Consider the following 58,422-nt stretch of genomic DNA (forward strand, 5'->3'; position numbering starts at 1 on the left):
CGCCTAAATCGATATCTTGAAGGAGTTTTTTAAGTCGTCTCTCTTCCGAATCACTAAATACTTCAATTAGTCTATTTTTTAATGTTTTATACATATCATTAACTGGAGGTGAAGTAATTATATCACTTACTTGCGCCAAGATTTCAGTTTCGATTGATGCAACGACAATATGGTACTTTGTACTGTCTTGTGTTATTCCACTCGTAATGAATTGCGATTCGACTTGCGAAAACCAGATGATAGGATTATCTTTCCAAAATTGTGGACATTTTACTGCAACTCGAGCCAATTCAGTAGTGCCAGTTTCACTTTCATTCGTGTTCGGCATAATTCACAGTTCGTGTCACCAATATAAATTCTCTGTCCGGGTCACCAGTGTAAATTCATGTAGTAAGTAGTAAGTATGGATCAGAAGGTGAATTAACTTATCAATAAACACGAATTCACATAATAAACAAACTTAACAAGTTTTATTATTAAATATAACAGATCTGTAAAAAATGGCAAGAAAAAGAACGATAATGTTTTTCTTATTAAAAAGCAAGCGCGTGGCTAGATAATGATTGCACGCGACAACTGGTAAACGGTTTCAGCGCAGTGAAAGTATTTAACGATAGGTGGCGGTCGCCACAGCACTATTTCAAGTAACTTGGATAATTTTTTATTGTTGTTTTCCGAATTATATGGTTGTTGTTGTTGTTAAGTTGCGTCGCACTAGAGCTGCACAATGGGCTATTGGCGACGGTCTGGGAAACATCCCGGAGGATGATCCGAAGACATGCCATCACAATTTTGATCCTCTGCGGAGGGGATGGCACCCCCGCTTCGGTAGCCCGACGACCTGCACGCGAAGTCGAGCACTTTACGGTAGCACAGTTTAACGAGGACCAATACCGCACACCCTCGGTCCCTACGCAGACTGATCCAAGTGGTCACCCACCCGCACACTGACCGTAGACAGTGATGCTTGACTTCAGTGATCTGCTGGGAACCGTGTCTTAACGATCAGTCCACTGCGGGACCCGAATTATATGGATACAGAAATATATACTATTCTATAACGAAGAATATGCTATATAACTATTACAATTCTGTATGTTCTGAATTCATATTTATTCACTGGAATGACGAAAGCAATGTTGACTTCACTTTAATTCGTAATGAATTGAAGACAGAAGAAATGCATTTTACCTTAATACACACATCTGTAACAGTATCCGAAATCGGAAGTCATCAGTTGCAAGTTTGTTGATAATAGAAATTAAAAATTATTGAGGAATTTTTCTTCAAATGTTTGGCGTGTTCTGTTCCTGAAAGATTTACTAATATTCTGGAGATTTTTTTCAAGTTCTTCGGCCTTTTCCTTAGGGAAATTTTGTTTCCTATTTGCTGCTAAAAAATGGCGTCTGATTCAGTCAATGACTTTGATGGAACTAAATGAAAACGTGATAAATTAATGTCCGATATTTACAGGCTCCCGCTAGACGGCGTACTCGAGCGTTGCGATCGCGAATAGTTAACTTAGGTGGGAGGATGTAAAATATTATGTGCTTATGCGCATCGTATTTTTTGTTAAATAATTTATTCATTATATATCAGTTTATAGATGGCAAAGAGAAGAGTTTTTTGGTTGCCATCGTGATGGTTTAGAATGTAAATAGTTTTGAGAGAGTAAGATATATGTTGTTGTTTTTTTTTAATATAAAAGGAAGATTTATTAACTAAACAATAAAATTACAGCACCGCAGTTTCAGAAACCGCTGAAAGAAAGAATAGCTTCTTCTTTCTGGGAAAAGCTGAACTAGATCTTAGCCTAAGGCTAGGTGCGATTGTCAGCGCCCTCTTGAAAGCCGCACCTTATATCGATTACTACTACTTCTACCCAACGTTTCAAGTTTACTTTTGGGCTATGTTGGTCATGGCCACTTAGCATACGTAGCCAAGAATTAGCAATACCTGACTATAGTCCAGGGAATAGGAAAATGTGTAAAGTAATAAGAAAATAGCACATTGTTTTGCTTCTGTGCAATGTTCACTGTTTATTTTATTTTTTTACTTATCGAAATAAACTTTAATCAGAGGGTCTGTGCATCAATGTGTTGTTTATCTGCCTTATGAATTTCATGTTACAATTATTGTCCTGCGTGTAGTAAAGAGTGCGTGAACCTCATACTTATGAAAAATTGTATATAAGTGTAGTTATGTTTCAGCTTATGCCTTTCAATCAGATGGTCTGTCCCCGACAGTGTGGTTTATCTACCATGTTATTAATATTGTCCTGCATGTAGTAATGAATGCGTGAACCTCATACTCATGTTTATGTTTCAATGAATGTTCATTTAAACTTACCGACAGCTGAAGACGATAATAGTGAGTTTGAATTTACCATTATTTTGTGGAGATCATAATTCATCGGAATCATGAGCTTATCAACTCCTCTTAAAAAGCAATTTCCTCTTAAATTACTGGGCATTGACAATGTTATATGTTCCAATGAAGAGGTACTGGAATTTTTAGAACTTTATGTGCCACCATCATCTATAAGTTATTTACACTTTGATTCATATCAAAAGTTCTATGTAGTTTTCTTGAATGACATAGACTCTGTTTGTACTTTGGTTGGTAAAAGACTTTCTTACAGTCAGTGCAAAATTGACATTTTACCTCTCTTAGACTATTATGTTGTCAGAAATGTATACCCTGATTTAACGAATGAAGATCTTATAGACATATTTCGACCCTTTGGAAATGTTTATGACGTAAAAGCGCATCATGTACTGCCTAACTCTTCCAAGTTCTCTCATGTTTTGAGTGGGAATCGTGAAATAAGTTTTATGTTGCCAGGTCACGAGATAGGGGTGTCTGTTCCAGGAAGTGTAGTTTACATGCCTCATACATTTCACATTATTAAATATTGCCCTGCTTGTAGTACTGAAGGTCATGCCATGCTTCATTGTCCTGACATTGAGGATAATTGTTTACCACAAGAAACTTCAGTTGAATTGGAAAGTGACATAGAATTGGAGGACTTTAATGTAAAAGGCATGTTATCTGATGATGATAAGTTTCTACTTGCAAGTGAGTTGGATACCAAACATGGGGTGTAATGTGTAATGCTTTTTTTCATTTGCATGATTGGAAAAGAATATAAGTTATCCTTGGTGCGTAGCAATTTTAAAAAGTGCTTAAAGATGCTTATTTTAGTTTTTTAATAGCCCTTAAAGGTGCCTTTTTTCATTGGATGTTTTTAAAAAGTGCTTAATTTTCCCTTTTTTAAAATGAGATTTTATCATATGGATTTTCGCTACGAATTATGCCAAAAGACTGAGTTCGCATTGTTCTATTAAACGCTTTCAAAATTAATTCAACCCCAATCTATTTCAGCATATTTTCTGTGATGTTTTTTAGTTTCTTGTGGGCCGCTGCCTGGAAGTTGCCAAGACTTTGTGATTATTTTTCTTTCATTTATTCCAAGCTTAACAGCCAAGCAATTTCATTTAGCACCTCAATTGTTTCAGCTTGCATGAACAGGTACTGATAGCAAACTTACCTCTTCACTATAATCGTACAACTCCAATTTTCGTTAAAAAATTTATGACTCATTATTTCAAAGATAAAATTTATTTTTTAATTATTATATAATTTCATAAGGATCAAAAAATTTCGATTGTAAGGTTTGCGAATTTTTCAATCATTATTAAGTAAAAGAAATTTTTTTTAAGGAGTTATCTTTGTGTTGAATCTCCTATTATAAATGTACTTTTTATTTCATTTACTTTTTAAAACGTTTTTATTTTTGAAAGTTGTTGTGGAGGATAAAGGATTGAACCTTTCGATTGCTATTCTGACTGAACTCTTGGAACCATATTTTCCAGATTGCAGCACTCTGTATATTTTAAGATAGAAAATTCTAAATCTAGTATAGATAAAAATAATTATTTTTACAGCAAGCCTTTTTTCTATCTAATTTAGCTTAAAACTTAGTTTTTGTTAATATATTTTTCATGAATTATATTTTAGTAAGTGAAAATCTGATAATTAGTGACTAAAACATTCTTATTTTTTTATTATTATTTGATGTAAAAATAGTCTTTTATCATTGCTGAACATGAAAGCTTGAGCTTTGTAAAAAAAAAAAAGCATAATTTTGTAACATTTGACCTATTTTGTAGTTACCATTAATGCACATATTACTATGTAATTTGTATTTAAATTTTGATTTATAATCAATAGTTTTGAGTTATTCATGTATAACAAATATTTTATTTAATAACATTTCATATTTTTTCAAATTAGTTATAGAGTACGATATAATTAGGTTAGTGTTAAATAATTATTGCAGAATTTATTTGGATTGTAAACCCTTCAGGTTTTATTAAAACCCATCCACAGATATATAATAAATATATATGTATATGATGAGTATTTTAAATGATTAGACCAAAGTATCCCCCATTTTATTTTAAGATTCATAGTATAGACTGTAGATTTGTATAATATACACTTAAGTAGAATTAAATAAAATTAAAAACATTCTGTAAACACAAAATCTCGATAAAAAAAGCTTTCTACAAGCAAAAATTAATAATCGAAAATTTTAATTTAGGAAAATAAATTTTATTTGTCTCAAAAAAAAACAATTTATTCAAATGAGCGAAGTTTGATATAGTCGCAATTATATTGTAATTTCTGAAACGTGTTTTTCTAATACGAAATTACTAAGTCACAGTAAGTGATCATCGTTTGACAGTCTTGATTTTGCACCAATTTCATCATAAATCCATGTGATTTTTCAGAAATTGTTTTTACAGATTTCTGCTTTTTTTTTTCTTTTTTTTTTTTTTTTTTTTTAATTTACTTATAAAAACTTTTATTATGATATTATTCCGGCAACTGAATTTAGAATTGTGTATTTAAATAGTAACATTTTACTCACACTTACGATTTGCATCAATTTTGTCAAGGATTCCCATTGTTTTTTTATAATCGCTTTTTCAACAGTTATATCTATGTGATTTTTAAAAAATACTGATATTTATAGAAAGATTTTGATATGACTTAGTAAATTCCAATTACGCATCTGAGTAATTACCTATTGATTTTTGCAACGATTTCATCATAAATCCATACAGTTATTAAGAAATTACTGTTACTGATTTTTATATGGTCTCAATGCATTTAATTTAATATTATCACACAGGTGAATTTCAAATTGCAACATTGAATATGAACTTTTTAATGCAAGCATTCCATTTTCATCATGAGGTTACGTGTTTGAACTTTTTTGACAATGATACCCATGGATTTCTAAATAATTTTTAAATAGCGCAAATGTGAATAATCAACTTTCGATTTTCAACATAAATTCAATTTTCCACCAATTTCATCATAAATCCATATGGTTTTCTTAGTGTGATCAAAGAGACATTATTTATGTATATATGTAAATAAATATATTCATTAAATGTATAGGCATAATCATAATGCGGGTAAAATCAAATTTAATATTTGTTGAATATCATTAAAGAATATGAGTGAAATCAAATTTAATATTTGTTGAATATCATTAAAGAATATGAGTGAAATGATAATGAAAACGATTGAGGAAAGAATAAGATCTTTGTAGAGGACGCCGTCAGTTTTCATGCTTGTGATTGGTGCTTAAGATTTATTTAGTTTGGTTTGAAATTAATAATAAATAATATGTATTGTTGCTTTTTAGATTTTGGGTACAAATATTGTCTATATATAAATATAAAGTTAAGTAATTTAGTGTGTTTTCAGAATAAGCATTTTGTACTTAAGTATTCAACAGAAAATAGTTTTTTAATGAATTATATTATCTGCTCGAAAAAAGCTTATATTTAAACTAGAGATGTACTAGGTTCTAAAATTTTGCTGGATCTGGATACCCAGCAAAAATTTTATTTGTTATCCAGCCGATTTATGTATTATGCAGAACGAGTATTTATGCAAAACAACATAAAAATCTTATAATTTTCTTTCAAACCACTAAATTTCAAAATATAATTCTAAGCATAGTGATTAGCATTTTTAAAAAGTGCTTAAAGGTGATTATTTTCGTTTTTTAAAAGTCCTCAAAGGTGCTTTTTTCATTGGGTGCTTTTAAAAAGTGCTTGATTTTCCAAAATGGGATTTTTTTCTTTACCTTGTCGATTTTCACCACATATAACGTGTGTACAGAAGCGCGCTTTTCACTTTGTTCTTTCAACGTTTTCACGATTTTTTATGAAATCGCCAATCATTTTGCATGTTTAATTAAATACTTGCGAGTATGCATGTGTGTCTACTGAGCTGGGTTTTGTGAGATTCTATCTCTCTCATGCGCAACTCTGCTAGCATAATCAAGAAAAGAGTTCTTTGTCATAAATTATTTATTTTATCATGATCATGTAAAGTCTTTGGAAATTATTTTACATCTTGTTAATATATATAGTGCTTATAGTAATTAAAAATATTTTCTGAGTGCTTTAAAAGTACTTAAAGGGTGCTTATTTTTTGTTGACAGATTTATCTACTTACCCTGTCTAAGGAAATCGAATGTGTAATTGTTAAAAAAAAAAAGTTTTTTTTTTAGATTTATTTAAACTAAATCTTAAAAAAAAAACAATTCTCGAAAACAATTCTAGCTGAAGAATTATTGATCTAAATCTTTGTTATGACATGGAGACATCTTATTGTGGACTAGAATTGTGTCTAATTGTAGACCTAATTGTGGACTTCATTATTAATAAATTTTTCATTTGATTTACTGCAATTTTCAATAGCATTTATTAATTTATCTTCTGTTAAACATAAGATATTTTAAAAATATTTTAACTCAATAACGGTATGAACAATGTTTCAATTGTCAAGGTTTAATTTTTAATCTTTTAATAACTATTATATAGTTATTAGATGCATTCTACTATAACATATTCTTATTTAATATATTTTATTTTCTGTGTATTATAAAGAAGTCTATTAATTTCTTTATTTACATTCATGTAGGTGTTGATTAACCATTATATCAACAACAAAAAAGTTCTTATCATGCTCTCCATGATTTATCCATTTTTGGAATCGAATGATATTTGACTAAATTGATAGAATTTATGATAACTTAAAGTAAGAGATAAGAATCAGTAATAGTCTGTTACCAGATATTACTGTCTGTTTGAATGGAAAATGTTACCTGGCCATTATAAATTTTTCTTAGTATTATCATATCTTCAAAATAAATGGTACAAGATTCTACGATCCCAGTAATCAGTCTAATTTAGTACTAAATTTACAATTTTCACTAAGTTATTTATGAATATCTTCTCTGAAGTTGATAAAACTTAGATATATCTATAACGAATTCTTTGACAGAAAGCACTAGATTTCATTATCAAAAAATCCACTTTTAAAGTGTTTCACCCTTAATTAATATTTGAAATTAAGTAAGATTATGTTGCATTTTTTTTTTCTGGGAGTGTTTACATTAAAAACTTAAATGATTAATAACAGGTATGCACAAGCTTCTTTTTTTTTGGCAACACAGATTAAAAAATGCCATGTTTGGGACCAGCATGAGCAAGGTAAAATAATTGTAAAGGTGTATTTATAGTTTGTCTATCTGAGTCAAAACCTGTCTTAAATAATGCCCTACTTGAAATAATTAAACCTTGTAACCATAGTAACTGCCACCACTCCAGACAAATGACTTGGGAAGTTCTTTACATAGACAAACTATAGATCCTAATTGAAAGTACCATATTTTTATAGCAATTTGTAAAATTTGCGCAAAATCACAAATCTTGAATCTGACACATTTCAATCTGAACGCATGGCCATAAATAAAACTTAAAATTAAATGGTTACAATCAAATTCTGGCTTGTACTGAAACAAGAAAAAAATAAAAGAGCAGGATGGCCCGAAAATAAATTTAAAATATATCTCATACAGCATTTTTTTTCTGTGCTGAAGAGTAAAAATTTTCTTTCAATTTTTATAAATATGTTTTTTTAAAGACTTCATATATTTTTCATTCAAAACTGTTCAGGGACCACGTCACACTCTTTGTATGTTGTGCATCCCTGTTTAATAATTACATGCTCCTTGAATGCAACAAAAATATTTAAAATTTTAGTGCTGTTTTCCCTCTTCTAAATTGAACTTTTCCTCAAAATAGCAGTATTTAGGAAAGTGAATGTGTCTTTTCAATCAATATAACTATATCTTTCCTATAGTTGCACTTTACGTTTTATCTTCTTTTAAAAAACAGTGAAATCTTGTGCATATTTTTAATTGAAATTTTATTATTAGACATTGTTCATGTTATTTATAGTCTATTTTTCTAGTTCATATTAGAAATTATTCATAACTTTAATAATATATATTTCATTCATAATAATAATGTTACATCATTTATAAACCCATTAACTGTCAAGCCTAGTATGTGAAATTTTATTTTAGGATATCTTTTTCTGTATTAAGGTATGTAAAGAGAAACCAGTTTGTGCTGCAGAAAATATCAATCATATAATTTTTCAATTTTTTTTCCTTATTACTGATTTATAAAGAGAGAAATTTTTTGTAATTTATGTAAATAAATTTTGAAAAAATTCATAAAAAGGTGTTTACTTTAGTGCGAACTCGTTGATTTTTTGCTGACAAATTAAGTAAATTGCATATCTGAAATGTATAGCTTGGCATCAATTTTTACTCGAAGTTAACTGACAATTAATGGGTTATTGGAAAATGTACATTTGTAACTGTATGAATTTTTTATGTATTTAGTTGGAAAGTTTGTAAGCATCAGCATTTTCTTTGATTGCTGTTTCTGATCAAAGCAGATGTCATCATTTCTTTATTTTTGAAATGTAATATATTTCTTTAACAAATCAATAAATAAAATTAAAGACAGACTGGTTTCTCTTTCCTTAAAAACATTGTCTCATTCTATTACATCATTTTGATCATTTCATCTGGCTATATCATTTTAGTTTTTGTGAAACAACATAGTGCTTTTAGCACAATGTAAATGATTAAGTTTTTTTTAGCTTTAATTAATTTTCAAAAAGTTTGCTCTATTGTGGTTTTCTTTCAATGCTTATGTCATTTTCTTAAAACTTAACCCATATACTGGAATTCTCGGTAGTCTCAAATCAACAGTGTCAGTTGTAAAATTGAAAAGGATATTTTTTTTTTATTTATTTAATAATGAAACAGAAAGTATTATGTATAAATATTCATATAAACATTCATATTCGTAAATATCATATTCCTTTTCTGAAATGTGATATTTTTCTTTTCCATGTCGATTTTCGCCACGTATTTTGCAAAAGGGGGGTTTTCACAGTGTTCTATTCAACATTTTCGCGATTAATTCAACCCCGATCTATTTCGGCTTACCGCCGTTCTGTAGTGCATGAAAGCACCATTTGTTTTACATGTTTGATGAAACACTTGCCGGTCCAGCTATACTGAGCTGGATTCAGTGGTAAGGATTTTTGACCCTCATGTGCAACCCTGCTGCATTTTGCCAGAGATTCTCAATTTCAGACTTCATTTTCCGCCCTCTGTAATAGAATCGAAAAATCTCGAATTTTTGCTGAGACGGGGACCAACTAAACATTGTCGTTTTTTTTTTCTCGATTAGTGGTAGAAAATTTCATTTCTCTTGCAGGGTTGGCAGGTTTTTGACATGTGACAGTTTTTGACAGTTTAAACCATGGTTTAAACCGTCACGTCAAAAACCTCACTGTCAAAAATGTCGAAAATGTCAAAAACCTATATTCATATGTGAAATTTAATTAATGCATAAAATTTATATATTTTTTATAAAGGATAGTGTTTCTAAATATGTTCTAGAAAAAATAAATTTAAAATTTTGAAGAAACACTTATATTTCGAATAGTAACCAAAATCTTGTACTTTTGAAAGCTCACATCTTTTGTAATATTATGTATTCATTTTCATGTGTTATTGAAAATCTGCAGTGATATTATTAAGAAATTTATTTATAACCAAATTTAGTGTATAGTATAGATTATACTAAAAATTAGACATTTTTAAAGATAAACATTAGCAGTTTTGCACATTAGACATCTTTTAAAGAAAAATATTTTTAATATTCTTTTAAATCTTCTTAATAATCTTTTTAACATAAGACAATACAAATTTAAGTGCTTTCTGTTAAATACACAGAGCAGTTAGTGTCGATTTACAGTATATTCAGCCTATTCATTTACTATGCTGAAAATTTAGTTTATCCAAATACTTGTGAATTTCATTTTACTGAATACGATATAGTTTTGTTGAATATCTAAATATTCAGCTGTTGAATAATTACTTCTTGCTTTCAAGATATGCATTATTTGTATTCTTAATACAAGTGAGGGAAAAAATTAAGAGGTAAAAATTGTTTTAAAATGATAAGTGTAATAATTATAAATAAATGTAATAAACAATATGAATTATATTTATCATTATTCACAAATATAACTACTTTTAAATTCAAATTAACAATCTGGATAATAAAGATATTCGATATAACATTAAAAAATTTTTTCATACACTTGTATCAAGTTTGTATTTATACAACATAACTTGTAAGTTCCTTATAAATATTAGTTATATGTTCCTTATATGTCAAAAATGCATAGTAATAAACTTTTAATTTTCTTAAGTATCAAAAAAAAAAAAAAATTGTTTTTTTCAAAATATAAATATTTAAAAAAATTTTATGCAAAATTTTTCTGCACATGCATTTGAATATAAATTTCTGAGATTTTAAATCTGTTATTTTACCTTAATTTTAATTAAAAAATATTTTAAAACCTGCTGATTACCTATAGTATAATTAAATTTCAATATAATGCATGGCAACTGTTGGTAGTTTTGAAGTTTATATATTTTTTTGGCAAACTTTAGTTTTTGACATTTTTGACGGGTTTTTGACGGTTTAAACCAGTATTATACCCTTGTCATGTCAAAAACCACTTTTTGACGTCAAAAACCCAACCCTGTTCTCTTGTTATTATGTCAATCAAGAAGCTTTTCTTTTCCTAGACCTCCCACTTTCTTCGATCTTATTTCACCACTTATTTGTATCGCTAGCCCCTCCCCCCTTCGAAAGGAAGAAAATTTTAATTTTCTCAGATATGGACCCTTTTCTCTAAAAATAGGAAGGGGGAATGAGTCACCTATAGGATGCTTAAGGATATTTGAGATGAAAGGATGTTCTCTGTCTGCAGTAAATCAATTGCTTACACTTGTCTTGTCCTATAAAGTGGTTGTTCTCAGAAAATTTAGCCTTGTATTTCAACCCATATGCTAGTGACAATCCAGGGCTAAAGAGAATAGAAGGGCTGGTTCACTCCTTTGAAGTATCTCTCGCCGCGCCGATCCTCCGACGTCACTCTAGTGACGTCACTTTGGCGCAAAGCTCGCACTTTTACTTCAAGAACGGAGCGTTTGGCCTTACTTGCCCTAACTAATATTGAATCATTTCTTTTTGCGAGATATTCTAAGACATTTGTTATTTTCTATAATGACTTTCCTCAGTTTTTGCAGTGAATTTACAAGAATTTAAAACTATTATCGAAATGCCAGTTTGCGCGATTGCAACTTGCAAAAATTCTGATACAAAAACGGAAGGAAAAAGTATAATTTTTCGCGTGTTCCCTAAAGTAAATGAAAAACTATGTAAAGAATGGATTCCGAAATGACACAGTTAATGTAAAACAGCAATACATTTATTCTGTCGTAAAGAACTTTTATAAAAATTCATTATCTAAATAGAAACCGCCTCGTTACTTCATAAAGAAAGGCAGGTGAAAAGAATTAAAAAATAGATAAAGTCAAAGAAAATTAAAATGTAAATATAAAGTATAAATAAAATATATAGTATATAGTTGAAATTCTCCTAATTTCATAACATATTTTTTAATGTAGTTATTCTGAATATTTATGATTTTTTTTTAAAATTATATTCTCTTCAATTTAAATATCTATAAATTATATCATCGTAAATTTAAATGTCTATAAACAATTGTAAAATTTCTAATGTCATTATGAACCTAAATTATTATTTTGTTTCAGTAATTAGCGTTTAAGGTCGATGTTTCCTAATGATTAAGTAAGAACAAATTGCTATTAACGACATATTTTAAAATCAGGGATTCTAAATTTAACTTAACTTATCGTTATAAAAGAATATGTAGATAGAAAAAGTGTCGATATATGCCTTCATTTTTCTTAATAGTTAAAGTTAAAACTGAACTTTTTAAAATAAAGTATTTATCGTGTTATTTTCACCAACTAGCAAAACATTTTTATAAGTTTAAAATGGTATTTTTTTTAACATAATAACCAAGAAAGTTTTTTTTTTAACTATGTTTATGAACGGAAATAATGTGTTAATTACGTAAAGTTTGAAGGCATATAACCAGAAAAAGTATAACTTATTTTTACAAAGAGAAAGATGCAAAGTTATCATATCTTTGCTTGCGATCTCCGAGATCTGTGAACACAGTGACGTCATGAGGAGGGAAATCGTAGCTTCAGCTCTAAGAGCGGAGTGAACTAGCCCTTCTATTCTCTTTAGTCCTGGTGACAATCACGATGATCCTTTTCCGGTGCCTTCGAATTCATGAAATCGAATGCTGACAGTACCTCTTTTGTTGTTTTTTGGCGGGATTGTTTGTTACCCACAGAAAGCAAGATCAGATTAAATTGGACCACATTTCCCAGTTGTCTTATGCTTATAATAAAATAACAGGAACAACAATATTTTCCCCACTCGTTTATGAAGAATGGCCAATTTTTATTTTAAGAAAAAGTTAAATGGAAATACCTTAATTATTAATTTATTTCAATCTGATGTGCACACGAGAGCAACAAGTTAAAATTAAGCACAACTATTAAATCTATTTTTAGTGACAGATATAATATTATTTTCAGAATATTTACATGTCCAAATTATCATCTCAATAAAAATTGATGAAATATAATTTGGTTGGCTCAAACTTAAATCATTATCATTAAGGATTTTCTTTATTAGTTATTAAACATATTTTTAAATTCAATTTGTAAAAATATCTTTCTTAAATTTACTATTTATTTTTAATTTGAAATTTTCAGTACTTTTCTTATTTCCTAATTATAATTTTTACAAAGTTCGTTATAAGATTTACAAAATATAGTTTACTTGCACTAAACCCGATTCAATGATTGAAAATTTGATTTTAAAATTAAAATAATTTTAATGGGTTTAACGTGTTTTTCAACGTCGACGAACATCTGGTTCACATTGTGAATTTACACATTTTTTGTGCACAACTTTTATAACATCTGTATTTATACAAGACTCTAAGGACTAAGGAACCTGTAATTATTTCCTTATTAAAAAATTAGCTTGCATTCATATTACATACTATATATTTTAAATTTTAAAATCTAATTTCAATATTCGATACATATAGATAAAAAAAATCATAAGTGATGCAAAGTGTGTGATCATATTTATACAAATTTAACCTCTCCTCTACAAAAAGAATTTCGAAAAATGATACTTAAACACAACTCCATTTTCTTCCTTTAGTGAAGTGAATAGAAAATTTTGAAATAAATAGGTGCCAACACAAGCGTTACGTAATTTGACGATTACTTTTTCCAGTTGCAATGAGAATGTAATTAAAAATATAGTATGAGCAAATATTTTAAAAAAATGTGCAGCACATTGAAACAAATACTGCAAACATGCATAACACAGTTTTTTTTACATCAAAAACCAAATTTCTTACGTCATCAAATCTTTGCATCAAAAAAATTTTTACATCAACTATTTTTACATAAAAAAATCAAATTGCTGAAGTATTAACTTAGCTACAACTACAAAAAATATTCTGTACTCATAAATCGTAGCAGTATGTTATAGAATCATTGTAATGGATAAGTAAATAGAGACTTTATCGCATAGAAATTCACAACCTAATTTCATGTTAAGACCAAAAGTAAACATAACATCTTTCGTTTTTTTTCTTTCATTATGAAAAAATTCGTACTTAGAAATGTTTGTTATCTACTCTTAAAATGGAAGCTCAAAATAATAAATTTATAGGCAATGTTCCGGAAAAACATTATGTACTGCGAACATTTAGTTAGACCTTGTGGTGCCCCCCTATCCTCTGGTGCCCTAAGCCGTAACCTCCGAGAAAATAGATCAGTGATTCTCAACCTTTTTTTTTTTTGTGGCGGCACACTTTTAACGATTTCGAAATTTGACGGCACACAATGAAAAAAATTAGTTTAAGAGTTGTTTACTAACCTATAATACACTGTGTTAAATAGTTTGTGATAATAATTTTGAATGTGAAATAAAATAATGTGTACTACAAAAGCACGTTTATTAAGAGATTAATTATTTCTTTCGACTAATTTTTTATTAGTTAGTAACAGTTATTTATTTTTTTTGCTAGTTATTAATTGTTAACTTGTTTTCTATATTTATTAACTGTTATTTTTTTGTAATTTCTTGTTAACTAGTTTTTTTTTTTTTTTTTTTTGCTAATTATCAAATTGTTAGCTTATTTTTTTTGTTAGTTATCATTTGTTAATTTGCTTTTATAACTATTAATTGCATAGCTTACTTTAATGATTAGCTTTTATTTCCGTTTGAAAGCTAATATTTAGCTTTCTTTTGTTAATTAATAATTTTAATAATCATTAAATTTTCTACTTATTTCATTATTTTTTAAAATTGCCAAAGACAATTTAAACGCTTCCTTCTTATTTTCACTTATTTTAAGATTGTCAGAGACAAGACAATCGCCGACAAAATGTTCACGCGGTTAAAGCCTGGAAAAAATTATAAAAAGTATATATATATATATATACAGTGGTGGCCAAAAGTGTGGACACTTTTTGAAAGTTTCATGTTTTTCAACTTTGTGTGCTTGTAGAATATATTAATTTTCCCTTAAATACAAACGTTTATATATCAAATTGAAGTTAATTTAATGTAGAATTTAATAATAAATACAGTATTACAATATCTGTATTACAAAAAAGGTTATGCAACAAATAGTCAGATCTATCTTAGATTTGCATTTTTTTAAAGTGATACTTACACAATCAATACTTAGTAGGATAACCCTTATTTTTTAAGACAGCTTCACAGCGTCTTTTCATCGAGTGAACGAGTGTTTGGAGTTCATCTTTCGTAATCACATGGTGCCAAGAATCAATTATAGCTTCACTTAGTTGTCTTTTATTGGATGGACGTTTTTTTGGTACAAGAATTTTCAAACGTCGCCACAAATTTTCAATTGGATTGAGATCAGAGCTGTTTCCTGGCCATGGTAATATATGTATGCCTTTATTTTGAAACCATGCTTTGCATACTTTTGCTGTGTGGCATGGAGCTGAATCCTGCTGAAAAATAAATGGTGCATTGTTGGGGAAGAGATCTCTGATGGAAGGTGTCAATTTTGGTTTCAGGACAGTTTCGATGTATTTTTTGACTCTCAGGATGCCAAATCAGGCCGAAAAAAATGCACAAGTGCTACTTCCGATAGAAAAATTAAATGGCTACGCCTTCAAGATAGAAAAATGTCATCAAATGCCATTAGATGTGAAATGAATGCAGCTGGTATTGCAGTAAGTTCAAGAACAATAAGAAGAAGGTTATCAGGATTTGGACTACAAGCTAGAATTCCAAGGAAAAACATATTTAAATGAAAAGCAACGCGAAAAACGAGTTAAGTTGGCAAAAGAACACATTAAATGGTCAGCAAATCAATGGAAGCAAGTAATCTGGAGTGATGAGAGTAAAATATCGCTCTTTGAAAGAAATGGAAGAAAATACGTGAGACGTAGAGTAGGTGAAGCGCTTCATCCTGATTGTATTGAAGCAACTACAAAAATTCCAACAAATGTCATGATTTGGGCATGTATGTCTGCAGATGGTGTGGGCCGAATTCAAGTGATTCTTGGCATCCTGAATGCCAAAAAATACATCGAAACTGCCCTGAAACCAAAATTGATACCTTCAATCAGGGATCTCTTCTCCAACAACGCACCATTTATTTTTCAGCAGGATTCAGCTCCATGCCACACAGCAAAAGTATGCAAAGCATGGTTTTAAAATAAAGGCATAGATATATTACCATGGCCAGGAAACAGCCCTGATCCAATTGAAAATTTGTGGCGACGTTTGAAATTTCTTGTACCAAAAAAACGTCCATCCAATAAAAGACAACTTATTGAAGCTATAATTGATTCTTGGCACCATGTGATTACGAAAGATGAACTCCAAACACTCGTTCACTTGATGAAAAGACGCTGTGAAGCTGTCTTAAAAAATAAGGTTTATCCTACTAAGTATTGATTGTGTAGGTATCACTTTAAAAAAATGCAAATCTAAGATAGATCTGACTATTTGTTGCATAACCTTTTTTGTAATACAGATATTGTAATACTGTATTTATTATTAAATTCTACATTAAATTACCTTCAATTTGATATATAAACGTTTGTATTTAAGTGAAAATTAATATATTCTACAAGCACACAAAGTTGAAAAACATGAAACTTTCAAAAAGTGTCCACACTTTTGGCCACCACTGTATATATACAACAAAATTAATAAATACAAGAAAATACGAAGAAAGTTTAAAAAAAAAAGAAAAGCAATAAGTTTCATTTGATGAATGAAACTTAATATTTCAAAATGAAGATATTCATTTCATTATCTTCATTTTGAACTTATATATATATACTTAAAACAAAGAAAAATTATAGTAATATGAAAAAGGAGGAGGGGGAGATAATAATTTTAAAAAAAAGGATGAAATTTTATTTAAGAAAAAACGGGGGGGGGGGAAATATATATAATCTTTCCATCAGGCCACACTATTATATCCTCAAAAAAGAGGATATAATCGTGTGGGCTGATGAAAAGATTATATCTTTTTTTTCCGGTTTTTTTTTAAATAAAATTTCATCCTTTTTTTTTTCAATCAGTTGTTTGTTGTTTTTTTAATTATTATCTCCCCCAGCCCTTTTTCATATGACTATAATTTTTCTTTGTTTTATCTTCTTTTTGAACTTATCTAATGAGTTCTGTTTACTTGCAGCTTATGCGCAATAAATGAAACTTATTGTTTTTCTTAACTTTCTTCGTGTTTTCTTGTATTTATTCATTTTCATTTTGTTATATATATATATATATATATATATAGACACACACTTTTCTTTCAGTTAGACTTTACTCGTAATAAAAAAAAGTATTATAGTTTATTTTGTACCACTTCTAATATTCGACGGCACATTTTAAGAATTTGTGTGGATGAAGACAAATTTTAAGGATTGCAGTGAATGTGTGTGTGCAGAACAGTCTCTAAAATTTGCAGCACCCTTTAAATATTCTTCTGTAGAAATCCCAGAAAAATGAAATAAATAATTTTTTTTTTAAATCATTTCTGAAAACAAATTACTGTTTTCTAACTTTTTTTCTTCAACTTTTATACTATCGTTTATTATCTAAATTACATGTGCAAACTATTGATGGCTCTAACTTAGAAGTGTAAAGTTATGTTTTTATAGGGTTGGCGAGCGAGCAGGGGGCGAAGCCTCCAAGTGTAATAATATTTCACATTTATGATGGCTTGATATCAGGGTTTAAGCTGCAATCAGAAGTTCTTTATAGCAAAAAAAGTTGAACTATGAATAGGAAGCATTAATGTGTTTCATTTTCATACGTTTTTGAAATCTAACTAGATTTGTATGCAGATATAAAACTATAAGTTTCGTATTTTTTCTTTTTATTTTCATTATATTTGTTTGTAGGTCCAAGGATCTGTTCAGGGCAAATTTACTACCGTTTAGCGGTACCTTCACAAATTCAACTTAAGGAAAACGGTAGTTTCACAAAATACTTTTAAAAAAGGAAGTTCTAAAATTCTCCTCCCCCGCCCCCTGCCTTTTAAAATTTTGTTGTTGTTTCCCCGTAAAAACATTAAACCTGGAGTTAATTACTCATTTCGATTTGCAATGGAACCCACCCCTGGTTTTCTATTTTGACGAAGTAGAAGAATTCGCTGCCCACACGATTTGTACAAAAATTATTCTAATAGACTTTTATTTATTTATTTTTTTATGAAATTTTTTTTTTCTCTGTTAAACTTTTTTCTGTATGACCAAGTCGAAAATATTCTCATAATGAAGATAACTTGCAGTGCCATTACCATTAAGTGTATGTTTCTATAAAATTCAAGTTGAAATTTAACAATGGACAATGATTTTTATGAATTTTTAAATTTGAATACAATTTTAGCCCAAAATTTTACGATAGCAAAATTGTTTTTTAACGTATGGGAATAATATATATAGAAATTTACCAGTCATATATGATTTATATTTGTAGTGAAAATTTTTGAAAATATTTTCGTATTTTATCATATTTTTGTGTTGATTTGTTAACATAATTTTTAATTTGCACAAATTATGTCTAAATTTTTACAAAATTGGTAGGTACCTCTTAAAAAAGAAACCTAGACAGACGCCTGAGGTCAGTTTTGACGTTTTTTATTTTGTTTGATAAGTATTTTCCCATGCCTACATAGTTAGGATAATAATTTAATATTATAATAATTTTATTTTTTTTTGTTTTATTTTTATTATTTAATATATTATACATTAGAATACATACATTATAATAATTTTCAAAAGAATTTTATATTATTTATTTTCAGCTATTCTTATCTTGATTTTTTCTTGAATTTTTTTTTTTTGGTTCTTTAAAGAATCAGGTAAAATACTTTGTCAAAAATGTCTTGTTTCATTGTAGCACTTTATTAAAAAATGCTACCATAGTAGAAACTTGATATTGACAATTTTAATATTATTTAGTTTTGATGCAAGCAATAGAGCCTAAATTTAAATATTTTAAACCTTTTTTTTTTTAGATGAAAAGAGTGAACAATCAAATGTCGGAGGACATAGTTTAGAGAAAGTTGATGGTACAGAAACAATAATTTGTGAAACTCATGAAAATTCTCAGCAAACCACAGAGGTATATAAAGAGAAAAGGAAGTATAGAAAAAAACACTGGATTGATGCAAGCTGGACTATTAGCACGAAAACTAGAAAGAGTTCAAAAACCGGTATGCTTCAACTTTCTAATCATTTTATTTCCAAAATATTTATAATAAAGAAAATAATTAAAACAATTATTTATCTCATTCATCAAACGGTGGACTGTCATCCCACAGTGGACTGATCGTTAAGACACGGTTCCCAGCAGATCACCGAAGTCAAACATCACTGGCTGCGGTCAGTGTGCGGGTGGGTGACCACTTGGATCAGCCTGCGTAGGGACCGAGGGTGTGCGGTATTGGTCCTCGTTAAACTGTTCTATCGTAAAGTGCTCGACTTCGCGTGCAGGTCGTCGGACTACCGAAGCGGGGGTGCCATCCCCTCTGCAGAGGATCAAAATTGTGATGGCATGTCTTCGGATGATCCTCAGGGATGTTTCCCAGACCATCGTCAGTAGCCCATTGTGCAGCTCTAGTGCGACGTAAATGAACAACAACAACAAGCAATAACGTTCAATAAAACGAAATTTATGAAACTGTTATTTGTTACAGAAAATAATTTTAAAATTATTTTGTTTGATAAAAACTTTAAAACGGAGGAAACCTCTTATTCTTGATTTTAGCTCAAAGCGCATTCAGCTTTATCCCAATGGACACCAGCTTGTCTCACATATGAAGTGCTCAGTGCTGATTTTATAGATGGTGCGTAGCGTTTTTAAAAAGTGCTTATTTTCGCTTTTTAAAAGCCCTGGAAGTTGCTTTTTTTCATTGGAGGTTTTTAAAAAGTGCTTAATATTCCCTTTTTGAAAATGAGATTTTTTTTCTTTTTCTTTACCATGCTGATTTTCGCCACGTATTATGCATAAGTGTGGTTTTGACATTGTTCTATTCAACGTTTTCACAATCCATTTCAGCGTAGCGTCGGTCCAAAGCGTATGCAAGCGGCCGTCGTTTTATATTTTTATGAAATATTCGCGAGTCCGCATGTGCCTCTACCGAGATGGGTTCGGTGAGATTCTAGCACTCTCACATGTAACTCTACTGCATTTTGGAAGATATTCTCAATTTCAGACTTCATTTTCCACCTTCTGAAATCGAACCAAAAAATCTTCCGCTTTTTTTTTTATAGTGACTAATATAATCAAGAAAAAATTTCTTTGTCAGAAACTAATTATTTTATCATGATCATGTAAAGTCTTTGAAAATTATTGTGTATTTTGTTAATGTATATGTTACCGTTAAAGTATGAAATCCGTTATTTTATAGTATACCTAGTTATTCCATGAAATAACTGATCGTGTCCGTTAAATCGTAAAACTCTCTTGTATTTCTTGGTTTAACTAGTTATTTCATAGAATAACGATCTGCAGCCCGTTAAAGTGTAATAATCTAAATCATATATCTCGCACGACAAATACATGTACCTACCACCCCTACTGCATTATGAACGAAGATCAATTACAAAATACTTTGACTGCAATGAATGTTTTTCCAATTGGGCACAAGTAACGGCCGCATCAAACAATTATATTCCCGATCCCAGTTCAGTGTGTGCGAACAAAAATTAATTAAAATCGAAGAAGTACTGGATGTAGAAATATCGCTCCGATCGGTTGCTACAGCTCAAAGTTTAGGTACTGGTCAGGGATTTAAAAAATGTTCGTGTAAAACCCAGTGTGTAAACAAAAAATGTTTTTGTCTTAGAAATAAAGTTCTTTGTAATTCCAAGTGTTATTTTAGTAATCCTTGTTGTAACAAATGATTTTATGGTACGTTTCCATAAATACCATTTATACGCTGCATAAATTGGATAAATTGCTTCTTTTTCATTTTAATTGTCTATCATTAGTTTATTTATAGAATACCTAGTTATTTCATTTTAAATAAATTGTTTATTTTACACTTTAACTGTCTCTCATTAGTTAATTTATAGAATGCCTAGTTATTTCATAGAATAACTATTTAAAGTGGCAAATTAATAACATATTACACACTTTAACGGACACGATCAGTTATTTCATGGAATAACTAGGTATTCTATGAAATAACTGCATTATATACTTTAACGGTAACGTATATAATGCTTTAAAAAAAATTTTAGTGCTTAAAAAGTACTTAAAAGGTCCTTATTTTTTTGTTGAAAGATTTGGCTACGCTCTCTAGAGCAGTTTCAAATGACAAATAAACGAGTAGGCATAAAAATGTACAATGATATATGAAATAAAAAATAGCTGGAAAAGAGTTATGGAAAAAATCTGAATTGTGATTTCAAAATCTAATAAAAATAAATAATTTATCGTCGCAAATACTGTACTTCCTTTAAAAAAAAATTTAGTTACTGAGTATATTATTATTTAAAAACCATATGTCCCGCAATGGACTGATAGCTAAGACACTGTTCCCAGCAGATCACCGAAATCAAGCATCACTGGCTACGGTCAGTGTGCGGGTAGGTGACCACTTGGATCAGTTTGCGTAGAGACCGAGGGCGTGTGGTTTTGATCCTCGTTAAACTGATCTACCGTAAAGTGCTCGACTTTGCGTGCAGGTTGTCGGGCTACCGAAGCGGGACTGCCATCCCCTCTGCAGAGGATCAAAATTGCGATGGCATGTCTTCGGATCATCCTTAGGGATGTTTTCCCAGACCGTCGCCAATAGCCCATAGTGCAGCTTTAGTGTGACGTAAATTAACTACAACAACAACAAAAACCATATATATGTATAATTATTTCATATTTATTCATTTTGTTTTGGCTTTTTTTCCCATAACTGATGATGCCACCACAGGATCTTGCTAATCAGGAAAGACTTTGTTATTATTTTTGTTTTTCTTTTTTCAGTTCGCATTCGCAATGGTTCGTAGATGAGTAATGTCGTGTTTGGCAATATGGTCTATGAAAAGTTAATCACTCATTTACGATTCAATGGCAAATAGAATCTTAATGTTATGTATAAATCATGCTCTTATAATCAATTAAAAAAAATGAAAAATAAACTTGAAAAATTTTGAAACATACTTTGTTGTACTAACTTTCTATTGCTATGTTTTCCCACATTGTATTTGTTTCTTTAATGCTTATGATTTTCTACTTAATTTTTATGATTTTTCCATTATGTAATTTTTATGATTTTTTAAAATTTCATTCCGCATTTATTTATGTCAGTGGTCTACTTTGTTAAAAGAAAATATAAAAAGCGAAAAGGTCACGAGAAACATAACAGACTGCATCCAAATTCTGAACGAAATAAGAAGAAGAAATCAAGAGGGAAGAGAAAATGGAAAAGAGGTATATTTTAATATTTTTTGTGAAAAAAAAAATATTTAATATCACTTACTGAGTTCAATATATGCTATTCATTAAAGAATTTTCTCCTAATTCATACATTTATAATTTTCAAATTTTTTTTATTTTTATAATTGCCTTTTTTTTAGTAATTTTAATATTAGTTTCCCATCTTCTACCAGTCTAAGTTACTCTTCTTAATCAGTTCAATTTACGCTATTCAGTAAAGTATTTTCCCTAATTCATAAAGTCATCATTTATAAATATGGTTCTATAAAATTGTCACAACCACTAAATGTTTGAAAAAAATTATAATTTAAATTTTTTTTTCGAGTTATTATTATAATTGCACTTTTTTTTTCAGATTTTAATAGTAGTTTCTGTAGTTTCCAATCTTCTACTAATCAAAGTTACTCTTCTTAATCAGTTCATTATATGCTATTCAGTAAAGTATTTTCTCTAATTCATAATAAAATTATCATTTATAAATCTGGTTCTATGAAAATGTCACAACCACTAAATGTTTAAAAAAAATTTTAATTTAAAAATCTTTTTTTCGAGTCATTATAATAATTGCCCTTTTTTTAATATTTTAATAGTAGTTTCTGTAGTTTCCCAACTTCTACCAATCAAAGTTACTCTTCTTAAACAGTTCAATTTACGCTATTCAGTAAAGTATTTTCTCTAATTCATAAAGTCATCATTTATAAATATGGTTCTATAAAAATGTCCCAACCACTAAATGTTTAAAAAAATATATAATTTTAAAAAAAAAATTCCAGGTATTATAATAATTGCCCTTTTTTTAGATTTTAATAGTAGTTTCTGTAGTTTCCCATCTTCTACCAATCAAAGTTACTCTTCTTAATCAGTTCATTATATGCTATTCAGTAAAGTATTTTCTCTAATTCATAATAAAATTATCATTTATAAATCTGGTTCTATGAAAATGTCACAACCACTAAATGTTTAAAAAAAATTATAATTTAAAAATCTTTTTTTTCGAGTCATTATAATAATTGCCCTTTTTTTAATATTTTAATAGTAGTTTCTGTAGTTTCCCATCTTCTACCAATCAAAGTTACTCTTCTTAATCAGTTCATTATATGTTATTCAGTAAAGTATTTTCTTCTAATGCATAATAAAATTATCATTTATGAATATGGTTTTATAAAAATGTCCACCACTAAATGTTTAACAAAAAAAACTATGATTGTAAAGTTTTTTTTTTAGTTATTATAATAATTGTTTGTTTTTTTTAGTAATTCTAATAGTAGTTTCTGTAGTTTTAGTTTTCCATCTTCTACCAATCTCGTTACTTACACAAAAAACATTCATTGTAGCAACCGGAAGCAGTATTGTAATGGTTAAACAATACTTAGGAAAAATTTAGGAAAGTGAAACAGCATAAAATATCAACACTTATATTCTATTAACTGCATGGGGCATTTTAGGCATCCAATATTTGGGATACTACATTTTACAGTAATTTCACATTTGAAGGAAAGTGGAGAAAAAAAATTCTATGTGCTTAATATCTGAAATTGGGATTATTATAAACAATTTATGCGTGTTTTTTGTTTAGCTAAATTTAAATCGATAATAGCTCATGATTTATTTTTTTTTATCTCAAATATTAGAGGGAGTAGAACTTTTTGAGATTTCTGATTTTTCTGAGGACATATACCAACGATTCCCTTTCCAAACAATACTTTTGAGAAGAAGCTTTAAAATATATAAAATGAATATAATTCTAATTCAATCTATAGTGACTTCTTTATTGTTGAAGAATGGAAAAATAAAAATTCATTTTATCTCATATCTGTCTTCTTTTTTTTTTTTTTTTTTTTTTGCCAGATTTGAATTTTCCTACTATTTAATTTTGATGTACTTCATTATGTTATGTTAGAGGTTTCTTACTACAGTAAAACTCGTGTATGTTGACCACTTGTGGTGCATTGTTTTAGTGGTCAACTTAGACAAGTGGACAACTTATAGAGGGGGTGGGTCATTGTTCACTTTTTCGTTTCCATGTTGCTATATATTTTAAAAAAATTTTTTACTTGACTTAAAAATTTTATTTAGCGAATAGCCAAATGAATATCTTATAGAATATGTTTAAACCTAAATGAACTTCAATTTGTTACATATACATAATTCTAATATTTAACTAAGTTTTTTTTTAAAATTATTTCATTAGTTATGCATGTGAAGTGTTTAATAAAAATAATTTCTTAAAATATCAGAACACGAAAACATGTAATTTGAAAACTTTAACAAAACAAAATTATTTGAACACTTTAAAATTTATTCTGTTATTACTACACTTACAAACCAATATGCTACAAAAATATTCCCTCATTGTTGTTTTGTGCTGTTTTAGCAAGAACTGGAGGAGCAACTTTTCAAATAACACACCTGTTTCAAATGAATGAATGAAAGAAATGGTCAAAAGCTGACCCCCTACAATTTCCCCAGATGATCAACTCACAAAAGGGTTTAGATTAGGGCTTAACGCTATTTCACCAAACAAGGGAAATTTTAACGTACATTGCAAAATGACAGAAAATTTTCTGATTTTTTTCTCTGGTCAACTTATGAGGGTTTTAGAATAGAATTTAATAATACTCCTAGACAAAATTGACTTATTTCAGTGGTCAACATACAGGTGCTCAAGTTGCAAAGGTTTTGCTCCTTTAAATTATATAGGAAAAATTCCGTTCTTGATAATTGAGGTCAACTTATGCAGGTGTCCAACTTACAAGGGTGGTCAACTTGGCAGGTTTCACTGTATGTGAGTTTGGCTTTCTTCCATTCAACTATACATTTAATCCAACCCAACTTGTATATTGCAAGAGAAGAAGATTGCAATATACAAAGTATTGCAAGACAAAAAAAGAATTTTCATTGAGGAATATATTTAAATATTCTTACTTATTACTACTTCCTTTCTTAATATTTCAGTTCTTTTTTGCCAACACCTTAAACAAACGAGGACTTTTTTTTTTTGCTAAAATTCTTTTGCTGACATTTGCTTTTTTTTTTTTTGCTATATGTAAAGAGATTTGTTTTTATGTTCATTATCTACTTTTCATTAATCTATTGTTATTAAAATTGTACAAATAATTCCAAATTATTCTTCTGTGTCACTTTTCACAGCACCTTTCAAAAGAGGAAGACAGAGAAAAGACCCTGAAGCTCAGGATCAACCTTCTTTACTACTAAAAGAAGTTACAAAAAAAAGTATAGGAAATAATGCCTTTTTTGTTTCAGAATTTGCTCTTATTTTCCAATTTTTTATTATATTATGCACAAATTTATTTTATGAACAAAATTATTGACAAATTTTAAAATCCATCCATTATCTGAATACTTTGTATTTCTTTGAAATTATTCTGTAGTGTATTCATTATTATTTTCGGAAAATAAATTCTGTTTTTAAAATAATTAAAGCAAAGAAATAAATAAATAAGATGTCTATTTATAGTGAGCCTAACCTAGATAATGTTTGAGCTAAATTTAAATTTCGAGCACTTATATGTAATTTTAATTGCTATTAACAGCATGCTTTCAATATTCTAATTCATGATTCCTATCATTTAAATTATCAAATCAAACACAAAGCATACTTTTCTGACTAGGAAATATTCCCTGTAATTTAATTTTCGACTGGAATCAGTTGAAGAGAAATCGAAATTCACAGATTAATGCTTAATTAAGCGTTTCAAGGAGGCTATGTAACGCCCACCTCAGGATAGAAATTAAGAGAACTTAGTCGCTGCTCCAAAACACCAGTAGCTGAAAAATATTACTATTCCGTATACATTTTCACTAGTTTATTTGCGTGTCTCTATTAGAATTTTTTTTAAAAGAAGTTAATAAAAGGAGTTGAAAGAAAAAACTATGATACAGAGAATGTAAAATATTCACAATTTTAATGGATCATGCTATTTTGCTACAAAAAGAAAAAAACAGCTTACCATCCCTTTACATGCTGCTAATATGCATTGCATATGCCTTTCTACTTGTTCACTTTGTAATTCTGAAGAAGTATTGGACAGGAACCACCAGGCAACACCTGTGTACAACCACAAATTGCATTGTGGGTCAATTTGTGGTTGTACACAGGTGTTGAGGTATTGGGTGGCAAGATCGCTCATTAGACAATGACATTGGTCTTCTTGTTCTTAGTTTTAATGCTTAAATCTATGTTTAAATATATATTTTTAACTCTTTGTAACATTTTGCCCAGCTTTTGAAGATAAATAATTTTAAAAAATGTATTCCTTTACACCAATTGTTGGTTTAGGAGACCAGTGATAATTTATTTTAGGGTGATTTGAGTCAAACTTTAGTGGTTTCAGACCAACGAATTTCAACCGATCCTACTAGTTCACTTTGTAATTCTGAAAAAATAATGGACAGGTACCACCTTCTTCCTTGTGAAGCATATTGTGGTTCTACACAGGAGTCAAGGTACTGGGAGGCAAAATAACTCATTAGGCACAGTTTTCTTGTGCTTATTTCTGATGTTTGCAGCTATGTCTGCCTAGATTTTTTTAAACTTTTTCATCAGCCATTGGAAATTAATAAAAAAATAAAAAAACATCAATTACATCAATTACTCAATTACATCAATTACAATCAAATACTTTTACATCAATTACTGGTCAAGGAGACCAATCATAATTTATTTTACAGTGGTCGGAGTCAAATTTTAGTGATTTCAGACCAACAGACTGTTCATTTCAAGTCCTGTACCCAATTTTAAAGGAATATTTTTTTAATAAGGTACATAAAGGAAACTTAACTATTCATACAAATAATTAAGACAATTTTTTACATGTATAAATTATTTTTACCAAATGCTTAATTTAATTCATGAATATTTGCTCATATTAATGAAACTTATGTAATATGTACACTTTTGTTTAGATTATGCACTTTTAAATTCCATTTATAAGACATGAAAATGAGTTTAACATAGCTAACCCTATTCTGAATGAATTTTTCAGACCTGATGGTACAGTCTATTATTTATAAGATATTAAAAATGAGTTTATCATAATTAACTCTACACTGAATGAATTTTTCAGCCCTGATGGTACAGTCTAGTATTTATAAGATATTAAAAATGAGTTTATCATAATTAACCCTACACTGAATGAATTTTTCAGACCTGATGGTGTAGCCGAGTATTTATAAGATATTGAAAATGAGTTTATCATAAGTAACTCTACTCTGAATGAATTTTTCAGACCTGATGGTGCAGCCGAGTATTTATAAGATATTGAAAATGAGTTTATCATAATTAACTCTACTCTGAATGAATTTTTCGGACCTGATGGTGCAGCCGAGTATTTAAAAGATATTGAAAATGAGTTTATCATAATTAACTCTACTCTGAATGAATTTTTCAGACCTGATGGTGCAGCCGAGTATTTATAAGATATTGAAAATGAGTTTATCATAATTAACTCTACTCTGAATGAATTTTTCAGACCTGATGGTGCAGTCTAGTTTTGGTAACAAGTAATCTAGAAAATATGTGCATCTTTATTTCAAAGGATTTTATTTACGGCATAACATCATATACTATTCAAATTTTTCTAACATTCCTACTTTTTCCTTACCTTATGATACTTTTTAATTTTTATAACTTGCTGTCCAAAAATTTGTGCATCTTTTTTTTACGGAAAATTAACTTATCCTCAGTGTAAGCTTAGAAATAGTTCATGCCTTTAATTGCAATTCAAATGTCAATTTGTAGAAAAATTTATCCCTCAAGCACAATTTATCGTAATACATGGTAAGAAACTGTTTCTTTTACATGAAAGTATTACTTGAATTAAAGAGACAAATTGCAACATATATTGGTTTATAGTACATGAATCATTGTAGTTGGAGTTAAAAAGTAATCCTGTTGGATGCATGAAAATTACCACGTATTTTCTTTTTCAACTGCTGAATCACATCCTTTGTCCAAACTTTAAATAATAATAGTTTTTTTTTATTATCATTTAAAATTGTTTTGAAATATTTTACTCATAATATAGTGTTGGGTTACGCAAATAAGTTATTTTAATTTAATTTTTTTCTTTACTAGCTTATTATGAAAGAAAAAAGAGTTACAAATTGAAACAGACTTTAAAGCACAAAAGTCGGAAAGAAACAAAAATCTACTTAAAAAAAGGTATATGTCATTTTAAACTTCTTTTTTTTATTGTATGAATGTAAGAAAAATATTGCAATTAAAATAAGTGGTTTAATAAAGGACATATTTTTTCTACATATGTATATATTTTTAAACTTTTGTTCTGGTGCAAAATAAGAGTTCATCAAGTTACAGTTTTACTAATTTTTGTTAATGTCTAATAGTATTTAACTTATAGTACTAAAATTTTTATAAGTTGTGTAAAAGTTGGAAACCAATTTTTTAATGCTTGTAAATGTAAAATTAAGAAATATTTTTAAATTATGGAGCTTATTATACAAATTGATTTTAAATTATAAAATAAAACAATAATGTACATCTTATGCTGGGCCCACGCTATTGATTTCAAAATATTAGCCAAATATCGAAAGTCTTCACTAAATCTTTAAAAAAAAAATTTTGATTAATTTTTTTCCCATAGAAAAATATTTTACGGTAGTTTGTTTCAGGCTTATATTATTTGGACCCAATTCCAATTGACTGTGTGGCGCATTTACCTAAAATTATTGTAATTGAATAAAAAATACTGGTTTATTTAGAAAAATTTTAAGGGTCGAGTTAAATATATATTTTTCTTTCCAGTGGAAAAACTCTTTTGCCAAAACACTATTTTAACCATAAACCATATTTGCGATTTTTTGCATTTGGCGAGGTGGTTAATGCTTAGCGCAGGCCCTGCTTATGGTCAATATGTGAATTCGAGCATTTTAAGGAATGACAATTTGTTGTATATATTTCTTGGTGTTTTAAAGCAAAATATGCAATGTGAGAATAAGTCTCTATATTCAATAAAATATATTATGTTAAATTCAAAATTAAAATGTATAGTGAATTGTTCCCAACGGACAGTTTGGAGCATGGGAGGAGATCCATGGTTGGCGATTTGTTTTAAGATAAACTAGCCAAAAACAAAGCCAACACCCCTTAGTTAATATTAAATTTTAAAATAATTTGGCTTTTGAATAAATAGTCGCCAAAAAGACTGATTCGCATAACCCTGAGAAGATTCACATAACCCTGTAACTGAAAAATTTTCGTTATAAGAGTTAGTTTCGGAATAAAGAGTTATAAATTGATTTTGATGTTAGATTTAGTTGCAACAGTGAAGTAATTAGTTTTGTATTTTTATTCAATTAAAAAGTTAGCCGCTACATTGATTGTTAAAAAGAGAATAAAATATATATATTTGCTTTTATGAAATGTAATTAAAATTAACTAATTGGTTTAAATTGATTAAAATTAGATTAAGATAAAATTGCTTTTATGAAATGTAATTAAAATTAATCAATTGGTTTAAATTGATTAAAATTAGATTAAGATGAAATTAGATTAAAATTAAAAAAGTTTTTTCATGAAATTAAAGAAGTTTTAAAAGCTAAGAAATATGTAATGCCTATTATGGCATCACCCTCAGTACTTTATTTTGAGTTCACTATTTTAATTCAACATGTTGTCCGAACAAATGAAATTTATTATAAATTTAGTGTAATAATAAGTAAATATTACGTATTTACTGTTTAATAATTGTAAAACAGTATGTAAATATTTTTATTATATCATAAGTAATGTTATATGATTGCTTTATAACATATTAAGTCTTAAATTTTAATGGTAACTTAATTGTAGTCAGTGAAAGATGATAAATAAACATTACTGTTAAATAGTATTAAATAAATAATTTACAGTTAAACGGCATTATAACTTTTTTTAATCTTATGCTAATGGCAGCTAAAGATAACAGGATCATCTTTGTTTATTTATTTTGTGTCAGTTTGTTCATTAGCTTCTTTTCATTTATCTGTTATGATTAAAATTGTAAAAATAAGTCTAAATTATTTTTCTGTATCACCTTTTTAACGCAAGTTTGAAAAGAGGAAGACCATGAAAAAAACTCAATCTTTCAATCAATTTGCTTTACTACAAACAGTACTGGACATACTTAGGGCTTTTGCTGTCCTGGGCGAAACATTGAGGCATTTTATCATAGTTGATTAAAATCATGTTTTATTTAAAAAATATATGTATTGGAATTGGTTTTGGCATATATATAGCATTGGTTTTTTTATTTCAGTCATTTTTTTTAAAAAAAAATTCTTCTCTCGTTTAACAACCAAAACACTGATAAATGTATAAATAATACTTAGTATTTAACAACAAAACTGCAACTAAATTTTTTAAACCACTAATAATAATGTTAATATTATTATGGCAAACTAATTACTGAATAAATGAAGTCAGTTTCTTTTTTCTATCAAATTCAAAACCGTAGTGAATTGTAAAGATAGAGAATCAATTTGTCAAATGAAAAGTAAATTAATTTAGATCAGAAAGTACTTTTAAATTAAATTATTCTTTGCAGAACAAGTCTTTATTCTTTACTTACACATAGATACATTAACTTTTTAACATATTTAATAACATTTAAAATTATTTATTAAATTATAAATATGTAGAAAATTAAATGGGTAGAATTGGAGCTGATATCAGTGATTTACTATCACACCCCTAAGTATATGCATAATAGATAATGCAGTACTGTATAAATAATATTTTCTGCATAAATCTATGATTTAAAAAAGTCATAATGATTCATATAAACCAATGATTTATTTAAGTAAAATGTTTTTTAATCATGCCAACCCTGCTTTTTATTTTTCTTGACATTATCGGTGACAGTTCTTATGGATTGCTTTCCACACAGTCACAAATGGGCAATAATTGAAATTTTTATTGTGATTAAGTTCTATGACATCAAAGTTGGATTCATATTTTTACTTTAAAAATTTCAATTCTGGTATAATGGATCATTGACTGAAATTAAATTCGACGGATTCAGAAATATAAATTAAAAATAATTCGTGTAAATAATATATCTCAGGAATAGAAAAAACATCTTGAAGATTTAGCAAAGATCAGGAAAAAATTATAATGCAATTTTTCTAGCTTTGTGTTCAGCAAAATTGTCTATTAAAACAGAAAAATCCAAAGAAGTTGATAGATCATTCTTAATAGAAATGAGTGCCAAATGTGAAAGGCGAGCATTAGTCATCGTTGACCTCAAATATGTTTTTTTTTAGTTTTAAAAATGAACGTTCTACAGTAATAACGGTTGCAGGAACAGTATGAAAAGTTCTTAAAGCCATCACAAAATTTGACATAGCATCAGTGAAATTGCTTTTGTTTTGTAAGGTTGTTTTACTTAAGTATTAACTGTCCTTCGTGAAACAAGAAACCTTGATTCATTGACAGTAACTAAATAGCAAGATTCGTGAAGATGACAATGTCTTATTCACATTCTTAAGGGGAAAAATCTATTAATTTACTTACGCATACACAATTACTGACTATAAGATAATTTGTGGCGTAACTACCACTACGATTATTAAATATCAATTCAATAATATATAAAACTTGCTAACTCAATTCAATCTAGGGTTACTGTTGTTTGGTTGAATAACACAGAGGCTAATGCCGGCAAATAAAGTATTTATTAAAACATAATATGAGGAAACAATAGTTCGCACACACAGTGCTACACATCTGAATCAACCAACAACTAGTCAGCTTCTTCAACAAATATATATCTATTTCCCCTATCGGGAAGTCGTTGTATTACATCACGCAACTCGCGCAACTTATTTGAGAGGGAGAGGAAAAATTAGATTTTATTTGCATATTAACAACACTCCCCCTGCGAATAAATACACATTTTTCCTCAAAATATAAAACATAGATATACCAATTTCTCATACTTAAACTTATTAACAATTAATCAATTAAATTTATTTGTGACACAGTCCAAGTGAGCTTGTCAAAAGTTACAGCTTTAGTTAGGAAATCTGCGATCATTTCGTCTGTTTGCACATACTCTACTTTAATAATTTTGCCAATTATATCCTTTACGTAATGAAGTTTCAAATTTATATGTCTCGTTCTAGAAGATGATTTTGCACTATTCAACCAATCAATTGCTGATTGATTGTCAGACGAAATGGTCACAGGTTTCTTTACAAATATAGAACAATGCAATTCTTCCAATAAATTTAATATCCACATTAGTTTTGTACAGACACTACCTAAAGAAACAAGTTCCGTTTCACAAGTAGATAGAGCAACTGTTTTTTGTTTATTGCTCTTCCATAAAATTAAAGAATCGCCTAACATTACAATTTCTCCTGAAAATGGTTTCCCATTTTCAGCATTTCCCCAGCTTGCATCGGCATGAGCATTCAAAAGTCCTAATTTGTTACTAAAAAATAATTTTTTATCCTTTGTACCATTGAGATATTTTAACACTCTTTTAGCTAAATTAAAATGTCGTTTCTCAGGTTTATGATTAAATTGAGATAAGTAGCTCATGACAAATGCTAAGTCTGGTCGTGTTCTGTTCGAGAGATATAAAAGTTCCCCTATTAATTCTTGATATTGTGTTTGGTTAACCATTTCGTTTGAACAATTAAAACTCCTATCCTCACCTCTTACGATTGGTGTTTTTACACATTTAGAATCAAACATACCATGTTTCTGCAGTAAATAGTTTATATATTCAGTTTGAGACAAAGTTACACCCTTCTCACTTTTATTTATTTCTATACCTAGAAATTTATTCTCTTTACTTTCTTTCACTTCAAATATCCGAGATAATTTTCCCACTATATCATTATACATTTGTAGATCTGAATAAATAACTATTAAGTCATCGACATATATTCCAATATAAAAATACTTAGAATTCTCTATTCTAGTGAAAATACAATTATCCGAAGCTAGCTGTTTTAAACCAAGCTTTTCTAATTCCCGTTTAAGATGTAAATGCCAATTTTGACCTGATTGGGGTAATCCGTAAAGACTACGTTTTAACTTGCATACTTTATTTTCACCATACAAATGTTTAAAACCTGGGGGAATGGTCATATATACAGTTTCTTCTAAATTACTATAAAGATATGCAGTTTTAATATCTAAAAATTTTACTTCTAAATTTAATTTGGCAGATAATGCTAACAACAAGCGCAAAGATTCAGTACTTAACACGGGTGAATAAGACTCTAAATAATCACGATTTTTTACTTGATTAAAACCTGCTGCTACTAACCTAGCTTTGTATTTATTTTCTTTCATAGTAAAAACCCATTTACTCTTAACTATTTTTACATTTTCAGGTTTATCAACTAGATCCCAAACATCGTGTTCGTGAATGGAATTTAATTCTTCATTCATTGCTATTTCCCATTTTAACCAATTTTTATCACGTTTAGCTTCATCAAAATTACCCGGAATATTAGTTACTAAGTTCGAACTTGCTTTTTCCTTTATTCTATCTGATCGACGTACACCTAGCTCTAGTAACCTGTTTTCCTCTTCAATTATTCGTTGTTCATTTAATTCCCTAATCTTTTCTTTAGTTGAACCTACTGGACGACCGCGAGTTTTAGTTTCACTTAGATCTCGGGTATCTTTCAAATCCAGTGGAAATTCAAAACCTGCATTTTGGTCTTCTACATTAGTTTGAATATTAAAAAATTCATCGATATCATTAGATTTATCCTCACTAAACAAATTACTACTACCTAATAATTTCTCATTAAATTTTACTGAACGCTCTTCGATTACTTTATTTCTTTCAGGGTCGTAAATACGATAAGCTCGTCTTTCATTCGAATATCCCAACATAATACCTTTTTTACCTGGAATAGAAAGTTTGTGTCTTAAAGCTTTAGGAACGTAATAGTATACTGTAGATCCAAAAACGCGTAGATATTTATAGTTCTGCTTCTTATTAAAAAATAATTCTTTTGGAACTTCAGTTTTACCTTTTCGAGGAGTTAGGTTAGTAACATGCGTTGCATAGGCTATTGCTTCAGCCCAAAAATTTAAAGGAAGTTTACTATCATAGATTAATGTTCTTGCTCTATCTAACAAAACTCTATTAGCTCTTTCAGCTTTACCCAAACTTTCTAGGTTGTACGGCACAGATTTTTCATGTGTAACTCCGCATTCAGTGAAATAAAACTCAAGATCTTTATTTACAAACTCAAGACCATTATCACTACGGAATTTCTTAATTTTCTTATTTATTAAGTTTTCAAATTTCATCTTAAAACTTACAATTTTATCAAATACTTCGGTTTTGTTCTTAAGAAAATAAGTAAAATACATGCCAGAAAAATCATCTACTAATATTAAAAAATATCTTGAATTACCTAAAGACTTAACTGGGAATGGCCCATACAAATCCCCATGTATTAATTCTAAAGTTGTTGAACTTTGAGGAGTTAAAATACTAGAATGAGGTTTTCTGGCCATCTTAGAAATATCACATGATTCACAAGACAATTCATAATCAATTTTTAAATTTAACATTTTACACATTTCACGCATATAATCAGCATTTAAATGACACAATCTTTTATGCCAAATTACATTCATTTCAGCGTTATTTTTAACTTTGTTACACTCAGAAAGACATACCTCGTTATTAACATTAGGTTTTAGCTTAACTTCCAATTTTTTATTCACATTTAAAGCTTTCAAAACTACGCGTCCATTAGGAGCAATAATTAATACTGAGTTTGAATGTGATTTTACATTAAACCCCAAATCCATTAAACATGTAACTGACAGTAAATTATGACGTAATTCTGGTACATACAATACATTACTAATTATAATTCTTGCATTATTACTTAGTGAAATAGCTTTAACAGTTCCGGTTCCTTTAGTATCTAATGTAAAAGTCTTACCTGCCTGGTATATTTTACTGTCGCAAGCATCTATAGATTCGAACCAGCGTTCATCCTTGCACATATGAGATGTGGCTCCGCTATCCAGGATCCAACATTCGTCCACTTGTCCTTTCTGTTCAGCTGAAACTAAGGCGTAATCATCTGGAGTAGCACTTTTGGATACCAATGTCTCTTGAAAATTTGGTTTTCGGCGACCTTTTGCTCTGCTGGTCGATGTTTTGTAGTCTCTATCTGTTCCCACTTCTTGATGTTTCAAAAAACAATCCCTTGCTATATGTTCCGGTCGTCTACAGGCGTAGCAAATTTTCCTAGGTAAACTCTTCTTCTGAGTAGCATATGCGGATTCCAAATTTCTATGTCCACGGGATTTCTGTAGTAAATCTTTTTCTTCTTCCCTTAAGACTTCAAGTATTTCTTCTATCGACTTTTCTCGTTGCGTTTTTAAAACTTGTGTTATGCGCTCATATTTTCCAGCTAGACCTCTGACCGTGTAGAACACTAATTCTCTGTCAGATATTTTCAGTCCCAAGGAAGCACACTTAGTCGATAATCCTTTAGCTCGAGCTATATAATCGTTTAAGGCTTCTGAATCCAGCATTTCTAAGCTCTTAAGTTCGGCACCCGCATCAATCTTTCTATCTTCCTCAAGCCCAGTGTAGGTAGTTTTAATTCTTGTCCACAAAGCTTTTGCATTCTTTTCTTCTGCATATTGCAAAGCCTGTTTGTCTGATAGAGACAATTTCAAGTATGATACGGCATCTTGGTTAGTACTTTCCCAAACTTGCAATTTACCAGGGTCAGTAGGAGCTTCCTCTGTCAATGCCGACATTAGTTTTTTGAGATTCAAAACCGCTTTCATTTTCATGGCCCAAAGATGATAATTAGTTCCAGTCAACTTCAGAATTCCAAAAGCTAAGTCTTTCTCCATGATGATCGTAAACCACGCTCTGCTACCACTGTTGTATGGTTGAATAACACAGAGGCTAATGCCGGCAAATAAAGTATTTATTAAAACATAATATGAGGAAACAATAGTTCGCACACACAGTGCTACACATCTGATTCAACCAACAACTAGTCAGCTTCTTCAACAAATATATATTTATTTCCCCTATCGGGAAGTCATTGTATTACATCACGCAACTCGCGCAACTTATTTGAGAGGGAGAGGAAAAATGAGATTTTATTTGCATATTAACAACAGTTACCTTTTGACAGATGAGGGATGACATAGTCGCTAACACTGTCTCCCACATTGGTGACCTGCAGACGTGATATGAACACTTCTACTTCGTTGAATTGAACAGTGAGCAACAATACACATTGAACTGCTAATAGCAACACAGGAGAGACACCACTCACCACCGTGAGCTAAATACAGCTTTCACCACAAGTGCTCAGAATCCGGTGAACTTAACACAGCTCTCCCAGTCATTCACAAACACAGCAACTAGTGGTATCCGTTTATCGAGTTCTATCCCTGATAAAATTCTGATGGAGGGTGTTGTGGCGTAACTACCACTATAATTACTAAACATCAATTCAATAATATATAAAACCTGCTAACTCTATTCAATCTAAAGGTACCTTTTGACTGATAAGGTTTGACTTTGTTGATAACACCGTCTCCCCACAAGATAACTTTTTCTACTGTGAAAAATATAAAACTAGGAGTGTAATTTATGAAGAGTTAAAAGAAATTTTCTCAACGAGGCAAGAAAGTGAAACGAGAGAAAAAACTTGTAACATAACTATATTAACAAGTATTACTATTAACAAGGCCCTAATTTTTAGCGGCTCTGGGCGGTCTCCCAGTTCACCCACTGCTAAGACCTGACCACAAAAAGAAATTATACAAAAAAGTAGGGATATCTGCTTTTTTTAGACTATTATGAAAAATTTATTATTAATTCATTTTATCGACAAAACTCGTTAAATATTTTTGTCAAAGATATTGAGAAAACATTGACATTGAAAAACGAAAGACATTGAGCAAAGCTTTAACTATTAATAGCTCAAAATTTTTAATAGTTAATTTGCGTTCATTATTTTAATTGTATATGTATAACTGCACAACTAAAATTTCTTTATCAAATGAGATGCAACTTATTTGTATGGAAATATTGTGTATTTACTCTTTAATGTTTGTAAAACTGTCACTAAATATTTTTATTATACAATAAGGTAATATCATGTGATTGACTTAAAAATATACTAAGCCTTTAGTTTTATTTTAAATACTAATTAATAAAAGAAAATAATATTAAGGAAAGATTCTAAAATATTCCTAGTAAAACAGTATTAAATAAAGAATTCACTTTTAAATATCCTTATAACCTTTATTGATTTTATACTGAAAACAACCAAAGATATCTGGACTTTTTTTTTACATTAATTACCTGCTTCCTGCACTTGTCAACTTACAAAACTGCTTCTGCAGTTCTTTTCGGATAGCTTCTATTTGAGCTTGCTTTACTTGTTTATAGCATACTTGTATGTTTTAGTCTAGCTTTGTTTGTATGCTTGTAGATTATATTTTAAATAATCTATCATATATGAAATTGTTAAATTAATTTTACATTATTTTTCTGTATCATCAATTACAGTATGCTTTTGTAAGGTTAGATAAAGAGAATACACTGAAGCATTTGACCTTACTCCTTTACTACAAACAACATGAAGAAAAATAAAATTTAAGAACAAATATTAGAATATTGGATAAATTGTAAAATTTGTTAAACAAGTATATTTATAAAAATTTTTCATAGTATTTAAGAAATATGCTACTTTCCAAATACTATGAATAATTTTTATGAATATATTTTCTTAACAAATTTATTTATAAATTTTAAAATTTATCCACTTATTTGTAAAATTTATAAACAAATTTGTTAAACAAGTATATTTATAAAAATTGTTCATAGTATTTAAGAAATAGGCTACTTTCTAAATACTATGAAAAAATTTTATTAATATATTTTCTTGACAAATTTATTTATAAATTTCAAAATTTATCCACTATTCTAATATTTGTTCTTAAATTTTATTTTTGCACATATTTAGAAAAAGAAAAAAAATTTATTTTTAAAATTCCCTCTGGTTATATTTTTCAAAAAAAATTTGTTTTTTAAATTTGTTATTTCTAACTGCTAGGAAATAATCGAGCTCTTTGAAAACTATCACTGTAATTTTGCTTATTAAAAAAATTTCAATACACTATTTAACAAAAGGTTTCATTAACCATTATTTTTCTAATCTGTCTAACATTTAAGTAAAAATTATTCTTATTTATTTCTCTTCATCTCTTTTCTTAATTCCCTTCCAAAGTTCTTTACTACATCAAGGAATTATTTTTAAAAAAATGTATATTTACTTCTTTCCGAATGTTAAGAACTATTATGAACTGAACACATTAATTATTTTCAGGGATGAGATTTTTTCGCTTTTTAGCGGATTTCCGCTTTTTTCACTTTTATCTCTTGAATTTCAGCTTTTTTATCAAAAATTCAGATTTTCTAAAAATGTCACTTTTTTTTATAAGTATTCCGCTTTTTCAGAAAATTCACCGATTTTCAAAGAGAAACAGAAAATTCAAACTACATAGCTACCAATCCTTTCTCATTTTTACTTATTTTAGCTATTTTCTCCCCTTTTACACGCAGCAGATAAGATTTTCCGAATTTTTTTACCCGCCCTCCAGATAGATCCGATTTTCGTAGTTCGAACGGCACTGCTTCTGACAAACCTTTTAGAGGTCCCAAGCCTGGAATCTGCTAATATCTCGATTCTTATTCCTACGATTTTAATATCAAACATAGCTTTTCATATTTGCGTGTTGCGATTCTTATTCACGCGATTTGAATATTGTACGTTGCGACTCTTATTTATGAGATTTAAAAATCCGATATTGTGATTCGTATTTACGCCTTTTTTAAAACTTATGTAGCTATTCGTTTTCACTCAAGTTTAAAATTCAATGTCTTGATTTGCTCATGCGGTTTATAATATCAAACATTGATTTTCGTATTTATACGTGATTTTAAAATAAGGCATTGGGATTCGCATTCTCGCACTCTAAAAATTATGCATCATAATTCTTATTTATGCAATCTAAAAATTACGCATCATGATTTGTATTTACGCTATCTAAAAATTATGAATCGTGATTTGTATTTACGCGTTTTAAAAATTCTATATCCCAGTTTGTATTTTCTCATTTTCAAAATCGTATATCTAGTTTCATATTCATGTGATTTCAAAATCCATAATTGTTATTCATATTCACGCAATTTTAAGATCAACTATCGCGATTCTTGTAAGAAGTAATTTTTTTTTTTAATTAGTTACTATAAAGGTGACTGTTTTTCTAACGATGATTATTAGTATATGTAAGTGTTACAACATCAGAGAAACTGGAAGGGAATATATTCAAAACTTACATTCTGTGCTTGCAAAGAAAAAAAAATAGGATTTGTCACTAGATGTTTGAAGATGGACTAACGACTAAATATAGCAAACATAAAAGATATAGCAAACGAAAGCAATCACTTAAAAAAGGATTTAATTTATTTATTTTTTTTGGAAAAAGAGTTAACTCATCAAAATTTTATTTATAATTGCTGTTATTTATGCTATAAAATGCAAAATTCTTATCAAATGAAAGACAATTATCTAAACAGTTGCTGATTTTCATGTAATTTTCCAAACTAAAATAGCAATTTTTGTATGTTAAGGAGTTACTATATATTTCTACTTCACTGTTATTGATATGTTTCAGAGGGCTCTTGTTAGATTAAACTATAATATGAACAAAATGATTCGGTCCATTATTAAAGTTTTTGTTTTCAATATAATTTAAAAAGTAATATTACTGATATATTTACTATAAATCACAACAGTATTTATTAAAAGAAATGAAATATTAATGTATATTCTCAGCCGTTTTAATTTGCTAAACCAGGTAGTTTTTCAAGTTATAATTGTCTCTTATGTGAACTGAGGAAAAAAATTTTTCCAGCTTTATTTTTTCAACTGGTAATTTTTATTTTCACTAAATGTTAAGTATTAATGTAATCATTTATATAATAATAGATTAGTACACAATTGTATGTCAACGCATTATTTATTACCTTAAACTGTCTGGAATTTATTATTAAAGGGTTGCGCTTGCGTAAAATTTACTATCGTGGAAATTCAGCTTTTTTGCCTTTTGGCTAATCTCATCCCTGTATTTACGAGATTTAAAAATCCAATATCGCGATTTGTAATTACGCGCTTTTAAAACCTTATGTAGCGATTCGTATTCACGCGAGCTTAAAATCCAATGTCGTGATTCGTTTTTGCGGTTGTAATATCAAACATCGATTTTCCTATTTATGCATGCTTTAAAAATTAGTGGGATTCGTATTCGCTCTAGCTAAAAATTACGCTTCGTGATCCGTATTTACGTGATTAAAAAATTACGCATCATGATTTGCATTTTCGCTTTTTTTAAATTCGATATAGGGTTTCACATTCACGTGATTTAATAGCCTCATTTCGGGATTCATTTTCTCTTAATTTAAAATCATGCATGTGATTCTTATTAATATATTCATGCAGTTTTAAAATTAATCATCGGGATTTATAATTACATATTTTACATGTTTAAAAATTGCACTTTTTTGTCAAATTTTTGTGTATACTTCTTTATATATGTAACATAAAAAGCTTCAATTAATCTTTTTATGTTAGTTTCTTCGTTATAAAACAACTCCTAATTTATTACTACTTAATTCTTCAAATCGAAGCACTTAATGATACTTTTAAGAAACCACATCCTGTTTCTAAATCTATTTTTAGCCAACTATACATAAATTTAAATAAAGATATTTTTCCTTTTAAGCCTTGTGAGAATCGCGTGATATATTTAATTAACCAATAGTAATTTCTGAGTTTTCCCTCTTTTCCCTAAATAGAGACATTTTAGGATTTTTTGCAAGATTTTCCCTACCAGAAAGACTGTTTGCTGATGGAGTAAACATCACTTTTTCGCTCCCACTCAACTAAGAATGATCAAATAAAACTTACTCTGATTTAATTAAAATCCTGTGTCTGTTTCCCTGCTCGGTCCGACTGCATCATTTTACAAGCCGAGCAGGATTTTAAGAACTGATGAAACGGGCGCAGGATAATATTAAATGCTTCTTCAAAACATAAAAAAAAAAAAAATAACTAAAAGAACACACTTCTACTATGTTAGAAGATTTGAGCCTATTAACGAACGGATCGAAGACTTCACAGAGAATGCTTAGCAGTTCATTGCCAATGCTGCGAAATTAATTGGATTTGGATGAACCTTGAAAGCATAGTCTGCAAATTTATCAATTTCGGCGTTAGTCAGTGACTCATCTTAACGAAGAAGATGGTTTATTCCCCTTTTCTACTAACTCTTCTCGTGTTTACTCTTGGAATGGTGCGACTATGGAGAAAACATTAAGAAAGAAAAAAAAAATGTTTCGTTTACCCTTTTCGAGAATTCCATGCCTCTAAAGACCATCTGTTCCATATTTGTGAGTTCCTGCTTATTTCAAAGTGACAGCGATTCTACATTTCCAGAAGTTCATCTTAATGGCTACGATTCTGTTCGCGTGTACAGTTTAGTGATAATACAGTGATTCGCGCAGTGATTCCCAGTGTTTAGTGATAATCCTCGATGGAAAATTCTTCAATGGTATTCATATAATGAAAATTTACTTCGATCCGTGCTTTTGTTTTGATAATAATTTACAAATATTTTTTGATTATCAAAATATGTGGTGTTTGAACAGCAAAAATAATAATAGATTTTGGTTATATTCGGAAATTTTTTTTTTCTCATTCTTGATATTTCATTGTGATGATTATTAAGAATCTTTCACAGGATCTCATGATAAACGACTACAGAATCTCCAGGTTCTTGAGGATGATAATGGACTTTTTCGAATTAAGACTAGACTCTCGTTAAAAGACGACTTGGAGAAGAAGTAACTGAAGAATATAATTTAACTCCACATTCAGTAACCAAATTCCCACCAGCTTATTTAATGTTTGGCACTCTCCCATTTAATCATCCTTTATCTGAAGAAATTTTTCCACCAATAGAAGAAGCAAGGAAAATTGCAGTTGAAAGAACTAAACAATATCATGAAAAAAATAAAATTTATTATGATGCAAGATTCACTCATAATGAATTTTCCCCAAATGATACTGTAATGTATGAAGATTTTAAATACCCCAATACTAGGAAACTTACCCCAACTTTTTCCGGTCCATATATAATTCTTGAAAAAATTTCTGATGTTAATTATAAAATAAATAAAAAGAATATTCATAATAAAGAAAATTCAGAAATAGTTCATATATCAAAATTGCGAAGGTACCACCCACCTGACAAACTGAAATTATGTCACGAATAAAAAACATGTAATTATTTAAATGGAATTGACTATATTTTATATTAAATTTAATGATTTTTCATTGTTAAAATAAATTAAAAACACCGAATATGACAACATTACACATGGTTCAATGAACATGTGGTCCCCTTTTTTCTGGAAGATCCGACCTTTCAAATTTTCTTCTTCAAGTTCAATGTTTACCCAATCTAAAAGGATATGGGGCGATGGTAGTTTCTCTCTGTGGTGAAAAAAAAAAAATTTAAACTTAAGCATCTATTGAAACTAGGATCTTCCAGCACATCATTGTTGAGACTAGGGACTGTTTTCCTCCATTTGGGGAATACAGCCCCTAATCCAGCAAAAATTTTCCCCTAACAACACTGAAATCCTAAATTTCAGATTAAAGACCATTGTGTCAAATTTTTTTATACATTTTATTTTCAAGATGTACAAATCCTGAAGAAAAATTTTTTTTGGAAAAAGTGTCAATTGGTATTTGTATATCTCATATCACTTGTATTTTCCTGTTTTTAATATTTGCATTTTTAGAAAATTTTTAAAAAAATTTTCTTATAGTGAAAAGTTTATTTTAATTGTGTTAGCATGAGTAATAACTTTATTTACAGTGATTTTCAAAAAGGACTGAAAAAACTTAAATCACAAAAAACTGTTGAAAATGAAGATCTAACACTTCATTTTGATGGTAGCGCTACTTCAATTTTTTTTTCTCGAGACTTTCATGAAATTTTTTTATATTGTGTGCTTATATGTATTTTTTATAGTTCATATTACTTTGGAATCTTGTTAAAAGTACAATTTGATTTTTTTTTATTGTGTCATCATAGGGAAAGTTTTGCAAAAAGATAAATTTTAAAATTTTTGATAATAGTTAAAAAAATTTCGGCGAGGGGAGATGTAACATAAAAAGCTTCAATTAATCTTTTTATGTTAGTTTCTTCGTTATAAAACAACTCCTAATTTATTACTACTTAATTCTTCAAATCGAAGCACTTAATGATACTTTTAAGAAACCACATCCTGTTTCTAAATCTATTTTTAGCCAACTATACATAAATTTAAATAAAGATATTTTTCCTTTTAAGCCTTGTGAGAATCGCGTGATATATTTAATTAACCAATAGTAATTTCTGAGTTTTCCCTCTTTTCCCTAAATAGAGACATTTTAGGATTTTTTGCAAGATTTTCCCTACCAGAAAGACTGTTTGCTGATGGAGTAAACATCACTTTTTCGCTCCCACTCAACTAAGAATGATCAAATAAAACTTACTCTGATTTAATTAAAATCCTGTGTCTGTTTCCCTGCTCGGTTCGACTGCATCATTTTACATATATATATATTCATTCTTGAATTTCTTCTTTTTTACTTTCAAACTACTCTCATCCCTGTATTTTTGTCAAAGCTTTATTATATATTATATTAAAAACTAAACTCAGTGGCGCAACAGCCCATAGAGGGCCAAGGCCTACTGTGCCCATCTCAGTTTTCTTGACCTTGGGCTCTGGGGTGCAGGAGCAGATGTTCCGGTCAGGTGGTCTGCCGAACGTGGAACCCCCAGTGTTTAGTTCCCAAGCATGCTTGATACTCATTTATCGACCCACTGAAGGGATGAAAGGCTGAGTCAACCCTGCCCGGCCCGAGGATCGAACCAGGGACCTGTGGCACGACAGCGCGAAGCGCTACCGCTCAGCCACCGGGCGCTCAGCCACCGGGATTATATTAGCTTTATGCAAATATTTGACAGAACACTCGAAATTTTTTATATTATGCAAAAATTTAATTATTAAACAAGTAAATATCATTTTATTGACAAAATTATTTATAAATTTCACAATTCATCCAATATTCTAATATTTGTTCTTAAATTTTATTTTTGCATATATTTTTAAAAAAAAATTTTTTTTAATTTTAATATTCACTCTTGTTATTTTTCAAAAAAAAAAAAATTTCTTCTAATTTTTGCTATTTTTATCTGCCAAGATGTAACTCAGGTCTTTAAAAACTGTTGCTATTATTTTGCTTATTAAAAAAGGTCAATACACTAATTAAAAAAGGTCAATACACTATTTTTATCTGCCAAGATGTAACTCAGGTCTTTAAAAACTGTTGCTATTATTTTGCTTATTAAAAAAGGTCAATACACTAATTAAAAAAGGTCAATACACTATTTTTATCTGCCAAGATGTAACTCAGGTCTTTAAAAACTGTTGCTATTATTTTGCTTATTAAAAAAGGTCAATACACTAATTAAAAAAGGTCAATACACTATTTTTATCTGCCAAGATGTAACTCAGGTCTTTAAAAACTGTTGCTATTATTTTGCTTATTAAAAAAGGTCAATACACTAATTAAAAAAGTATCATTAACCATTATTTTCTATTCTGTCTATCACTTAAATAAAGATTATTCTTATTTATTTTTCTGCATCTCCTTTAACGCCAAAATAATTCTGGTACCCTTCCAAACTTCGTTATTACATCAAGGAATTATTTTTTAAAAAATGTAAATTCTGTTTAATTTCTTTCTGAATGTTACGAACTATAATGAGCAAAACATGTTAAATATTTTTGTGAAAGCCTTATTATATAGATATATTAGCTTTATGCAAATATTTAATCAACACTCAAAATTTATTATATTATTAAAAAATTTACCTAATAAAGAAGTAAATATAATTCATTTACTGTTTAATGATTACAAAAAAATGACTAAATATTTTATTTATTGTTAGGTAATATCATGTTATATGTGTTTTGTACAATTAAAATTTTTATAAATCTTTATTTTATTTTTTTTTTTTTTCCTTTCACTGAAAGATTGTTGATAAGGAGAAAAAAAATTTCTTAATTTTAAAATTTAAGTGAAATTTGAAATATTTTCATTTCTACTTAATAATTTTTATTTTACCAAATTTAACAATATGCTTATTTATTTCCTTGTCTTAAAAGTGTAAAGTTAAAAGATGCAATGCTTTTTGTGCTGGTACATGTATGAATGAAATATGCTCTTAAAAAATTGACAAACTGATTAAATAAGTCACCAGTATTCTCTAATCTGTCTAACAATTTAATAAAAAATTATAGATTGTTTTTCTGCATCTTCTTTTATAGTATGTGGAAGAAGGAGAAGACAAAGAAAAAAACTTGAAATTTCCATCCAAACTCTTTCACCACATTGCAATATTGCAAGAAATTGCAGTAAAAAGTATGGGAGATGTGCTTTTTTTTCCAAAGTGTCACAAATAGTTGTATTATGAATAATTTATTATTACTTAATTATTCATAATTCAAAACTCATTGAATTTTTTTTCAAAGAGATTAGTTAACATTGCATAAAAATTTATTTTTTAATATTGCTAATTATATTAAATTGTTTTTTTTTTTAAATTTAATATTTAGTTGAATATGTCGACTGAGCCCATAAAATTTATTATTAAATTAAATGTAATTTAATAAGTTAAATTCATATTTAATAATTGTTAAACAGAAAGGAAATATTTTTTTTATATCATAAGTAATGTCATGTGATTACCTTAACAGCAATTATATTTTAATTTTATTTTTAAATAATCAATAAACGAGAATAATATTAAGAACGGAAAATAAATAGTGTTAAATGAAGGTTAAATTAAGAATTTACAATTACATACCATTATAAATTTTACTGATTTTATGTTACTAACAGCTTAAGGCAAGATGTATATCCAACATATATATCATTTGCAGTTCGACAAAACTTTTTGCAATGTTCTAAAAGTATACAACATATACTTAATTCAATTAACATGCATTACTATTTTATTTATTCAAAATTATAAATTTCATTGTTTGGAGGCCAATGATATTTTTTATTCTTACTTGAACTCATGACTTCTTTAATCTAACTCTACTATCATCTACTCGTAAAATGATAGTAAACCAAAAGAAAAAAACATGACTAGCCGATGTTCAGTGATACAACGCATCTCTCTCTCTTGAGTTAATTATTAGGCATTATTAAAACTTAAATATAACTCTAAATTGTTATTGTACCAGCATAAATTGATAAATGTAATTAAAAGGAGAATATAATAAAGTTTGATTGTTGATACGAGCTTTTTTGCGATTAACCTTTCTTTTATAGCTCAGTTTGGTTCAGCTTGCCAAGGCAAGAAAAGAATTTTTATTTGGGAATTCAACATATATTTTTGAACATTAATGCTTATGACTGCTCAATCTCTTGATATTTCAGTTTTTTTTACTTCCAACCCCTTTAACAAATAAGGACTTTTTTAGGAACATTTAAGAGGAATATGTATATAGATTTATTTATATGTTCATTAGTTATTTTTCATTAATCTATCATCAAAATTATAAAAATAATTCTAAATTATGTTTCTGTGTCACTTTTTACAGCCCCTTTAAAAGTAGGAAGACCAAGAAAAAACCCTAAAGCTCTGGATCAACCTCGTTCACTACAAAAAGTTACAGAAAAAAGTAAGAGAGATTATGCTTTTTTTTTCAGAATTTGCTTATTTTCCAAATGTTTTTATTCGGGAATTTATAACATTTACTTTTGAGCATTCATGCTTATGGTTGCTTACTCTCTTGATATTTCAATTTTTTTTTACTGCAAACACCTTTAACGAATAAGGCTTTTTTATGAATATTTAAGAGAAATATGTATACAGATTTTTTTTTTATGTTCATTAGCTACTTTTCATTAATCTATCATCAAAATTGTAAAAATAATTCTAAATTATTTTTCTGTGTCACTTTTTACAGCCCCTTTAAAAGTAGGAAGACCAAGAAAAAGCCCTGAAGCTCCGGATCAACCTCGTTCTCTACAAAAAGTTACAGAAAAAAGTATGAGAGATTATGCTTTTTTTTTTTCGGAATTTGCTTACTTTCCAAATGTTTTTATTCGGGAATTTATAACATTTACTTTTGAGCATTTGTGCTTATGGTTGCTCACTCTCTTGATATTTCAATTTTTTTTTTACTGTAAACCCCTTTAACGATTAAGGACTTTTTTTATGAATATTTAAGACAAATATGTATACAGATTTTTTTTTATGTTCATTAGATACTTTTCATTAATCTATCATCAAAATTGTAAAAATAATTGTAAATTATTTTTCTGTGTCACTTTTTACAGCCCCTTTGAAAGTAGGAAGAACAAGAAAAAACCCTGAAGCTCTGGATCAACCTCGTTCACTACAAATAGTTATAGAAAGAAGTATGAGAGATTATGCTTTTTTTTTATTTTCAAAACTTGCTTATTTTCCAAATGTTGCATGTTATATTATGAACAAATTTTTTGTAATTTATTTCAATAACAAATTTATTGACAAATTATAAAATTTATCTATTATTCAAATACTTTGTATGCCTAATGCTTTCTCCTATTTTATTTTATTTATATTTTTTAATTAATTAAAATGAGACTTTTAATAAAATGCTTTACAAGTGAGTTTATTATACAGCATGATGTTTAAAAAAATGCTTGGCATGATCAAGAAAGACCAGAATGACAAAGATACCACTTTTTTCACTAACTTTTAACAGTATTTTCTTAAAGCAGTATTTTTTATACTGACTGACATAACTCTTTTATTTTTAATCCACTTCATCTACAGACTTAACGTTATGTTCATTACTTTTTTGTTTTTTCTGCTTGTAAAATTGTTTTAATTATGTTTATATTTTTTTATTTTTTATAAGATTAAGAGTTTTATTGTTATGATATTAAAACAGCTTTATTACACAGTAAAAATATGCATGTGCACATGATCAAGAAAGACCTTTGTGCAATGAAAGCTAATTAGTTATGTATATTTTCGGCTTGCAGATAAGTTTTGCATTTTATAAATGTCTGTCATTTTACAAATGTCATATTTGTTATGAACCTAAAACTTAAATAAATATTTTATCTAATAATTTTTTTAATCTCTTTTCCACAGTATGTTTGAGTAGGGAAACACCAGAAAACGCTGATGAAGTATCCGTCCAAACTCCTTCACTGCCTGAAAAAACTACAGAAAAATGTAAGGGAAATTTGTTTATTTTCAAAATGTTATCAACAATTATATTATGAACAAGTTATTATTAAATGATTATTATAAATAATTATAATTATATTAAATAATTATTATTGCATAATTATTTTCGAATTGTTTTATGTGCAGTAGATTCTTCAATTCTATTTTTGTGTGCATTTCAGAATCTTAAAAATATTTTTTCTTGCTAATGAGAAGTAAAGCATTTTACAAACTATCATCATCATTTTACAATAGGGCAAGCTGATTAAAAATGTGATCAGTGTTTTCACTAATCAGTTTTATACTAAAATAAAGAAAAATTCAAAATTATTATTTTTTTACAATATGTTTGAGCATTAAAAGACCAATGAAAAATCCTGAGTTTTCTGACCAATTTCCTTCTCTTCAAGATATAACAGAAAGAAGTATAATAATTTACTTTTTCACATATTTAAAACAATTATGTAATAAAGAAATTATTATTAATGTTTGAATTAATTTTATATTTATTTCAAAACAATGTTTTTAATAAATTCTACAATGGGCACAGAAATATTAAAATTTATCCAATGTTTCATATTTGTTTGTTTTTGCTTGTATTTAAAAAATATAATGCTTGTGTCTTAAATATTGTTGTTAAAAAGTTAGGAGTAAATTTTTTTTCTTAACTTTCAACATCTTAAAAATTTATTTTATTGAGTGTTTTTTATACTGTTAAACAACTCATTTTTTCACCCACTTTATCACCAGACTTAGCATCATGTGATTACTTTTAAGTGTTTCTTGCCTATAGAATAGTTTTGATATGTTTATATATACTTTTTATGACATATTTCTTGGAGCGTTCATGCTTATGACTGTTCACTCTCTTGATATTTCAGTTTTTTTTACTTTCAACCACTTTAACGAATAATGACTTTTTTTATAAACATTTAAGAGAAATATATAAACAGATTTGTTCCCATGCTCATTAGCTACTTTTCATTGATCTATCATCAAAATTGTAAAAAAAATTCTAAATTCTTTTTCTGTGTCACTTTTTACAGCCCCTTTGAAAGTAGGAAGACCAAGAAAAAACCCTGAAGCTCTGGATCAACCTCCTTCACTACAAATAGTTATAGAAAAAAGTATGAGAGGTGATGCTTTTTTTTTTTTTTCAAAACTTGCTTATTTTCTAAATGTTGCATGTTATATTATGAACAAATTTTTTTTGCAATTTATTTTAATAAAAAATTTGTTGACAAATTATAAAATTTATCTATTATTCAAATACTTTGTATGCCAAATGCTTTCTCCTATTTTATTTTATTTATATTTTTTTTAATTAATTAAAATTAGATTTTTAATAAAATGCTCTACCAGTGAGTTTATTGTACAGTAAAAAAAATACATGACATAATCAAGAAAGACCTAAATGACAAAGATACCACTTTTTTCGCAAACTTTTAACAGTATTTTCTTAAAGCAGTATTTTTTTATACTGACTGACATAACTCTTTTATTTTTCACCCATACAGATTTAACGTCATGTTCATTACTTTTAATTTTTTTTTCTGCCTGTAAAATTTTTTTAATTATGTTTATACTTTTTAATTAATAAGATTAAGAGTTTTAATTAAATGATATTAAAACGACTTTAATATACAGTAAAAGTATGTGCACTTGATCAAGAAAGACCTTCGTGCTAAGTAAGCTAATTAGTTATATATATTGTTGACTTATTGAGAAGTTTAACATATTTCAAATTTCTTATGATCCTGAAACTTAAATATAAATTTAATCTTACTATTTTTTTTATCTCTTTTCCACAGTGTGTTTGAGTAGGGAAACACCAGGAAACGATGATGAAGTATCCGTCCAAACTCCTTCACTACCTGAAGAAATTACAGTAAAATGTAAAGGAAATTTGTTTATTTTCAAAATGTTACTACCAATTATATATTATGAGCAAGCTATTATTAAATAATTAATTATTTGCTTAATTATATTTGAATTGGTTTATGTGCGGTAGATTCTTCTATTTTATTTTTTTGTGCATTTCGGAATCTTACAAATATTTTTTCTTGCTATTGAGATGTAAAGCATTTTGCATCTTTATTTTACAATAGGGCTGGCTGCTTAAAAATGTGATCAGTGATTTTGCTAATCAGTTTTATACTGAAATTAAAAGGAATTCAAAATTATTATTTTTTTACAACATGTTTGAGCAGGAAAAGACCAATGAAAAATCCTGAGTTTTCAGACCAATTTCCTTCCCTGCATGATATAACAGAAAAATGTATAATAATTTACTTTTTCACATATTTGAAACAATTATAATTATTATTATAATAGAGAAATTATTATTAATGTTTGAATTAATTTTATATTTATTTCAAAACAATGTTTTTAATAAATTCTGCAGTGGGCACAGAAATATTAAAATATATCCAATGTTTTATATTCGTTTGTTTTTGCATGCATTTAAAAAATATAAAGCTTGTGTCTAAAATATTGTTGTTAAAAAGTTAGGAGTAAATTTTTTTTCTTAACTTTCAGCATTTAAAAAATTGATTTCATTGAGTATTTTTTATACTGTCAGAAAAAACTCTCATTTTTCACCCACTTTATCATCAGACTTAACAACATGTGATTACTTTTAAGTGTTTGTTGCTTATAGAATAGTTTTGATTTTGTTTATATTTTTTAATCATTTGAATTAAGAGTTGAATGAATTTGAGAATTGAAATGCTGTGAAACTGAGTTCGTCATACGGTAAAATAACAAAAAAAGCATTGACATCATCAAGTGTCGTGAAATACGATCACCTGTTTGCAATTGGTGACCTACAAATTTAGGGCTCTGATTTGATAACTTTTTTATGAACATTCGAGAGAAATATGTATACAGATTTGTTTATATGTTCATTAGTTACTTTTCATTAATCTATCATCAAAATTGTAAAAGTAATTCTGAATTATTTTTCTGTGTCACTTTTTGTAGCCCCTTTAAAAGTAGGAAGACCAAAAAAAAACCCTGAAGCTCTGGATCAACCTCCTTCACTACAAAAAGTTATAGAAAAAAGTATGAGAGATGATGCTTTTTTTTCCTTCAAAATTTGCTTATTTTCCAAATGTTGCATGTTATATTATGAACAAATTTTTTGCAATTTATTTTAATAACAAATTTATTAACTAATTAAAAAATTTATCTATTATTCAAATTCTTTGTATGCCTAATGCTTTCTCCTATTTTATTTTATTTATATTTTCTAATTAATTAAAATGAGATTTTTTTTCTTAACTTTCAACATTTAAAAAATTTATTTTATTGAGTATTTTTTATACTGTCAAACAAAACTCTCATTTTTCACCCATTTTATCATCAGACTTAACAACATGTGATTACTATTAAGTGTTTGTTGCCTATAGAACAGTTTTGATTATGTTTATATTTTTTAATTCTTTGAATTAAGAGTTGAATAAATTTGAGAATTGAAATGCTGTGAAACTGAGTTCAACATACGGTAGACATTCACATCATCATTTCTCGTGAAATACAATCACATTATAAAGTTTCAAAACACCTCACCTGTCACCTGTTTGCAATTGGTGACCTGCAAATTTAGGGCTGTGATTTAATAACTATCTGATATTCTTTTAAATTTTGATATTTATATTAGAACCTTGGTCTGCGAATTGAGCTCAAATGGTGTTATCTTCTCGTTCAAGTTTTCAGCCCTCGTTGATGGAAAAAATCCTATTTCTCCTTTTCCTTGCTCTCTCACGTAATCCTCAAAATTTTTATTTTGTAATTTGATAATGTGATAAAAATTAAAAAATCATTTAAAAATTTATATCAATAACTGTGATATTGCAATCAAAAAGCACATGGATTTACAATGAAATGAGTGAAAAATGAAATCAAAGTAGTAAAAAAACATATGAGTTATTTGAGATTCGTGAGTCGTTATAGTTTGCTATTAAAATATTGAGATTTTAAAAATTACATGGAAATCTGTGGCTATAATCAGTGAAAAAGCAGCTCAAAACAGGATAAGAATTCACAACAAAATGGGCACAGATCGAACGTGTGCATCAAGAAGTTATTAATCAAACCATTTTTTCAAAAATCACTTGGTGTATTGCTAAGAAAACTATTAAAAATATATATTTTTGCTTAAAAAATGCGTGCTTATAATATGTTTAAAAACAATTTGAATTCATGACGAAATGGCATATGATCTGTGTTTTTGCTAATCTGTCTAATACTTAAATTTTTTTTTTTTCTTTACAGCATGCTTGGACAAAGGAAGGCCAATAAAAAACCCTGAAGTTTTGGATAAAACTCCTTTCCTACAAGATATAACAGAAAAAAGTATGGAAAGTTTATTTTTTCCCATATTGAAGACAATTACATTATATACAAATTGTAATTAATTAATAAAATGTTTAACACAGAAGTATTACAATTTTCCTATGTTTAATAATTATTTGTTTATTGTTTTCTTTATTATGTTTGTATATTTTTTATAATTTAAAAAAAAAGTTGTTAAAAGATTATTATTAAGAATAAAAAGTAAATTTTTTTTCTTTTCTTATTTCACCTTTGTAAAATTTTTAATAAAGCAATTTTCATTACTTTTTGCTATATGTAATGATAGGTGTATAAATGAAATAAATATTCACATACTTTTTAATGGCATTTTCTTAAAACAATATTTTTCCTACTCAGACATAATAGCTCATTCAATTTTCATCAAATTTACTTATTGACTTGATTTCATGTTCATAGTTAAAGTACTTTCTTAAGAGTTTTAAGGAAAGACTGTAAAAAACTGAGTTTATCCTGTAATTTTTAACAAAAAATGCATGAAATCAATATTGTGCATATATTTTTTGTTCAACAAAAACAATTATTCATAAGCATCATAGGCTTATTGGAAATTCTATCTATTTACTAACTGTCACCAACATTTTGCAATGCACCCGGCCATTTAAAAAATTATCATTATTTTTTAATGAACTTAAATATAAAATTAATAAATTTTTTCACCCTCTTTTCACAGTTTGTCTGGATAATGAAACACCAGGAAACGATGATGAAGTATCCGTCCAAACTCCTTCACTACTTGAAAAAATTACTGGAAAATGTAAGGGAAATTTATTTTTAAAATGTTACTAGCAATTATATTATGAACAAGTTATTATTAGTTAATTGTTTGTAATATTATATTTTAATTATTTTGTGTGTAGTAGTCTCTTCAATTTTATTTTTGAGTGCATTTCAGAATTTTAAAAATATTTTTCCTTGCTGTTGAGAAGTTCTGCATTTTACGAACTATCATTTTACAAAACTAATTAAAAATGGGATCAGTGTTTTTGCTGCTCAGTCATAATAATTTTGCTAATACTTAAATAAAATAATTTTAGAATTATTTACTATTATTATTATTTTCAGCGTGTTTGGGCAGGGGAAGACCAAGAAAAAATCCTGAATTCTCGGACCAGACTCCTTTCCTGCAGCATGTAACAGAAAAAAGTATGGGAATTTTATTTTTTTTCCTTTATTGTGAACAATTATAAACAAATTGTTATTAAATTATAAATTGTTTTCATGATTATTTTAAAGCAATTTTTTAATACATTTTGCAATAGGTACTGAAATATGTATTAAATTTATCCAATATTTAATATTTGCTAGTCTTTTGTTTTCTCTATTTTTATCTATGCATATTTTTCATTGAATATTGGTTTAAATATTTTATAATAATTAACAAACTAGTTTGTTTGTTTGTTTTTTAGATATTAGGCTAAAACTGCTCCTCTGTAAAGTTATTCAACAAAATCATTTTATCATAGACATCTTATAAAGAGGTTCCACCTTTGTGTATTGAAAAAAATTTGCTGTCTCTTTGTCCTGCTCAATTTAATTCTTTTCACCCTAATTATCAGAAAACATCTGCATTTCACTCTTTTGTTTTGTGTGTGCTAAACCTTTACCCTGACTCTTCTTCTTTAACTTTTTACACCCAAATGCCCCTCTCCTTCTAATCCTTACAGAACGCTTATTACTTGACCGTTGTTTTCTCCCATTTGTTATAATTGCTTGCATCCTCTCCTGTTTTTGGTTTTAAAGTCATTTTCTGGCCTGTTAACAAACTCAAATTTAAGTCTCCTAAAAATCCTATTAGCTTTAATAATCACTGAGGCATTTACCACATTCCTTGTCAGTGTGACCTTAGCTTTAAAATTTAGACTTAAAAAATATGACAGATATGTCCATTATCAAGAATTCAAGAAATGTTCAGTTGCTTCACATTGTTGGAATCTTGAGCATAAGTTCAATTTCCACTGTTTCCACTTCAAACACATCAGCTCATCTTGATGCCCTGGAATCTTATTTTATTCATTTGAATGCTGATTCCCTTGTTAACAACATTGGTTCCTCCCACCTCCCCATGAAGAGTACAAATGCATTTTACTCTGATTTGTATCTTGGCCAATGAGACTTTTCTTGTTCTGTTTTTAATCTTTTTTTTTTCTCTCAGCTCATGTGCTCTTTCTAGCTTTCTTTCACACCTTTATTTTTTCATTGACAACTTTGTTTTTATTTCAAATCATTTTTGCTTCTTTACATTCATGTCTGGTAAGTCTTGAAAATGAGTGCCTATTTTTAGAGTGCTTGAAACATGTTGACTGTTTTTTCACATATACAGTGAATTCGCGATAACTCGAATCTGATAGGACTGACGAAAAACTTCGACATATCGGAAGTTCGACTTACCGTTAGTTTCGGTTTTGGACTTTCAAAATATTGTCGGATTATTTAATTAATGCTTATCTTCTAAATGCTTACGATGTTTAAGATCATTTTTCTGACAAGCCATTTACGATAAGACTGTTTAAAGCACTTTATGATACCCTGGTCCATGGGCTGCAACTTGTTGTGTTTGGCGGGAGAAACTGCAAGTTTACTGCTTTCAAATTTGGTAGATCACTATGCGCTGTGCATTTATCCATAAAGAGTATCAGTTTTCTTTTCTTAGCGAAGAATTTCTGATCCAATTTTCTTACATAGTCTTCATATAATGCTGATGTCATCCAAAACTTTTTGTTAGACTTGTAATCCAAAGGATACGTTTTTACATTCTTGAAAGATCGGGAGATTTCGGTATTTTCCGATAGCAAGTAAAGGCAATTTCTCTGTCCCAGACGCATTTCCTCCAACTAGGACAGTCAAACGTTCCTTGCTCATTTTACCCCCTGAGCAGTTTTCATCCTTAAACATCATAGTCTTATTTGGAAGACATTTAAAAAATAAACCCATTTCATCAATATTGAAAACATCATTTTAACTGTATCCTTGAAGTAAATTTGGTAACGTTTCATTTAACCACTTTTCACATACTTCAAGAGGGACAGCTTTAGCTTCTCCATGAAGAGTGTGAAAGACATTGTGTGTGTGTTGCAAAGGAAGGGACAAGATATCAGCTCCTAGGTTTTTTTTCTTGCTTCAAAAGATCCCCAAAAAATCGAGTTAAAGAGAGTAAAATTCGAGTAATCGAGAATAATTAACATGAAATTGAAGATAAAATGGTCGGGACCTCATAAAAAAATCAAGTTATAGTAATATTCGAGTTATCGTACTTCGAGTTATAGCGAATTGACTGTATATATTTTTAAGTGAATGAAGTTTTTCAATCAGGTAATATCTTATTGCATCTTCTTCTTGGTCACTACAGCCTATGACAGGCCAAGGCTGTCCCAATAAGTTATTGCCATCTTGATCTATTCTGTGCCATGGCCTTCCAGTTATTTATTCTTATTATCTTTAGGCCCCTCTCAGCTGCATCCAGCCACTTAGTCGGTGAACGACTCCTTTTTTTTACCTTCTGGTTTGTACTTTTTTTGCGGGGGTTCGGTCTTCAGATCTAAAAAGGTGTCCCAGCCATGAAATGCGATTGGCCTTAATAACATGAACTATGTCTGGTTGTTTATAGATTTTATATAACTCATGATTGTAAAGGTTGCGCCATTTGTTATTCTCAGAGACTGCACCAAAAAATTTTCTAAGTATCCCTCTCTCAAAAATCAGCAATTTGTTATCCTTTTTTTTAATTAAGAGTCCAGCACTCACTACCATATAGGATCACCGGCCGTAGGAGTGTTTTGTATATGTTAATTTTTGTCGTTTGATCGTACTGCTTCATTTTCTTGATATTATTTATTTAACAAGTACACAAGTTACACCCGCAATGACCACTGATATATGAATGTACAAGTCGTTGCCAAACACAGTGACATAATAATGATATAAATAGTGTTGTCAGAAATAGTTTGTAAAGCTAATGTACTTACTAGTCGACAGACACACCTTTTAAGGATTCTGACACAAATGGTCTTGGACCTATAAAGGAGAATACCAAACACTCTTAACTCTTCCCTTTGTTATTAAAAATTGATAATAATATCATATAGACGGAAATATGTGTGGGAAAGAAATCTAAAATTGCCAACTTAAAAAAAATAATAGAAATCTATTTGCGCAGCTCATAACTACTTTCAAAATTTTATATTAATTTCTTTTTTTTTACTTATTTAGGTACTGATGAAGATGAAATTTGTCTGAGAAGCTTTTCATTACACGCTAGTTTAGAAAAAATGGTGCAAAACTCAGAAGGCATTCTGCCCATTTTTGTATTGAAGCGTCTTTTACTGATGGATTTACGGAACAAGAAGGATATTATTTCCTATATTTCTAAGTTTACCTTACATTTTGATCAAGTATTTCACCAGTTTAAAAAATTACAAAGCCAGATTATAGAAAGTGATGATTTTCATCTTAGCAAGAATGATCATTACCAAACTAAGCTTTTTTGTTTAATGAAAACACTTTTACGAGAAAAATCGAGACACCGAGCATTCACTTTAAGCTGAGCCTGATCCCATCCTAAACTTCTTCTCATTTTTGTGTTTCATGCCTTATGTTATGCGCTTATTAATTTGCTTATTTCAAATCAACCATTCAATTTTTGGTTGTCCATAAAATTCAATTATCAATTTTTTTTTTTTTTTTTACCTTGGATCTGATTTTTTAGAGTTTCCTTCTCCTCTTGAATGAATTCAATTTCTGAATGAATTTATAGATTGTAAAGCATTACGTCAATTTATTCATGTCTGAAATTACTATATTATTTATGTTTAAAGCATATTGCAAATACACTATATTGAAATATATTACTGTATGAAATATGTTGCTGTTTTGTAGTGTAATGTGACATATTTCTGTCTACTTTAATTGAAGTGTAATTAAATACCAACAGTTGCTATTGTGCTCAGTGTAGTTGTTATTTAAGCTGTGATCTAGGTCAAAAGATTATTCTTGTGTGGCTAGTCTATTTTGTTATATTGTTGTTATCAGTATTCTATTTTGCTTTAAGGCAATTGCAGTTTTTGTTATAAAAAAAAATTTACTCACTATGAAGCCCAGATTTTTTTATAAAATCACATTATTTTTAATTAGTTCCTTTAAACTAAGTGAACACTTCTTTGAAATTTATTTAGAAAGATGTGTGCTTTCATATTTCCATGTATTAGAGGTAAAAGACACATTAAAAAATTTTATTATTTTAGAATCAATTTTCAGATTTGTGTG

General features: G+C 28.6%; 1 protein-coding gene across 11 annotated transcripts; it reads left to right on the top strand.

Annotated features, from left to right (window-relative positions):
- Window positions 1-1,887: 1,887 nt before the first annotated feature.
- On the top strand, window positions 1,888-58,173 carry LOC107440902 (uncharacterized). Of its 11 annotated transcripts, none has more exons than XM_043046647.3 (16): window positions 1,888-3,078; window positions 18,958-19,155; window positions 22,251-22,373; window positions 25,530-25,613; window positions 28,477-28,563; window positions 47,162-47,242; window positions 47,531-47,611; window positions 47,904-47,984; window positions 48,709-48,792; window positions 49,833-49,922; window positions 50,598-50,681; window positions 51,769-51,849; window positions 53,062-53,142; window positions 53,834-53,917; window positions 54,226-54,306; window positions 57,370-58,173. In XM_043046647.3, the coding sequence occupies exons 1-16, from the start codon at window positions 2,421-2,423 to the stop codon at window positions 57,702-57,704; spliced, it is 2,313 nt and encodes a 770-aa protein (XP_042902581.2). In that variant the 5' UTR covers window positions 1,888-2,420; the 3' UTR covers window positions 57,705-58,173. The 11 variants fall into 11 exon arrangements, with proteins under 11 accessions (XP_042902581.2, XP_042902582.2, XP_042902584.2 ...); XM_043046648.3 differs by having other exon boundaries at window positions 49,833-49,913; XM_043046650.3 differs by lacking the exon at window positions 51,769-51,849.
- The last annotated feature ends 249 nt before the right edge of the window (window positions 58,174-58,422 follow it).

Source organism: Parasteatoda tepidariorum, chromosome 6 (assembly GCF_982258835.1).
Source record: "Parasteatoda tepidariorum strain Cologne lab strain chromosome 6, Ptep-v5.0, whole genome shotgun sequence".
Taxonomy (NCBI): Eukaryota; Metazoa; Arthropoda; class Arachnida; order Araneae; family Theridiidae; genus Parasteatoda; species Parasteatoda tepidariorum.

Excerpts from the sequence above, each read along its gene's own strand:
- LOC107440902 (XM_043046647.3), top strand. The coding sequence starts at position 2,421 with ATGAGCTTATCAACTCCTCTTAAAAAGCAATTTCCTCTTAAATTACTG. Across the intron at positions 51,850-53,061 it reads ACAAAAAGTTATAGAAAAAA|CATGCTTGGACAAAGGAAGG; the intron begins GTATGAGAGATG and ends TTTTCTTTACAG. Across the intron at positions 53,918-54,225 it reads TGAAAAAATTACTGGAAAAT|CGTGTTTGGGCAGGGGAAGA; the intron begins GTAAGGGAAATT and ends TATTATTTTCAG.